The following is a 70,870-nucleotide window of genomic DNA, read 5'->3' as shown; positions in this document are numbered from 1 at the left end:
CTCTGCCATGCATTAGCTGACTCCCTGCCTTTGCAGCATGATGGATGTGATGGGAGGATGGTGGGGCAGGCAGGTTCAGCACTGGCCTGCTGATTTTGGAGCTGTTTTCCCAGTGCAGGAGCCTCCTGGACTGTCATTTAACTGCCAGTGAGACTGAATCATTGTATTCTCAGGCCAGGCAACCAGTCCCTGCCTGCCTTGTGGAGTGTCTGTGCTCACATTCAGTAATCTTTGCTTCCAAACGCCAGTGAAGTGCTAAGGGATAACAGTTTGCTTGTTTCTCCCATCTTTTACAAAATCAAATCGCTTAAAAGTGAGGATCTGGTTAATTAAAGACGTTATGAATCTTACATTGTCTATAAAATGAAATTATTATTAGTACGATTATTAGTATTATTAATATGAAATGTCTATAAAATGAAGTTGAGTGATGCAGCTTTCACCAAGAAACTGTAAATCTGATGAAACCGTGATTACTATATGTTTTTAGTTTGGGCATTTCATTATATAAATCATCATGAAGTGCTCTTTGGGAAGTCATAGGGAATGATACATCCATGGCACTTTTAGTCGGGCATTTCTTTGTGTTTGGCAGAAGGCATTTATGATTGCTGTAGGGCTAATAAAAGGCTTATGATGTCTTCAATTATTCATTTTTATAAGCGCTTATTCTCCTGATTTTGACAGCCAAGTGCAACTGGTTTTAGCAGTAAATTGTGGGTTTTGTTGTTTCTGGAATCAAATGACTCCGCTGCAGACTCTCTTTCATATGAAAAACAATGCTGGTTCCCTCTCAGCTACCACAACATTCTATATGCTTCTCACTTTGGGAAGCACCTTTCCTCCCGGCAGCCAGCTCACCCAGCAGCCTCCATTCACACTTGGGCTGCAGCACTTTGCTTAGTGTCTGCCAGGAGGTTTACATGCGAGCCGGAAAAGCGGATCTGGTAGCCAAGAGGGGATCAAGGGCCTCAACACACTCTCGCTGCAGTTGTGCAAAGGAGCTTTGGAGGACTGGATGTGATGGGTTCAAAGCATTGTGTTTGCTGTGGTGGGCTGTGATCAGCAGCCCCGGTTATAGCCTTCTCTCATGTGCTTGTAACTCAGCCTGGGCAGAGGGAACGCTTCCTCCTGCTGCACTCCTGATGTTTAAAAAACCTTTACAAATGTACAAGCAAAACATGCAAATGGTTTGTGTCAGTGCCCCGAGCTGGTGCTCAGTCACAGCTGGATGCCAGGGACCCTCCTTTTTAGGCACAGAGCAGCTATGAAAGCCTTAGTGCTGCTGCTCATCTGGGCTTGAGGCAGCCCAGGACCCATGCTCACATGGAAATCCTGCAGGATTGGGTCCCCAGGCACCAAACCCACAAGCAAAGAGATGTTCTGAACCCTTCTGCTGTCACACGCAGCCTCCTGCTTACACCGTACCCTGGCAGGATGGGGTACCCTGGGCTTGGAATCCTGCCTTCTTGGGATCATTGGAGTCTCTGGCAAAAACCATGGAGCTAGACAGGCAGGTGGGGCTGGAAGCACTTCTGTATTGAAATCCATTTGCTGGTGCTGCTTTATAGGTTTTTAACGTGATCCGTATGTCCCCCCTGGCCTGTCGCCCAAAGCCAGGCGCTCTTCTGCCTCCCGCTCCTCGCTGCAGTGTTTTCTGTGGATTAGGTTCAACTGGATAAATTCATCTCCCTTTGTATTTATAATCCCAACGAGGGCGGTGTCTTTAACAGAGGCTATTCCTTCTCATTGCTTTGGCAAAGCAAGTAGCAGCTCCCCACTGTGTATCTTTCGGATGACACAGAGGTTGTCTGAATAGCAAAGAGAGAAAACAAAAAGGATCTAAGATGGTTCCTTTTATTTATTATTTTTTTCCAGGCAGCTACACGTATCCACCTCACAGAAAATCCCCCCCAATACTTCAGGTTTTTGCTTTTCAAGTGAATCCTTAGGCTCTGCCTGTGAAACCACTGATGGAGATAGGGACATCAGAGAGAGTCTCTTTGGCAGGAGGAGAGCAACAAAGAGGTTCTTTTTTCCCCACTGCAAAGAGTGGAAAGAAAATTAAAAGAATTAACATGAGATGTGATATGGGTTTCCATTCATCATGGGAAACACTCCATCTGGGACTGCAATAGGCCTATACTTACCTTACAAGTGGTTCACAGAATCACAGAATGGTTTGGTTTGAAAGGGACCTTAAAGCTCATCCAGGTCCAACCTCCTGCCACGGGCAGGGACACCTTCCACTAGAGCAGGTTGCTCCAAGCCCCTGTGTCCAACCTGGCCTTGAACACTGCCAGGGATGGGGCAGCCACAGCTTCTCTGGGCACCCTGTGCCAGCGCCTCAGCACCCTCACGGGGGAGATCTTCTGCCTGATGTCTAATCTCAATCTCCCCTCTGTCAGTTTAAAATCAGTCCCTCTCAGGTGCCACTAGATGCCCTTGTAGCTAAAAAATGTAATCTAATTACTATCATAGAACAGTTAGGGTTGGAAAAGACCTGAAGATCATCTAGTTCCAACCCCCCTGCCACGGACAAAAGCCATTCCTGTGCCTGATCAAGACTGCTGACATGAGGCAGGAACGAGTGCTCAGGGCATTACCTCACTTTCCAAGGCAGGGCAGAGCACCAGTGCCTCCTGACCGTGAGCTCTTTTCCCATCCACCAGACCTCACAGCAGAGAAACCCTTGAACCCATCAGTGGCTTCAGAGGGGACCACTGGTGGCACATGGGTGCTGAGATGTCATCAGCACCACATGGCTCTGACGTGCACTGACAAAAACTAAGGTTTCACTTGCCCAAGCAGCACCATCACTGGCAGGCATTGCTGGTGCCATCGCTGTCCCCACCGGGTATCTGTGGTCATGTGCAGTGGCACAGGGCAGAATCCATCCGCTGAGCCCCACAGCTTGTTTGCTTGTGGTCTCTTGGCTGCTGTCTGCAAATATATTTATCCAGCTGAACCACAAATAATTGCTCCCAGCTTTGCCCTTTGGGTTTGCAACAAGCCTGCAAACACCAGCATGTGTTTGCCAGAGATAACCAGGGTGCTTTTGTGCTTAGCAGCTTGTCATCTCTCGCTCCCTCACTTCTGTTTCCGGGCTTCATTGTCTTCCCCGTGGTGCATGGTGCCTTTTCTGATACCTTTGAAAATAATTGACTTCATGTCTTGGTCATTTTCTAATGTTTGTTTCTGTAAGGAAGGAAAGCGGCATCTCCGCATGTGTCCCTCTGCTTGCTGCTTGTGCAGCACCTGTCTTTCTAACTAAGTTACAGTCGTTAGGATGTTTCCCCAGCAGACCCTGCCACCATCCTGACAAAACATTTGCTACCTTGATAGGATTTTCCAGTTTGCAAAGTATTATAACAGCCTTTCCTTTCAGGGCAGCATGCTCTGGTTGCGTTGTAATGGCTCCAAAATGCAGACACTGAAATGGAGAGAAAGAGTAGTCCTGGGGCCATTATTCTGGTTAAGCATCTCTCCAAGGCTGACATTACCTGCTTTTAGAAGTGGAATAAATACAATTAACCACAGCGGCTCTCTTTCTTCCCTTAGCAGACTGCTCACACATGGGTCTCTTTTGCTGCATGGGTCCATGGGCCCTGGCTCTCTCCTGCTTCCCACAGCAGCCCTGCCATCTGCATGGAGGTTTCATACATGCTTGTCAAAGAGGAGCATTGACCACATTGCATCACCCAAAAGAAATATTCTTCTTTCATTGTCTCGATTATTTTACCCAACTTCCCTGAATTTGTTCATTAGACTTCTTGCTGTTTCCTCACTGTTCAGCCAGTGTTCAATTTCCCCCCCCACCTCCTGCATATTCAGTTTGTTATTTGCAGTCAGTTCTGAGCAGAACATGAACCTGGCAATATCAGGATAATATTTTCCACTGCTAGTGGAGGGCAGCACAAATTAGCCCTTCTGGCTAATGACAGGGCTTATGTATGATGAGATTTGAATAAGAAGTGGGTAAGGAAATGCTGGTGATGAGGTGGTAAAAGTGCATGAGTAGGGACCCATCTCAGCTGCAGCTCCTCTACATCAGTGCATCCTGAGGCTGTTGCATGGGCACAGAAACCCTTCTGCTTTCTCCCCTTGCAGAGGAGTTCAGCGACTGTCCCAGTCTGCTGGTGAGCCAGCTGCAGAGTGAGAAAGCCTTTGATGTGTTTTGGTTTCGGTATTGCTCAGCTCCATCCTCTCTGCTTAGGCTGTCTGGCCCATTGGCTCCCCCGCAGCCTCTCGTGCTCCTCAGCTGGGAACGTGCTTTCCCCAGGAGTGTCCCCTGTAATGTCCCCTCCTCTTCATGCAGGGAAGCCAGAGAGGTAGCAGTTGCAGCAGAGAGACTGGGGATGTTGCACTTCACGGCAAATCTTTCTGTTCCCGGTGTATCTTTTTTTGAAGGTGGAGACCTGTTCCTAACTCCTTGCAATAGATGGGACTTTACTTGCAGTCACTGCTCACTCTGTTCTCTAAGAAAGTTAAGATTATAGAATCATAGAATGGTTTGGGTTGGAAGGGACCTTCAAAGCTCATCTAGTCCAACCTCTGCGATGAGCAGTGACATCTTCACCTAGATCAGGTTGCCCAGAACCACATCCAGCCTGGCCTTGAATGTCTCCAGGGATGGCTAGCTCTGAACACAGGCAAAGGACGCCATGCTTTTATTTTCCGTAGAAAAGGAACCTACTGCTTGTCTCATTTTCTTTGAGCTGATGTCTTTAACCATTCCCTCAGGTTATGTCTAAGCACCAGAGAGACATTTCTCAGGGAGGGGGTGTATCGGGCATGCTGGTTAGGGTCTCACAATCTCCCCTTCCCTCCCCTTGCCATAATCGCGATGTGCACTGCTCAGGGCACTGACCTACTCAAAGTAGGCAACTGTCCCCTGAGCAAATCTCATTAAGCAAATCTGCTTTGCTGTTGGTGAAACACATCCACTCATCCACCCCTCCCTGTACCGAGGGCTACCAGACTCTTCTTCCCTGTGCACTATGTACGTGTGCTTTGTTTCTATACAGCAAAATTCTTTATTTAGTCTCATGCTTCTGCAAACCAGCCTTGCTCCCTGCAGCCGCAGCAGCTCTGCCCACAGGTAGGCTGTGCCCTGGCCTGTCCTTGTTCCCACCATCTGTGTGTCCTGACCATTCCCTGCCTTTTTGCTTGGTGTGGAATTTGCAAGAAGCATTTCCTCAGGGCCCTTATTTCTGTCCTCTTTTGGCACGTTCCTGTGGTTTCCATGCTGGTCAGCTGCGATATCTGCTGCTCTGCTGCCCTACCCAGTCTTGCAGCCCCTCTCATTCACATGCTCCGTGCCCCAGTCTAGCTGTGGGTTTCTATATCCAAGGAGGCATATTCTTGCTATCTATTCCTCCCTTTTAAATTTCAGTGCCCATTACAACCCAAGTGAAGGATTCCCCTGTCCTCCAGAAGAGTATGTTAAATTGGGCTGTCTCTGTGCTGTGTGTAAAAGCTTCTTCGCAGGTTTCCTACCCCTTCTGTTTCTCTTAAATCCAACATTTTTCAAAGTTTAATTTAAGCTGTGAAGGCAGTATCTTTAAAATGCATGTGGTACACTATGACCAGGTGCTTACTGTTCCCCACTTTTGAGCAGACCTACTGCCTCTGATTTAGCTGTATTAAATGAAAAACATGGCTTTTATTCATCTCCCTTTCAGGTTCCATCTGCCTCCTTGAAAAGCTGAAGTTCTTGTTTGAATCTTTTCCAGATGCCACAAGTATTCTGGGGAGGCTGTGGCAGATTAGGTTTTATAGCTGCTCTCTTCCACAATCTGCACTTGCCACCTCTGCTTTTCCCACCTCTTTCCATGTTCTGTGTTTAGACCCACATCTTTGGTACCATGTCACGGTCACCAGGGACTTTGCAGTGGGATTAAGATGAGTCGTTAATATAATATAGAGAAAGATTTGAATGTTTCTCTCAGGTTGCTGCTGCTGTAATAACAGCTGCTGTTTGAAACCCAAACCACCTTTCAGCTGGAGCCTTCTGGTTTTTGCAACCCAACCCCCTTGCAGATGGGGCTGCAAACAACAGCCCCCTTCTATAAATCCGTACATATGGATCTCTGTGGACCCCAGCCCTTTCACTGGGCTCCTGTGGGTAAATATGCATGCATGAGGGAATAAGGTCAACTGCAAGTGGCCTTTTGCCAACACATTCAAAGACAACTTGAGGAAACTTGACTTTTCTTTAAAGGAAGGTGCTGTTGAGGCCAGGTCCCTCCTCCAAACAGACATGGGGAGGGTGTTCATCCCTCTGCTCCGTGCTGAAGGCATCTTCCCCTTGGTAACATTTGGCTTCACTACCCCCTGCAGTCCACCAGGGGCTGAATCTCTCCTGCTGGAGGCGAGAGGAGGGTGCACCTTGCCACCGTGAAAACAGGAAGTGGTAAAAGGCTAAGTCTTTTTTTAGAGCTCAGTTGGCTATTGAGAAGGTGAACAGTTGTCTGCTGTTCTTATCTAATGGTGAGTCTTTTGCTTCCTGTGTTACTGTAGGTAACGCAGAGATCGTCTTGCCTTGTGAACCTCATTTCCTTGAGATCTTTTCTCAATTCAATTTCCCCTTCTCATACCCTTATGTAAGCAGCTCTCAGGTCACATCCTATTTTGAAGTTGTGTTTTGGAAAAGAAGAGATGCAGGAGATGTGGACTGAGGGGGACCAGGGGTAACTCCCACTTAGACCTGTGGTGTTTGTGGATTTGCAGTTGGTGTCTGTACAGCAACAGATGGAAGGATAAAGCTCCAGAACAGGTGGAGAGGACAGTTACCATGAGCAAAAATCCATCTACATCAACTGACGTGTTGAGGGGCGTAGCCTGGGCTGGGCCCAGCACACCTCAGCGTGCTGGCATCAAGGGACAGGGTGTTGTGCACCCAGAAGGACAGACCACTCCTGAAAGGAGTGCAACCCTTAAGGATACCCTTGCAGACTGGTGTAGCGAGGCTTGGTCTGAGCTTTTCTCTTCTTAACTGTTCAGAAGCAGTATTTTTAATTCTTCTCTGCCCTGAGGGATTTCTAAGCAAACAAAGGTGATGGAGGATGCAGGACAAGGGAGAGCTGTTCCCTGCGCTCTGATCTGGACAGGCAGCAAGGGCAGATCTTCTCTTCCTCTCTTTTAATTAGAAAGTTCATCACACCACTACCTTTTGAGGGAAACCCTTGTCCCTGGAGGCCCTGTGCTCGTGCAGGCGTGCTGGGTGGGTTGGTGGGGATCATCTGCTTGGTGCTGGGAGCACTGTATTGTCTAACATCTCCTGCAGCACTTGGATCCACAGCACTGTTCTCCCTCCTCCTTTTGGGCTCCTAAGCCATTGCTCCAGCAAGACATCTTCCTTCAAATGGCAGTCCCCAGCTCGGGATGCAGACCTGAAAGGGATCACAGGCATGGGCAGTGATGGCTGACATAGGATCATTGCGATGTCTTTCCTTGCCTTGGTGCTGTTTCCACACAAGTCCCTTGGGAAGGGTGTGCTGCCTCTGCTGCCATCCTGCCCTCAGAAGCAGAAGGAGAGGACTTGGCCTGAAGTGTGCATACCTGTGCATCAGCTGTACGACTGTGGGAAACGGGAGGAGAGGATGAGATTGGAGGATGCTGAGCTCCTGAGCTGGCTGTGACAGTGCTCACGCCTGTGCCTGCTCAGCCTGGAGAGTCACTGCTTCACATTAGAGAGGGATCTGGCCTATGTCACTGATGGAAAAGTTGTGTCAGTGATTCTGCCCATACCTAGGTGGAAATAAGGCCATTCTGAGGTAGAAATGGGCCAAGAGCAGCCTTGGGAATGCTACTGCCTTGTCTAAATTCACTGTAATTTGTCTTGCACCTTAATTGCACCACACAGGCAGTGAACCTGTCAGAGGCACTGCTGAAGCAAGCACTGCGTAAGCTCTTTTTAGTCCTATTTTGGACATAGATTGAAAAGTCAGCATGCCGGATAGTTGAGTCCTGTTAGATATCTTGCCTTCCCTACTGTACTTTCTCAGCTGACATCTTACGCATAGCATGGGTGCAGGACATGCTGTAATCAGCATTTCCAGCACCCTTACAACAAGCTCTCCTTACACTTCTTCAGGAAACCAGCATCGAGACTGAACGTGAAAAAATTTCATTTGTTTGTCTTAAAATCCCCTGAATAGCACGCTCCAAAATCAGGATGGAGTAAACTTGAGTTTCTAATGCGAACGACACATGGCAAAAGCATCCTGCTGGCTCCCTGTTAGGGATGGTGGAAGAACCATACCCTTTCCAGCACAGCATTGCACAACATCATGTAGCTGATTACTTCAGAAAGAAATTTTACACTTTCTTAAATTCAAAGCACTGATTTCAAAGAAAGAAGAAGTCATAGGGTAACATAGAGTTTGTAGAAGCAGTCAGCAATGGCATACGTTTGGACGTTTTAAAGTCATTTGGCTTGTCATGAGTTCACTAAAAGGTAAGAAAAGAAATTATTTCTTTTCTTAGAGCATGTCTAATACATCCTTTAATTTCAGCCCTGTTGTAGCAGAGCCAAAATCTCTGGTCCAACCCGAAGCACTCCCTGAATACACTGTGAGTATAAAACCACATTGTGCACACATGGTGAGTACAAAACCTCTCTACAGTCCAGATGAACCTTTAAAGGCAGTTTCTGCTGAGGCCACCTTTCAGCGTGTGTGGAGAGTTTTAATGTATCTTCAAAGGTTTCTTAGACTTACTGGGTTGGGTGCTGCTCATATAAGCTACCAGGTCTTCAACTCTGCGCATACACCAGGTAGAGCATGAAGTAGCTACACTGGATCCATTGTTCAAGGCCAGGTTGGACACAGGGGCTTTGAGCGACCTGGTCTAGTGGAAGGTGTCCCTGCCCATGGTGGGAGGTTAGAACTAGATGATCTTAAAGTCCTTTCCAACCCAAACCGTTCTGTGATTCTAATTCTAGGCTGGGCTGGACCTTCTCCTCTCTGGGAGAAGGCTCGTAGAAATTCCTTGCATTTGTCCAGGTCTCTGAGGATTTATATGTCCTGATGAGAACTACTTCAAAATGTTTTGTTGGATTTATTTTTCAGTTAACTAAGCTTTTTGCTGGGTGTTTTGTTTCTTTTTTTTTTCCTAACAAACTTAGGAAAAATATTCTTATTAAGTTCTATCTAGAAAAACACTTCGAATTCAGTGGTTTCCATGTTGGAGTTCCTGGTTTTCATTGAATGTTATGCTACCACTAATAGCAGGTGCTGACGGGATTGTCTGAAGTGTCTGATCCTTTTTTCAGGGGTCTGACTCTGGAGTGACTTGTAATTAAATGGTTTAGTGCACACAGTCTAATTAGACTGACAATCAAACAGGATGACTCAGACAGCCCCAGACCAAGCTCATTTGATTTTTGAGCCATGTGGTTTGTTTGCATTTCACAGGGAACAGGAGAACACAGTTAAAAACTGTAAAAGCAGCTTCTGGCTTGGAATAGTCCTCTGGAAAAGAGAAAAATGACCCTGCAAAACTTCTGACATTGTCACGATGCCCTGATGTGGGTTTATCTTTGACCCGTGATGGTTTACAGTACAGAGAGGAGAGGAACGGGCTTTGGCGCATTACTAGTGCAGGGCTGTGCAGTTCACCTTTATGGGGAAGACTGTTTCCCCCCCTCTGAAGAAATCCCCAAACAGTAAGAAACCCCACGCAGTGGTAGACCAGAGTCTGTGAAAGCTCTTTGCTTACTTCAATGCAATGTCAGGCAGACTTGGGCTGATTTTGCACGGAAGGAAACTAAGGGTTGCTCTCCGGGCTGGGGCAGGGAGGCAGGCGGTGGTGGGCCCAGGCAGACTGCAGGCAGGTCTTTCTGCAACAATTGCCCAACCGTGGCCTGCTGGAGCAGGGAGCAGCATGAGTAACTGTAAAAATAACTGTATTGTTTGTCAAAGTCTGGATTACTCTGGTGAAAATGAAGTTCTGGGGTGAGCTTCAACTAAAGTCTGACTGGAGAAAGCTGATGGTCATGTCTCAGGTGTGACAGTTGCACTCCCGTGTCTGCAGAGTGAAGGGCAGCTCTTCTGCAGGCAGAAATCTTGAAAGGATGGCCACTGACCTCTGCTGACCTAAATGAATGAATACTGACCATGTAGCAGCTGCAGTCAACTGCACTCCTCCAGCTAGCGTGAAAATATGAGCATCCATGAGAAATAAAACAGAGCTCCACAAAGAGGAGTATCTTGCCTGTAAGGCTGGGGAATGCTGCTCTTGTCCAAGGAAAACTCCTCTTGCTCATCCTTGACCTCTTAGACTGCTGGCTGCAATCCAAGAAAATAAGAAGAGGTGGGGGAAAAGAAAGGTCATTCATATAATGTCTTTCTTGCTTTAGATGTTTAAGGGGTAATTTAAAGATATTTCTATTAGGATATTTCATTAGGAAGCATTTCTTTCTTTACCAAGAGGGTGGTGAGACACTGGAAGAGGCTTCTTAGAGAGGTGGCCAATGCCCCAAGTCTGTCAGTGTTTAAGGGGCATTTGAACAATGCCCTTAATAACATGCTTTAACTTTTGGTCAGCCCTAGAGTGGTCAGGCAGTTGGACTAGAAGATCACTGTAGGTCCTTTCCAGCTGGAATAGTCTATTCTATTCTACTTCAGTTGCATTTTGAACTGAACCAGTCTACAAATTGGGTTTTGGGAGACAGCAGGTTCTGCAGTGTTCTGTAGCAATGCCAAAGACCTCAAGTTGCCCTGCTGAAGTTGCGTAACCTGCATGATACTTTTCTGCACAAAAAGAGTTCCTAAAAGGCTAACTTACCTTTTCTTTTTTTAACCACAATCAAGAAAGTAAGAAGGGGTGGGGGGAAAGGAAGTCATTCATATAATCTGTTTCTGCTAAGCTTTAAAGTATACAAATTCCTCTCCTACCTAAACAATGCTTAATGCCATTTTCTTCCCCATTTTATACTTGCAAGGAGCCAAAGCCGTTAGCAGTATACATAACTCTGTTAGGATGCTGATTGCAGGAATCATTCTAGGCATTAGTTGTTCAGACTTGAATCTTCTCTCCTGTGTGAAGAAAACAAAGGAAATGCTACCTGCAGTCAGACAGTCACTATTTTTAGCTTGGCTGGAACATAGCACCAAAGGGAGTGGTTTGGTTTTTCTAATCTACATGTTGCTGTGCATCACAGTCTGGCTTTAGAGCAACCTCCTCCTGTGCCAGCCTGGGAGGAGGTGGGAAGTGAGCGGGGCTGGATTACCTGTGTCTGTGCATACTCCGCTCCACCCCACTGCTGTGCCTACAGGATTGCTGGAAAATAATCATCACGGCCCAGTGAGGCTATAAACCAGTATAAATGGGGATGTGCTGTGCCCAGGGCGTGGTGTGGGGGCCCGGAGGCAGTGGGCTGGTGAGGTCAGTGACCAAAACCACACCTGAGAGAACCCCAGCTCCTATGACCTGCCACACTGGGCCTTGCTCACATCATTTATTAGGGGCTGGGTCTGGCACTAAATCCAGCACCCTGCCAGACTCTGATAATACCCAGTGTCTGGACAGAGTGAAGGGTGAATGCTGCCTTTAACACACTCTGTGTATTTAAACTGATTCCTTTCTCCTGTGCTTTGACTCCTCCTGCCATGCACAGAAGTGAACCTGGACCATTCCCTGTGGCAGGCAGCCGAGCAGAGGTGCATCCCCGGTGAGCTACATCCCAGCACCAACGCAGCCTGCTCCTCCTCCTCTTACAAATGGAAGGAAGATGCAAGTTCACAGGCTGCTGTACTCTCGTAAACTCAATTCAACCCATTTGCAAGCAGAATTCTGGCTCTGAGTGAGATTTTGTTTTCTTCCATGTGTGGTAACTCAGTGACACAGAATTTTCCAGCAATAAAAAAACCGAATCCGCCTTTTTTAGCTTGGGTTTTGTGTGGACTTGCATTTGTAACATCATTTGCAACTGCAATCTGAGACAATTGAACCTGTCTAATTGTTGCTGTGTGTGTATACACTGTGCGATGCCAGCGGAGATTATACATCCTCCCTTCTCATTGCTGTTGCTGCCTGGGGTCTGCTATTTCTCTACCAGTTAAATGTGTCATATTTTTATTGAGTAGCAACGTCCCAACACTGAGAAGAGCTAAATACAACACAAGCATAATGAATCACGGGCTCTGGTAGGCTTGCTCAGCCCCAGGAGACTGTCTGGAGCTGGCCAAGGGATGAAACACCATGGCCCAACTCTTGTTTTTCTTCACTTTTGCCTGAAAAGTGCACCCACGGGAATTAGGAAAACAAGACTCATCCTGCCTGTGCAAGAATCCAGGATCCTGAATGGGCTGGGAGCAGGAACACGCCCGGGAGGGTGAGGGGGGTGAGTGGCATTGTGCTCCTCTCTGCTCAACATCCCTCTCCAACGAGGGGGCCAGCTGAGCACTGATTTTACTGGAAAAGCCTTGGTCAGTGCAATGAGAAGTGCAGATGAAATGTGAATGAAAAGTGAAATGAATGCCTTGGTCAGTGCAGCCCCCTGTGAGAAGAGCAAATGAAATGGAGAATATGGGCAGAAATGCATGTGCATGTGCCATGCAGCCTTTTCCCTCTGCTAAGGCAGGATAGGCTTCAGGACAGACATCAAAAGATAAAGCCTAACTGGAGAGGAACCAGAGATGTGCAGCGAGAAGGACCAGAGAACTTGGAAATAAGACCTATGAGGGCAGACTAAGCGAACTGGCTTTGGCTGATCCAGGGGAAGGAAGACTAGGGAGACTAGTTAAACCTTTAAGTATCTAAAAGACTACCACAGAGTAAGGCAGTAAATTGGTCTCACACTGGGGATAGGGAAAAATTACAATAATATCTTTGAAAATACATTGAGAGAAACTTTCCAACTTTCCAAGGATAAGCAAGCCCCGGAAAACATACAGATTGGGATGTCTCCACCAATGGATGTTTTTAAGACCAGGTTAGACAAACCTCTGTCAAGAATGATGGTTTGGGCAGCAAGGATGGACAACATGGATTTTGGGGGTTGTCTGAATTTCAATCACTTTTGTTTAGTGGGTTTGACTGTGCTGAAGTCAGAGCCATTGCGCAGGGTGAAGGCATTCATGCATGTGTCTAGTGTGGTGGGACTTCCATGCGACTGGCTGCCCAGCACTGTGGTTTCCCTGTGGTTCAAGGACAGTGGGGTTAGATGACTGAGAAGGTGGCAACTCTTGGTCATAATTAGTATCACAAAGACATGCAGCAACAGCGACTGGTGGTGGGTGTGCTACAGGAGTCCCTGAATGGGCCTGGGACATGGTTGGGCAGGAGGAGAGCATGCTAGGACAAAAGGCTTCTTTTTAATGGTGCTCCTCTTTTGAGGCTGCCCATCTCTTGAGAGTGACAAATGGAGAGGAGTGACTGTGGCTCCCAGCTCTTACCCTGTAACTGCTTGTTCTTCTGCGGCATAGGAAACAATGACTTGGATGAAGATGCTGACGCCGGCTTTGTTCCCAGAAAGAAGCACCGCCGGAAGGTAGGAGTCATGAGCCTGAAAAAGCCAGCACAGCTCAGCACATCCCTCTGGAATTTGGATGCTCTCCCTCACTCCCTCTGTGGTCTCCTCTCCTGCTCCCCTGTGGGCATGGCAAGGGAAGTGGGTGAGGTTTACCCCGCGGAGCCTCCTGGGCTCCAGCAAAGATTGCTTTGGTTATCTGCAGATTTTGTAAGAGTTTCCAAAGTTAGCGGGAGGTTTCCCTCCACCATGGGTGGTCTCTCTTCAGGCACCATCATGGTCTGAAGCGTCTGTACAGCAAGAAGGGAGGGATGAACAGTGTCAGGAGGTGAGGGGTTTGGGGATTCCTGTGCCATCCAGGCAGGTGAATGGTTGTTATGCTCCTTCCAGCAAGCGGTGTAGCACAAGGGGAATCTGGGTTGGAGCTGAGGACCATGAGCAGGGGACTTCTGCAAGAGGAGAGTGGTTGTGTGGAGGGGCAGAAAGCAAGCCTCTGTGTTAATGACCTGGAGCCCCCGGTGGGGAGGGCAGGAGGCTTTTGTCCAGCTCCTTGCAGGTGCCTACCTCCACACAGTCTAAAGACTGAAAAGATGCTCAGAGAAGAATCTCAGCCTAGACTAAGGCCTTCCTGAGCAAACATTCGCATACACTGATGTCCCTAATCAGAAGAGCTGCAGGAACTCATCTGCCTTCAGATTCAGTGTGTACACAAGGTGTAAACAGCTTTAAAATGCTGGGAAGTGTACTAAACCATTTTGCCTATGCAGGGAAGTGCCTGCTGTGAAACCCCAGCTCCAGTGCTCATGCTCCAAGAGCAGTGCTCTCAGCCAAGCGTCCCAAAAGGGTGTCATACAGAAACCTGGCCAGGACCTGAGCCCGGTGCCCTAGCCATGCCTGGGCAAGCAGGTCTGCCTCCCTGATTCTCCCTGGTGGGCAGTGCATCAAGCTGCGTGAGGGGAGCACCCTATCCAGCCTCTCTGCAGCCAGGGAAGGGTGCCAACAGCCACCTGCATCGCACATGAAAGCTGCATTTCCCCCTTTGGTTCTCCCCCAGATGCCTGGCTCAGGCTGGTACCAGGGGAATGCAGTGTGAACCTGCATTCTGTGACAGCCCTGCGGGTTATTTATTTTATGGGGTTTTATTTCAAAACACTTTCTATGTCCTTGCAGATGTTTCATCTCCTCTGATGTCAGAAGGAAAGACCTTATTCCAGTGGGAGTGGAGAGGTCCACATGCAGGGAAACATCACCTGCTGCCGAGGTGGGAGTAATACACAGTAAGATGTAGAGTTTGGACACAAACTTGTAGGATATGACCCCAGACCAAAAGCCGGCTCCTTTCAAGGTGGAAAAACACAGATACACCCCAGAAACACCTTTCTGGCTCTTCCCAGCTGAGCAGTGAAAGTGCAGCAGACAGGGTAGGTATGGTGTACCACGTCCTGAACCCCACTAGTCCCCAATGGGGAATGGTGCTGATTTAAGCAGGATCCATGTTTTGGCTTGCGTAGCCAGGGTCTCTCCTATCTCAAGCTTTTATGATAACAATAATCATGTTAGCTTGCCTGGAGCCTAGTTAGCACACAACTTGGCAAAACGTAGTTGCACACACTGATCCCTGCTCGTGCTTGTCTGTTTAACAGAGAAATAGAAGAGGCTGAAAGTGGGTACAGCCTGAAACTAGTTTATGCCAGAAAGCAGCCGTAAGCCTTGTTGTCTGTGCTGTGGGCAGCCTTTGGGCACACACAGGAGCCATAGGCTGGTGGGTTCTCCTGGGACTGGCAGTGTAATCATGTGCTGGGGTAAGCTGCCTGTGTCTCATTAATGAAGTATTGATACATTGTATATTCAAAATAAGCCTGTAGTAATTGAGATAGAGGGCAGCTTTGCTTAGGGCTAGTCTAGTCTAGAGGGACTGTAGCTTGTCCCCTTCAGAGGGACCTGGACAGGCTGGAGAGGTGGGTCCATGCAAACCTCATGAGGTTCAACAAGGCCAAGTGCAAGGTCCTGCACATGGGGCAATTCCAAGCGCAAGCACACACTGGGCAGAGACTGGATGGAGCAGCCCTGAGGAGAAGGACTTGGGGGTGTTGGGCAATGAGAAGCTCCCCATGACCCATCAGTGTGCGCTTGAGCCCAGAAACCATCTGTATGCTGGGCTGCATCCCCAGAGCGTGAGCAGCAGGTCGAGGGAGGGGAATCTCCCCCTCTGCTGTGCTCTGGTGAGACCCCCCCTTGCAATCTTGTGTCCAGCTCTGGGGCAACAACACAAGAGGATGTGGAGCTGTTGGAGCGAGTCCAGAGGAGGCCACAGAGATGCTGCGAGGGCTGGAGCAGCTCTGCTATGGAGCCAGGCTGAGAGAGCTGGGCTGGTTCAGCCTGGAGGAGAGAAGGTTCCTTAAGGGGAGACCTTAGAGCAGCTCCAGTGCCTAAAGGGGCTACAGGAAACCTGGAGAGGGGCTTTTGCCAGGAGCATGCAGAGACAGGACAAGGCGGGAGGAGGATGGATGAGGATGCCGCGGCGCCGCTGCCCTGCTCTGAATGACTCGTCCTTTAACGGTACCATTTCCCACCTCACCCCTCCCGGTGCCCGCCGGTGGGCGGCAGCGCGGGGGCCGCCCCGTACCCGCCGCAGGCAGCCGGCGGCACCTCCCCCAGCGCCGCGGCCCCGGCCCGGCCCCCGCCAGCCGCCCGCACTGCTTCAGCGCAGCGCCGCGCGGGGGAACGGCGCTTAAGTGCCTCGGGCGCGGCGGCAACAAAGGCGGGCGGCGGCGCGGGGCGGCGGTAGGAGACAGACGGGACCGCGGTGAGTGAGGGACTGATGGGGCCGGGGCTGGGGTCGGGGTCGCAGGTGCCGCGGGAGGCGAAGCGCCGCGCCCAGCGCAGCCCCGCGGCTCTCGGGGGTTTCAGCGTGGCCGGGCGGGGGGGCGGCTCCGGCGCCGGGGTAGACCTGGCAGACAGTCTGGAGCGAGCGCTGCCCTGACTGACAAGCGCCAGCTCCGCTGCCGCGTAACTTTTATTAATTCCTATTATTATAATTATTATTATCATTATTATTAGTTATCCTTATAACCCCATAAATATAAAGTTGTAAACGGTAGTTGTTATGGCCGTGGCTGCCCAGGCTGCTCGTCGTCCCGTCCCCCCCACCAGCCTCGGCAGGCTCCGCTCCCCGGGCAGGGGTGCGAAGCGGGGGGTCCCGTCCCCGGTCCCGGCCCCGGTGTCGCTCGGCGGGGCTTTGCCAGCGGAAAACCGAGCCGATGCTGACCGGGGAGCGGGGGATGAGGCAGATAATGCCGATGAAAACCATACCCTGAGCTTCCAGCTCCTCCCTCTCCTCGCGTTTGTGCTTATTCTCATCTGAATTTAACCGATCCTTGGGTCCGCACGGTGCTACGAGTTGTAGCGAGGAATACGGGCTGTAAGTAATTTTAGAAGTAGCTGGATCCGTTTTTAGTTAGCTCACAGCAGGTCCGACTGCAGAGAGGAAAAATGCCATTGAAGGTGTTTTCTGTAGTGCTGTGCATGGTGTTTTCTTTCGGGGCAGATCTCCATTGCTGTATTTACAAGCCCCCCCTGCAAATCGGGGAGGTAAGAGAATGGAAACTGCTGCTGTCCATGCTGTTCCCGTAACTGCTTGCTGCAACTGGATCTAATCACTGACAGTGTCAAAACAAAAATATCCGAGAGGGAAAAGGTGCCATCGCGGGGCAGCTGGATGTAGCAGGAGATTTTCTTGGCTGTGAGGGAGTGAGAAACCAGAGCTGCCTATTAATGTGTGAGGAGTGAATTGCAATGTGTCACTCCTTCCTTAGTGGCACACTCACCAGACTGCCTAAAAGGTTGGTAGCTAACCTACCAGGATTTTGTAACACTCATTACATGAAGGATTGTGGAATAATTCTTCTGAGCTGGGCTAATCTTAAATATCTCTTCCAACCCAAACTATTCTATGATTCTATGTGGGAACTCGGGGAGGCAGTGAAAGAGACCCCAGCAGCACGAGGCAGACTTATCTGAAGTGGGTACAAACGGAGCAGCTTTCTGTCCTCAGCTTTTGCTAAAGAGCCTGGTTATTGACCTTGGTCTTGCATCTTGGATTATTGTCTTCATCTGCTGGGGTCCAGGACAAGGTAATGTAGCAAGCATACATCCCTTGTACTTCATAACCGTGCCCTTTTGCCTGGATCATTGTGTCGTGGAAGGCTTAAGTGAAGCTTTGAGTAACTGAGGAGTTCATATAGACATGAGTGATGCTGAATGTTTCCTGGGAGGAAGAATATTCCCAGGAAAAGCCTTCCCCAGAAGGCCCCTGGGACAGAGGCCAAGAGTGTCTAATGAGGCAACATTTTCCTATGAGCTGCAGCTCTTGCTATTGGAGGGTGCGAGTTGGGGGGCTGGAGTCAGCAGGCACGGGGACCTCTGAGGGCAGGCAGCCCCTCTCTAGGTCTCTTCTGCTCTGGGCAGCTGATCTCCTTGCGTCTGCATATGCTGCTGCTTTGGAGGTGGTGCGGGTGCTGAGTCTAGGCACATCATCCATTCTCTTCTGGGTTAGCTGTTACATCAGTTTGCTGCTGGAGGTGATAGTGCTGCTCTATGGTGCTGGGAACAGGACAGCCATGCAGGGCTGCAGCTCTAGATAAATCTATCCACTGGCTTGCTTTCCTTCATTTTATGGTCACTTCCCTTAGGTAGGCAAAATACTGTGCAAGGAGCTCAGTGTTGGGCTGTGTTCATAACGCAGCAGTGGTGACTTAGTGGTGGGTTTGTGTGTATATTGTGGGGTCCTCTGCCTAAAGGTGTGCCTCCAGCAAAAGCAGTGGCTGTCCTGCAAACGGAGGTTAGACACCTGGTGCAGTGAGCTGATACATTATCAGTGGTGCTGGGTGTGTATGCATCTCTTGCTGGCAGCAGATATGAGGCTGAGTTCTGGAAAACATGAGGAATACATGATCGTGTCTACCTAATTCCTGCACAAACAAATATTTGTTGAAGAGGCTTTGGTAAGCAGGGTGTCTGCTCTCGTGGCTACTGTTTGCTTGCAGATACACTGTAACTGGGTTAAAATCAAACCCTGGAAGTGGAGGTGCATCGTTGTTCACTGAGACCTAGTTTTCTGGGACAAAATCGACAAGTATAATCATAATCTGAAGCGATTGCTGGCAGAGTCCTCTGCTGCAGAGCTGGAAATGCATGGGGGGAATTAGAAGTGGCAGTATGAGGTGGCTAGGGATGGCCTAATGAATGGCAAAGCGGATGAAGCCAAGAATGTTTCACAGCTTTAACTCTGTCCTTGAGACTGGTGCAAAAGGAACTTGGCTGCAAAAGCAGATTACTGTATACTCAGAGGCTTATTTCCCTGAGTGCCTCTGTCAGAGGACAGCCAGCTCACTGAGGGGCAGCCCTCTGCCAAAGGTAGTGCAGGCATGACACCACCTCTGTGGACATCTTAACCCCACATGCTTGGGAAACGCACGTCTCTCCCTGCTCCTGTGTTGCTCCAGGCTGGAAGAAGCGGAGGATGATAATGGGTGCTGTCTGAGATCCATGTCAGGTTGTCCTGCTCTGTGTTCTCAGGCTGGCTGGTGCAGAGGAGACGTTCAGACTTAAGCTCTTCCAGCTCCTGGGCTTCTCCTCACTGGCTTGATCTGTTGCATGGGCAACTTTTGAAAGGGCAGAAATGATGCAGTGAAGTCATGGTCCCGCTCCCTTTCCACAGGAGAGTCCCAGCGGTGCGCGCAGCCCTCGGTGAAAATGTCATTTTCCTGTTCTCAACTCAGCATCTATAAAGAGCACGATGAAAGACCTGACAGAATTGTTTTGATGATCTCTTACAAAATGCATGGACCTTTTCCATAGCCCGTGGATTTTGCTGGAGTGATGTAAATCACAATTCTGCACAGGATTAGCAATCAAAGAGCATTATGAATCAATCTGATACTATGTCTTAATCATAGCCCTTCATAGATTGCTGACCTACGTATTACAGCTCTCCCTGTAACTGCTTTGCTGAGGACAGGTTTTGTTGCTGAATGTAAGGTGGCCCAACTGCTTGAGATCTTTCTATTTAGAGAACATTTTCATTGAGATTATGTAGAGATAACTAAAATTCCCAGTGACTTCAGATGTATTTGAAGTCTATGCTGCTTGACTGGTAACTTGTCTAGGAAGTTTGTAATATAAGTGGCTACTTTGAGCGTTCTTTTAATTATAATTGTGCTGATTAAGAATCTAGAAGATGAAATTATATGCTTTCAGGATAAAGTGCTTTTAGGTGTCTAGCCAGCAGGAATCATTGTTATCAGATGCTCTAATTACTTGTGAGTAAAAACCTGAGAAAAAATATATTTGAGCCACTTGCTTATAGGTAAAAATCAAGGCTTATTGCCTTCCTGAAACACACACTGCAGTTCAGCCTTTAGTGAGATGTGAACCCAAAGCTTCCTCTGTAAAATCCCTCCCTGAGGTTCACTGGTGGTACCAATGCGACTGCAGGTCTCCATATTCCACTTGTTTTACTTCTGATTCCTGGAGCAAGAAGGTGAATGATGGGTCCAGAATTGGTTCTGTGAAGCAGTGGCTTAGCTGTTTTGAGGCAGCACTTAAGCCCATTCCTACCTGTTGTTATGATACCAGCTCTGTAAGATAGATCCCTTAGTCTGAAGGATGCTGGGAAGCAGTGAGAACTGGATGTGTGCTTCCCAGCATGTATCAATAGACTGCATAGATGCTTCTTGGTGTGTTCACTGGTGCTGGGGTTGGTAAAGGACGTTTCAGGTGGAGTGTGTGTATGGCAGCATGTTCACCTGCCAGTCCTAGGGTATGAAGCCTAATGTCATTCTATGAGTTACTAGGAGCTCATCTGTAAAACAGGTGACAGGGCTGTGTGACTGAGCACTTCTCCACAAGGTAGGAGGTCTGTCCTCTAGTTGTTTGCCTCAGCGGGTCCCAAGTGGTACATGTGTCTAGCTTGGGTTTGCCAGTCCCTCAGCAGTGTTTGGAAGCTGCCAGCTGAGTTTCTGCTTTGGGTGCTTGGCTTGGGATGTCTCTGAACTTGCATCTCTGCCAGCAAGTCATCGGATGATCTTAAATATTTTTTCGTGATCTGTTGCTCACAAGTTACCACAACCTCTGTTCCCAAACAAAGGTTGCACAGAAAGCTGCAACACAGCGTCTGGCTGCTTCTAATAGCTCCAGAAAGGTCTGTTTGTGAGATCTTTGTTTAAAATAGAAACAGTGCACAGAATATCCCCACTTTGCCCAACAGGATGCTGAAGGGCAGGGAGGCCTCCGCTTTTTCACATTTACTCCTGTGACCCAGATGCCTTTGCCTGGGAACACCGGAGCTGTACAGGCGGAAGAAGAGAGCTCTTTGCCAGACTGTGCTAACATTTCTCTGTGTTTCTGATGTGTGTTTCCTCCGGGAAATGACAGCTACTGAAAATTAACCGAGTGAAGCTGCTTGCTGTACCTCCATGCTGCTGGGGGAAGTAGAGAACATAAACGTGTCCAGCACAGGATGCCAACCTATCTGTCTGTATGTTGCATACTGATGTCCGTTCAGCAGCTCCCATGGCACTGGCAGGGGTGTTTGTAACGGAGCCCAGGCTTGTGCTTGGGATTCCTGGGGGTGAGAGAAACTGGAAGCAAGCTAACACTGCTCTCATAAATATTGCACTCGTTCCCACTTACGATGGATGAAACAGTTTGCATTTTCAGCTGTAAAATTTTGCAGAAAAAATGGAAGTTGTTGACAGCAGTGATTATTTTAATATGCATCATGGCTTGCCCTCTGTGTCTTTGTAGTACAGCGTTCGCTGATTAGAAAATCAGAGGGGCTCAAATCAGCCTGATTGTGTTCACTGGATTCACTGCAAATACCCTGTGTGTGTGCCAGCGGAATCCCTGGTCTGTGGGGAGTGTGCTGGCACTAAGCAGGATGGGATGACAATAGGAATTGTCACGGCAATCTTGTGGCAATGATAGCTACTTTCTTAAATGGATCTCCTGGGGACTGAAAGAGATTCACAGTCACGGTTTCCCCCTGCAGATGACTAATCCCAAGGAGCTGCTTTTTATCTTGGCAAAACATTTAACTCACAATACTGGAATAATGAGGTTTTGGGGGGGTTCATAGATTTGGAAGATAGAATGCTCAGAAAGTGCTGCAGGCAGAGGCGTGGTGTACAACTCCCTGAGCCTTCTGAACAGGGCAGCTTAGGCACAGGGCATCTTGCAAGTAATTAGTTTGTATTTTAAGACAATAAAAAGTCTTCATGCTCTGAGAGGCATTGCCCAGCAACACTGAGAATTTGAGCGTGATCCTTTGTTAGCTAGATTGGGATGTTGTGTTTATTTATTTGGGTCGGTTTTCTTTGTTTTTGTCTTTCCTCTTTCCCTCAAGGTGTAGTTCTGCGTAACAAAGATTTTACTTTGCTCTAGGGATGGATAATCATTGTGCTATTTCTTGATTGTCCCTATGACCCAACCATAATCCTGCCATCCTTTGTGCTTGCAAGAGGTCTTAAGGAAATCAGAGATTTGGATGTACAAGGTTATAATTGTTGGGCTCAAACTATATATTTTTCATTTTGTTTACATTTAATAAGCATTTCTATCAATACTCCACCCAGCCCTTATTCCTCCAGCAGAGATTCAGTGTAAAGAATCCTGAGGAGCTGGGCACTTTGTAAGTGAGGTCCATTAGCAGAAATAGAGCGGAGATGAAGAAGTTTTCTGGCTTCCCTAGGCTGATTTTTCACAGGCAAGACTGACTGAAGTACTGCAAATGTTTTATAAAAGTCTGGAAACTGCTGGATGGATTTTGCTTTCATCCAGGTAACTGTGTCTGTGAATTTGAAGTTTGTTTCCTATTAGCAGCTGTTCTTGCAATCTTGAAATTCGCTGTTCACAAATGCTTATGTCCATGAAAGAGTGGAGCTTTCCTGGGAAGATCATGAAAGAACAACTGGTTGTGCCTTAACAAATTCCTTCCAGAGCTGGATAGCATATATTTTATGGAGTTTGTAACTCTGCTTCAGAAGCTGCCTTGCACCTCTCTGAATGAAACACATCGTGGAGGGGAACCTCCTCTCCAGTAAGTGACATGCTATGAGTTACCTCCAACAAATGCTGCAGGGGCAGGTTTTAGTGGCACAGAGATGGGATTCAGGCTGAAGGAATCAGGAGCAGAGATGAAGGCAATAATCCCAAGGGTGTGTTTTAGTATTGGAGTTGGGGGATTCTCAAGGGCAAAAATGGAATCGATAGAAATAAATGTTGCTTGTGGCTGTAACATGAAAGTGTATTTTGAGAGATGTGAGAGTGTCCATCTGGAAAAGGAGGAAGAGCAATGCTGGATGGGTGCTTTAGTTCAAGAATGACTTGTGTGATGGGTTAGGCTTTCTGCTCGTGATACAAAGTGGGATCATTGGCATTTTCAGGCTCTTCAAATTTAGTTTTACAGGTGTTTAAAGAACAACGGTCTTGAATCTGGCAAAATGAGCAGCTCACCTATGGATTGAGGAGCCTGAAAAAGTGATGGAGACTTGGCACTGAGTGATGCATGGACCGCTGCTGTGCTGACTCTGCCAAGCTGACAGCAAGGCTGTCTGCTTTTAAGAGGGGTCTGAAAAGTGCAGAGGGACAGGAGAGCTGCATGGAAGGAATCTCATTTTCTTCAAAGCAGTCTCTGCTCGCTGTCTGCTATTTTATTCATTCATAATGTAGTCTAGGTGTGGACTGGGAATAGTTTAGCTCCTGTGGATGTGGCTCAGCAATTTCAAATGTGGTTAAAGGTGCATGTTTAAAAACCAGGGGGAACTCCTTCAAGCCTGCACCTGGGGCTAAAATCAAGTTAATTTTCAAGTGTGCTGAAGCTCCCTTCTGCCTTTCTGCTCTCAATTTTGGAAGCTTATCACTTTGTAAATCACATCACATCACCGATGCATTTCAATGAACTGTGAGTTCTAAGGTTGACAAGTTTTCCTTTCCTTTCCTAGCAATTAGATAAATATGTTATTAGATATTCATGGCTTGTTTGATTAGATGATCATATACTTGCAGTCCAAGAAGAAAAATTCGGAAAGGTTAATTAAGGATTAGTCGTAAAGTTTGATGTCAGAAGTGGTGTAAAGTTTCAGTGTGGAACTCAATTAAACATAGTTTAGTTCATGCTGGAAGTGAATGGAAATGAAGGAAACTTAAGCTTACTGTAGCTACAGATGTGAAGGTGTACCAAGGTCATTAGTGCACATTAACTCATACTTTTAAAATTCATGCCTGCCATTGATTTGGCATGATTTTTCCCATCTGTCTCCATGTAGACAACACTCTGGAAGCCTAACTGTTTTTGGGGGGGGGGGGGGATTGCAGAAATGCCTCTTTCCCCACTGCTGTTCCTTTGAGCTGAGATTTTTTATGCTGGTTGAGGACAGCAAGTAAATCCCTGCAAGTAATATTTCAAAAGCCTATTTTTGTGCCTAAATGCTGTCTTGCCAGTGTTTCACATCTGTGAAGTGTTCTCAAGCATGAACATCATGTCGTGCCATGCGTACACTGAAGCTGCAGGGATGGGAAGGTGGCTCTGTCACAGCTGATTCTGCTCATGGCTCAGCTCTACCTTTGGACGATTTCAAGCTGTGTCTTAGACCACCCATTACAGCACTCAGCCTTCTCAGCACCTCGGTGGTGGCCTGATGGACAGCTGAGCTGATAAAACCCATTGCTGTTGTCAGGAGGCCTCAGGTCTTTCTTACAGAATCATAGAATCACAAACTGGTCTGGGTTGGAAGGGACCTTAAAGCTCATCCAGTTCTAACTCCCCTGCCATGGGCAGGGACACCTTCCACTTGCTCCAAGCCCCTGTGTCCAACCTGGCCTTGAACACTGCCAGGGATGGGGCAGCCACAGCTTCTCTGGGCACCCTGTGCCAGCGCCTCAGCACCCTCACAGGGAAGAATTTCTTCCTATTATGTAACCTAAATCTCCCCTGTTTGAGTTTGAACCCATTACCCCTTGTCTTATCGCTCCAGTCCCTGGTGAAGAGATCCTCTCCAGCATCCTTGTAGACCGCCTTCAGACGCTGGAAGCTGCTCTGAGGTCTCCACGCAGCTTCTCTTCTCCAGGCTGAACAGCCCCAACTTTCTTAGCCTGTGTTCATATGGGAGATGTTTCTCTAGCTGAAGGCATCAAAACCAAGCAAAGCTATGTCCCGTGAAAATGAATGCAACTCATGGAACTCCTGTAGTTCAAACTATGTTTGTGTCTTCAATTTTACTTTTTTCATGATTATTTATATATGAGAAGGTTCAATTTTGTAGCAGAGGTGGTATATCAGTCATGTCAAAAAATTATGTATAAATGCAATGGTTTACATTGTAGTAATAGTAGGTTTATTAAGTAACTGCCCCATCCATGGCAATGTTCAAGGCCAGGTTGGATGGCACTTGGAGCAACCTGCTCTAGTGGAAGGTGTCCCTGCCTGTGGCAGGGGGTGGGAACTGGATGAGCTTTAAGGTTCCTTCCAACTCAAACCAGTCTGTGATTCTATGATTCTATTACTGTGTCCTTGTAGAGTTGTTAAGCTGTCAACCGGGCCTCAATAGCAGTGTTAAAGGGTTGCAAAGCCAGGCTCTCAGAAGGCAGGCTAGTGGTTAAGTTGCTCATACAGCCCAGATTTGACTTGCGTGTGCACTGCAGGTTCTGATTGCATGGTTTCACAGCTGCTGCTTCACTCGATGCTGCCTTGCTCATTGTGAAAAACGGATGTATATTTGTGGTTGGCTTTTTTTTTTTTACTCCTTTTTGCTGCTCTGGGACTGTGCTTGAGTTGTGCGCTTAAACCCTGCCCCAAGGACAGAAACATTAAGTTCTCCAGTGTGCTTCTCTGTGGTGCTCCTCGTAAATGTCTGAGCATCTGCAGTTTGCAATGCATTTGTTGGAAATCATCTCTATAGGTGGGGACCTGAGGCACGCACAGGGTACCTAGCCAGTTCTGGGTGCTCTTCTGGGAGACTGCCAGGACTTCACTCCTCTTAATGATTTCTGACATCTGTAAAGTGCAATTCCGGTGCTGAGAACTCAGCCCATGTGCAGACATGATCACAGGTCTGACCTTGTGCAAGGAACTGGCAATAAAGGATGTGAAAAGTTTATTTTGAGATGTTTGGTTTCATTGCAGCTCTAACAGGAGCAAGGCAGGAATCACTTCTTCCTGGCAGCTTTGATTTGCCTCTTTCATGGCACTTTGTCTGGCCTTTGTGCCTTATTTACTACACCATTTTTCGTTCAAACTTCAGTGGAAAAAACACCCCCAAAACAGGTAGAACCTTGCTTCAGTGCTTTCATTCAGTGAGCACAGCTGCTGTGTGCAGGAAGTATGCTATGACAAAATGATGTACAGGACTATAATGTCTTTTTGTGTGTGTTTTGTGGTATGTGGGGAGAGGGGAGGGCTGTTCTGCCAGGGTCTGGATTCTAGGTCCACCACACAGACTTCTGTCGCTTGAAGGACCAGCAGACAGTGGTAATGAAACATTGTCCTCTCTATGGATTGTGTGGAGAGGATCTGTTGGCTGGTTGGCACTAGTGACCTGGGAACCATGGGCTCTGTTGGTGGCCCAAGAGGCAGATGATAGCTCCAGCCGTTGCCTCTTCTCCAGCTTGTTCCCAGCCCACCTCCAGGTCTTTGCTGTACTTGTCTTCATAGAACCATAGAATTACAGAATCAATGAGGTTGGAAAAGACCTTCAAGATTATCAAGGCCGACTGTTCCCCCAGCACTGTCAAGGCCACCACTAAACCATGTCACTAAGCGCCTTGTCTACATCGTTTGTGAACACTTGCAGGGACGGTGACTCCACCACTGCCCTGGGCAGCCTGTTCCAATGCCTGAGCACCCTTTGGGGAAGGAATTGTTCCTAATCTCCAGCTGCACCTCCCCTGGTGCAGCTTGAGGCCATTTCCTCTTGTCCTGGCACTTGGGGGCAGAGACCAGCCCCCTCCTGGCTCCATCCTCCTTTCAGGCAGTTGTAGAGCGATAAGGTCCCCCCTTCAGGAGCCTTCTCTCCTCCAGACTAAACCCCCCAGGTCCCTCAGCCGTTCCTCATCACTCTTGTGCTCCAGGCCCTGCACCAGCTCCGTTGCCCTTCTCTGGCCCTGCTCCAGCACCTCAATATCTCTCTTGCAGTGAGGGCCCCAGAACTGAACACAGGATTCAAGGTGCAGCCTCACCAGTGCCCAGCGCAGGGGGATGATCACTGCCCTGGCCCTGCTGCCACACTGGTGCTGACACAGGACAGGATGCTGTTGGCTTCTTGGCTGCCTGGGCACAAGCTGCTCATGTTCAGCTCCATCAATCAGCACCCCCAGGTCCTTTTCCATAAGCAGTTCCCAGCCACTCTTCCCCAAGCCCGGAGCGCTGCAGGGGGTGTTGTGGCCCAAGCGCAGTTCCAGTCTGAAGCTCCTCAGCGCCTCATTCCAGCTCTCGGCTGAGGCCTTGTCTCACCTCACACCCCACTCCCTGCGCCAGGCAGACCAGGCTCCTGCGTTCCTCACATCCCCTCACGTGGCTGGCACCACCGCAGCGTGCAGCCGCCTGCGCTGGTCATGGTGTGTGCTCATGTCCCTGCTCCTCAGTGGGACACCACAGCAGCGAGCATCAGTGCCCTCCCGGCCGTGCTGGCACCTGCTGCCAGCCCTGCTGTGCAGTGTGGCCTGCGGGCACGCCGGGGTGGTGCTGCTCTGCAGTGGTTTAATGGTTTCCTATTTAACTGTAATTAACCCGACAGGCAGGGTTTAGACTATCATGTTGCAGAGGAGTTGTGGTGGCAGGGTTTCTATTTTTGGGATGAATTGGCGTTAATAATTAAGCAATAAACAAATAGCATTTCTGTTTAGATTGCGGGATGCCATCTCTGCCAAAGCAGCTGTCAGGCAGTTGGTTATGCTGCAGCTGGGTGAGGTGGGAAGGAGAAGTCATTTCTCACCTCTGGAAAGAAAACAAGCCATAAGTGTTTGTTGGCTGCCAGCGGGAGGGATACTCGATGATGATGGGGGCCTCCTGCCTCCTCTTGCCTCCTGGTCCCATAGCCTGTCCCTACTGACTGCTAGTGTACATACCTGCCATGCTGAGGCCTGAGTGTTACCAGGGTGTTAATGAATTCCCTTCAGCTAGATAAACTCACCTGGGCTGGTACTAGACCTTCAGCATCCTCCATCATCTTTCCATGTAGATCCTCTGCCTGAAGGAGGGAAGAAGAATGAATGATCATTTTTACAACGTTGTTGTGAGAGAGGTGGTAATTTGGGGTCCTTATTTAACTTTGGCATCTTCCAAGGCATCTTCTCTGTCGGTAACTCTCTGATAGTATTCCTGGTGGTGCAAATGCTTGCTCTGTAGAAATGTTGTGTTGATGAATTTGTCAAACTCAGACTTGATCATAAGGCAAGGGGGGCTGATCACTCTTGTGCACCTGGCTTGCTCTACTGCCCATGCTCCTCTGCATCCCTTTTCTCTCTTGTTTGTATCATTTCTCTCACTTAAACGTGCCCTTTCTGCAGGCCACAAAGCCTGGTGTGAGCGCAGGATGCAGCAAGGGGACCCTGCTGCTCTGCTGAGCTTGCTGGCCAGGGATTTCCTAGCCCAGCATGTAAATGTGCTGGGGCTCACACTCACCATTATTCATCCAGCTTTTCTGTACTGCATTACAGCTGCCCTATGGTCTGCCTGTCCACATTTCCTTGCACAAGGGTGGCTTGCTCTAATTGCTTGCTGTGATGGCTGACCCCTTGCTGGATGAGGTGGCTCTCAAAGGTGGAGCTACACTGATGTACTGCTGCTGGCCAGGAGAAGTGAAGAACGTTCTTTTTCAGTCTAGCAGACAGCTCTTTATGTTTTCTTCCCCTTTGACTTAACCCTCAAGTGTCGTTTTAGTTTCAGTAGTTCTCACCCAGTGAGAACCTTCATCAGCTGGCACTGGCGGGACCTCAGCACTCATGCTAAGGCATTGCATGCTGGTGTCTCTTTGCACCAAGCAACACCCCTGTTCTTTTACTCTATATTCCTCCTTTCTTGCTATTTACTTTTTTTTCCCCCCCCCCATTCATCACACAAACTTTGTAAAGCCTTTTTCCCACTTACTTACCTTTCTCCTACTGCTTTCCCTCCCCTGCCATAGTGTGCTGCAGTGGGTTAGAGTCCTTGGATGCTTCAAACTGACAGTAATTCGGAATATCAGCATATTAGGAGCTCTCCTGAAGCTGCAAGTGCTTGGGTTCCTTGCTGGGAGCGGAGAGCTGGGCTGCTGAACTCGAGAGTGAAACGTATGCCAGGCCATGCACATACACTGGAAACTTGCCCAGGGCAGGATAATTACGGGAGGCAGCGTTTTTCGAGCGGACCATGTGCTCTCACTTGCTAAGCAGTCTTGTGATTAATATCTTATTTAAGAGGATTTTAGGACATGTGCTGCAGTTACACCGAGTTTCTTTTAGAAGTAGGGGAGAGTTTAGAAAAATAAACTCTGTAAAGGCTCTTTTGCATTTCCAGCGGGGGTCATCAGGTAAGTGCAGTGCATCACTGCTCCGTTGCATCCGTATAGGCAGTAGGCTTTGCTGTTAATGGTTTAGTGGAAGAGGGATCTGCAAGAGCAGCTTTGCACATGTGTTTATACAGGCTGCATTGCTGAGATCTCCTCCTTAGGGACCCAGAACTCCAGTGCTGAGGGTACATTCTTCTACCCTGATCTCCACATTACCAGCTCACCCTGGCTACTGGTGTTAGACTCTGGGTAGTTCTGCAGCCAGCAGGTCTTCACCAGCAAATTCTCTCTTCAAAATAAGGCTCTGTGTGCTGTTTTAGTTGAATGCAGGTTGTGTTTAGAGGTGCTGGTGGCTCAGTTGTTAGTCTTACCCAGGACACCATTGCCTGTGGTGTGGGCACAGCAGCATCTGTGGGTTCTGGGCATTTCTATGTCACTGCTGATGTGGTGTGTGGTGCTGCTGGTGGTTGTGGTCCCTGGCTCAGTGGTTTTGAATCAGACTGTTGTGGTTGTCTAACATCTTCCCCTTAATTTCTTTCCTAGGCTACACAACTCGCTTAAAATGAAGATGGGAGCATGAAGAATTACGTGTAGAGCATGGCAATACTCTCCATGGTGCTATCTACTACAGATTTTACCTGGCAATCTGCTTCTGCCTGGACTGGTTTGACAGGAACCACTGTGGACAGCGAAGGAACCTGGAGATGAAGGTGATGACCTCTTCTTTACCCTGCTCTTCTTTTCCCTTTCATATGCCTGCAGCAAGAGCACGGCTGCTATTGGCATGAGAAGGCCACATACATTCAGAGGCTCTGCTTTTAGCACTGGGGCTGTCTTGTGTCACATGCAGAGTTGGGAGGATGGTAAAGAAAGTGGGAAGGGTTCTCTGCTGCTCCCCTTGCAACTATCCTGTATTTCTCTTTTAAAGCAAAATAAAACATTTATTCTGCTTCTTGTGGGAGCCCTTGTAGATGTTGCTATGTATTGGTTATGCAGCAGAGATGCATGTCTCGTTTTGGTTAGGGCTTTCTCCAGAAACCCTCTTGAAATATTGCTGGTGGTGCCAGGTTAGAGTAATAAGCTGGCTGCTTTCACAGCTGACCTCTGCTGAACGTGTCTGAAGTGTTTTTGTTGGTGGTGCCACTGATTTTCCTTTGTCGCTCCTCCGATGGCATCCTGCCCCTGTCACAGTGCTGCAAGCCTTTAGCAGCTGCCTCTTGGGATGACGAGCTAGTCCAAAAAATCCATATCACATCTTAAGTATTCCTAGAGCTCTTGCTTCAGCTTGTGGCCTGGTTAGTCCAGTAGTTGTGTGAATGCTGCTACCTTTTAGCATACAATTAGTGTGCACCATAAAATTTTGATCATGCAGATCAAGACTCTTGGGCAGTTTGAGCCATTGCAGTGACTGGGGAAGGTGGTGATACTGGGATCCCCCTCTTTTCTCTTGTGCATGGAAAGCTAACTTGGTAGGGTGTATTTTTAGATGTGACTTGAAATATAAGTATTAAGGTGTCCTGGGTTCAGCTACAGCAGCCATTTTTTCTCCTTCTTAGCAGCTGGTGCAGTGTTGTGATTTTGACTTTCAGCATGGGAACAAAGTTGATAACACCGATGTTTTTAGTTATTGCTAAGTAATATTTACTCTGACCAAGGACTTTCTCAGTCTAATGCTCTGCCAGGGAGAGGAGAAGCTGGGACGAAGCAGAGACAGGACACCTGACCCAAACTGGCCAAAGGGGTGTTCCATACCACAGCACGTCATGCCCAATATATAAATTGGGGGGAGTTACCTGGAAGGCCCGGATCGCTGCTCAGGTTGGGCTGGGTATCGGTCAGCAGGTGGTGAGCAACTGTATTCTCTCCCCCTTGTTTTTTCCCTTATCATTATTATTGTTATTGGTGATGGTAGTAGTGGTTTTGTATCATACCTTAGTTACTGGACTGTTCTTAACTCATGGGAGTTACATTCTTTTGATTCTCCTCCCCATCCCTCTGGAAGTGGGGGGAGGAAGAAGTGGGGGGAGTGAGCAAGTGGCTGCGTGGTTCCGAGTTACCGGCTGGGCTTAAACCACGACATGGGGTTTTACCTGTTTTCATGTGTAAAGAAAGTTTGGGAGGGCCTCATTTTTACAGCTGCTTCTTTAAATCCTTAACTTGCTGGCGTCAAGAGTGCCAGATGCTGCTCCCCACTTCCTCCTCTGCTGAGAACATGCTAATCTCCTCTTCTCTGCTTAAAACCTAAATCTTTAATACGGAAAATGCACCACCCTTTCTTCCTTTCTGACCTGGGAACATTTCTCCCTCCCAGTGTTGTATTACCTTTTAGCATTGCAAACTGAAACACTTGGGCTGGGGTGGTGGAGCTCTAGCAGCCTGCCTACCTGGGGCTGCTGGATTTCCATCCCCAAAGAGGGCAAAGAGCAGCCAAAACTTCCATGGATGTCAAGACAGAGCTGAGTGTGTCAAGTATGAAGCTTGAGGAGTGTTGGCAGGAGACACAATGCACTGCTGGAAGTATGTGAGCGGAAAACAAATAGCATGGCACATTATCTTGGGCGTCTTTGGCAGCTGCTCTTCTAATGGGGAAAGTATGAAACTAAACTGGAGACGGCTTGACTTCTGGTTAGGTGGGATTTGGGTATGGAATAGAGAATCACAAAAGCAGGTCAGCCGTGGAGCTCTGCCCTGTAAAGCTTTTGTTGGTTTGCTTTTTGATTTTTAAAACAAAATTTTGTTTTGTTTGGGTTGTGGGGATTTGTGGGGTTTTGTTGGGTTGTTTTGGGGTGTTTTTTTAGTTGTGTTTTTCTTCCTCATTCCTCGGGAAATCCTCTGCTCACTGGACAAAGACATGTCTTGGGGTGTGACCTCGGGTGGGCTGGTGGGATAGCAGGATCTTGTGTAGGCATGGGAGCATAGGGCAGCTCTGTGTGCATGTGCAAAATACAGATATGCAGCATTGATTGATTACTATTATTTTGACCTTGGTTGGATGCCAGTCTTTGGGACAGCTGAAATCCAAGACCAACCCAGCTTCTCAGCACAGGTTCACTTTTAGTGCAGGTATTCCTTCTCTTAATGTGCTTTGGTAATGCTGAAATGAAGAATTACCTTCCGTTTGGGCAAAGACAAAATTTCAAGCCCAGAAGTCTTCCTGGTGAACAGCCAAACCTAATACCCTATTACTAAATATGGTTTCAGACTAGGCAGCCTGGTTAGACCTAGCTTGTAATATGCAAAGGCTGCTGGGGGAGTTAAGTATTTGAGAACCAGCGAAGTTTGGGCTGTAATATCTGTATTTGTCTGCAATATCTGTACCTCTCAGTCTGCCCAGCCCTCTTGTCAGCAGCTATGCTGTTAATATCTGAAATGGAAAAGGGCCTTTTCTCTTTCTGCCTTTGGGGACATCTGAAATAGGGAAGTAAGTCCAAAATTAGGCACACACCCTCCCTTCACCCCCCAGTGCTCTGCGTAGCTGCATGGGATCCTCCTATTCCTGCTGCTGTAGAAAGTGGCTTGTGGCTGAGCAGAGCTTGCCTGTTGGAGAAGAGGGACTGCTGATGTGTTGGCTCTACGTGGTGCAAGGCAGAGGATAGAAGGAACAAGGATGTGCTTCAGTGTGTGGTGTGCAGGTTTAGCAATGGTTCTCCAAGGTGGGCGTCCAGAACAGTGAGCTCACTCAGCAAAACCTTGGCCATGTACTAAAATACAGTTTCTTTTAATAATAATAGGATGATGCATATGTAATCATATTATGTAAGATTAACAGAGTAATTAATTCTGTGTGCTTGATGCTGGAGTATGGTGCCAGCCCATCTGTTTGTTCACGCTGCAGTTTTACATATGCTTTACTCATAGTAAATAATTTCTTCCTCATGTCTAATCTCAGCCTCCCCTCTGTCAGTTTAAAGCCATTCCCCCTTGTCCTGTCACTACAGGCCTTGCCAAAAGTCCATCTCCAGATTCCTTGTAGCCCCTTTATGCACTGGGACCTGCTCTAAGGTCTCCCTGAATCCTTCTCTTCTCCAGGCTGAACAAGCCCAACTCTCTCAGCCTGTGCTACCTCAGACATTGCTTCGCACTTGAAGCACCCTGTGGGACTTGTGCATCAGCTCTGAAACATCTTGGTGAGCAGGGGACATGAGCCCAGAACAGGCACTGCACACAGGGGATCTGGGAGGGGTGGGAGAAAAGCTGACCAAAAATACAGATAACGAAAGGACTTCCAACAAGACAGGTTTGTGGAGGGTGGGAGGAGGGCTGGAGGTGAGTATATGGATCTCGCCAAGGCCGGAGGGCAGCTGCCTGCCTGCCTCTGCGCTGTGAGGAAAGGCCACAGAAGTTAGGGCATCCCCTTGTGTGGTGCCGATGCTGGATGGGGTGAGAAGGGCGTTAGGGAGGATTTCCCAGGAGTAAGAGGAGAGTCCTGGAGGAGCAGACGCAGTACCAAGGCACCTCGTTCCTCACGGGTAGCACTTTTGTCACCTCCAGCCCTCCTCCTACACAGCGCTGTGCTTCCTTTGTCTCTTAAAATAGCTCTTAAGTGCTGCGACCGTCAGAGGAGCGGTTTTGCCAAGCGCTAACCACCGGCGCTGCGGTGTGGGTGCTTGATCAGACGGTGCAGAGCACTTGCAGTCATGTCCCCGGCAGCAGCGGCACCCTGGTGAAGTCAGAGGGTTGAGGGGAGCTGGTGCCTCCAGACCAGTGCGTGGGAAACTTCCGCTCTGCTTCCCTGCTCGCACACAAACGGGTTCTCACCTCTCTGGGCTGCAATCTACTTCCGTCTCTGAAAGTGCTCCGGCGTTTGGCCAGATATTAAAGACCTCCCGAAAAGGGCATGGGAGGTTAGCTGCAAGTGAGCTCATTTCTGAAGCACCGGCGCTCCATCCTGTACGAGCTGGTTACAGATAAAGCCTTCTGGAGATCCAGATAAGATAAGGCTTTATACGCAACCCAAAGCGAGAGTCACATGAAAACTGGGGTAGGCTTATAATTTTTAGCCCTGTACTTTGGGGAAAAATAATTGAAAATTGTTGTTCCTAGCTTACTAGAGAAAATACTCATCAGACTGATGCCACCCATGTCCTGGGCTGCATCCCCATCATCAGCAGCAGCAGATCGAGGGAGGGGAATCTCCCCATCTACTGTGCTCTGGTGAGACCCCCCCTGCAGTCCTGATCCAGCTCTGGGGCAACGACACAAGAGGGATGTGGAGCTGTTGGAGTGAGTCCAGAGGAGGCCACAGAGATGCTCTGAGATCTGGAGCAGCTCTGCTCTGGAGCCAGGCTGAGAGAGCTGGGCTGGTGCAGCCTGGAGAAGAGAAGGCTTCTTAAAGGGAGACCTTAGAGCAGATCCAGTGCCTAAAGGGGCTACAAGAAATCTAGAGAAGGGCTTTTGACAAGGGCAGGTAGTGACAGGACAAGGGGGAATGGCTTTAAACTGACAGAGGGGAGATTTAGATCAGACATTAGGCAGAAGCTCTTTCCTGTGAGGGTGCTGAGGCGCTGGCACAGGGTGCCCAGAAAAGCTGTGGCTGCCCCATCCCTGGCAGTGTTCAAGGCCAGGTTAGACACAGGGGCTTGGAGCAACCTGCTCTAGTGGAAGGTGTCCCTGCCCATGGCAGGGGTTGGCACTGGATGAGCTTTAAGGTTCCTTCCAACCCAAACCAGTCTATGGTTCTATGATTCTATGATTATTTTTTTTTTTTAAACTAGTGATTTCTATACTTCATACTTCAGAAAGAGGAAGAAAAATTCTGAGGCGATGACTTGTATGCTGTCAAGGGAAATTACTTTTGCAACTCTGGCCTATATGTGTGTGGGACAGCTTATGAAAAAACTTTGATTTCAGCAATGTCAGTCTCATACTGTATTGTGAATGCATTATTTCCTGATTCAAAAATAGGTGAAAAAACAGGTATGTTAGTAGGTAAGTATATGTATTTGTTGTATTTGTTACATATCCATGAGAGAGACACACACATTTCAGAAAAACCAGAAGGACCTTGGCTGAATTGCCCTGATTCTTGTGTGCTAGGAAATAAGAAAACAAACAAAAAACCCAATTAAATGCAAATTAATAGTCCCAAACTAGCATGACAGGGCTTTGCTAGGCTTCTCTGTCTTTTTTCCTTGCTTTGATACTGGAGTGTCATGGCTTCTTCTACACGCAAGGGGATACTCTAACCAGCATACTCAGGGCTTGAAGATTCTCAGCCAGTTTAGCCTCAGGGGCTACTGGTATGATGGCCTGAGCATGGAAATAAAATGGTGTGCCTCCTGTCAGAAGAAGGCCCGGGACTGTGTACCTTCAGATGCCTGTGCAAGCCTAAAATGTGGTGTGGTAGCAGCCCAACTTCCATTCTGAGAAACTGGAGGGGGAAACTGTGGAAAGGAGCGAGGTACACTGATGGTAAGGATCCGTTTGGTGAGAGGAGAGGTGAAAGGGGATGTGAGGGGTCACCTAGGATCAGCTCTTATGAGACTATGGTGGCATCCTTTAAAAAAGAATGGCTGTAAAACTTGTCCATTAAAAGCGTACCGGTGTAAGAATAGGCAGTTTTGTTTAGATAAAATGAATGATTAAATCTGAAGCTTGATTTGAGCCAGATCAAAAGTCAGCCTCGTTTAAAGTTCAGTGAACTTTAAGCCCACTGCTTTTCCACTTTGAGCTTGGATTCAATGTTTAGCAGCAAGAGGAGACTGGCTTGTGCTAGAGATGGCATGAGATCACCTTCACAGTCCCTAGCACCATGCGGGACATTAGGGAGTGTGAGATTTACGGTGTGTGAGATCACTGCTGTGTGGAAACACCCCATTCTTGCTCTAAAGCAGCTAAGCGTGGTGTCCTTGTCCTGTGAGTCACTCCCAGCAGCTGGCAGCCACCACCCTGCATGTGGAACATCTTGGCTGGATTTGCCAGGTTCCTTGTCTGCACAGAAGTCTGGGATGTGGATAGTTCTGGCACTGGTACTTAGACATGTGGTCCATCGAGGTGTGTAACTTCAAGAGATGACTGTAAACAGTGTTTGCTGCACAGTCTCACCTCAGAGACAAGTTTTGCAGTGTTCTGCGTCTTGTCCCTAGTTTGTAAAGGTTTCTTTCAATGAGACATCAAGTGTTTGATGCTGCAGTGCAGTCATCTTTGGGAGTGGGAGAAATCCTGCCGAAACACTTTGGCCTTTGTGTTTGGGCTGTTGACATGTTACTTGAAAGAATTGGGTGGATTTTGGGATTAGGCTTCCTGAGTGAGAGCCGTGCAGCGCAGGTTTTATTAACATCGAAGCCGAGGGCATCTGCTTTATTGAAGTACTTTGGGACAGGATTGTGCCATCGAAGCCGACTCGCTGATTGCCCCCACACATACTGTGTTTCCATCCATACTGGGAAGCAGTTTCTGGTCAAAGAGGGTTTGAGTCAGCTGAAATCCAACGAAAAGTTTTCCAAGAATGGTCTAACATCTCGTGGTTGCACGAGCCATTTGGGATACTGCATTTCCCAGCAGCAGGGCACCAGTGGAAGTCACAAGGAATGTCCCCTCAATCCCCCTGATGAGGGACACATTCTTTTTTTGAGCTTCTCTTTAGGATTTGCTTGGCAAAGAAGATGAAGTTGGGATTGGCAGAGCTATGAAATAGCTGATCTGGGGACAGCGCTGACTGATGTGGCAAAATGCTGGAAGGACTTCAGTATTTAAACAGAAGCAATTGATGATGTTATAAAAAGAAGAATTGCAGTTCTTGGGTTAAACTTGGATTTCTCCTGGGGCATGAACTCTGTGAAATAATGCTTTTACATGTGTGACCATCTTTGGGCTATCCACCTCTTAGGTGCTAGGAAATGGCTCAATTTTTAGCAGTTAAGGTTAGAAAACGAGGTGGAGAATAAGGAGTGGAGTCTCGTAACTAGTAATGGAAATCATTGATGGTTGAGAATGGCCTCTTCCGAAGCCATCTGTCCTAGGCATTACAGATGCCCAACTTCTATGTTTGGGGTGAATTTCCTTCATGAAAGAAGGCAGCTGGTGTCTTTGTGTCCAGGTGGCAGTGAGTGGATAAGAAGAGAGCTGTGGATAAGAAGAGAGCTGTGTGCTTGTGTGCATGAGTCAAGCTCTTGGCAATAATGTCCTCCTCCCATATTTCTTCCCTCCTCCAATATCTCATCCCTTCTTCCAGCGAAGTGCTGGCTGGTCCCAGGGGAAGACAAGGATCTTCCATTGCTCTGGGACGCTCAGACAGCTTTTTTAGGTCATAAAAGAGCTCTCTTAGACTGCTGAAATATATCATGCTAAAAGCAGTATGGGAGACAATATTGATTGGAGGAGATACAAAAATGTCTGGGGCCTCCTTTACTGCTTTAGGGAGTAACTTATGTTTTTGTAGGAATTATCTGTCTAGATCTCTTCCTCCATGCTCTGAGCTGCTACCTGGCTTTGATGAAAAACACATTTGGGCTGAGATTCACTGGTTGTCTTGCCTTTTTTTCTTCTCCTGAGCCCTTCATGCTCAGCCATGCCAGTGAGGCAGTGCCATGGGGTTGACAGGATGGGTTGGCATCCTTCATAGCGGAGGCACAAACTCCCGCATACATGAAATTCCTGTGGCCTTAAATACCAGAGCGGAGAGAGCAGCCTGCTTCAAGGGGAGGTGCGTGGTTCAGATCCATGGTGGATCCATCTAGTTGCTATCTGCAAGCTCCGCTGCCAGACTTGCTTCTGAAGTGTCAGCCATAGAAAGCGAGTGATGTGTTTGGCGACAGGGGCTGGGTAGTGCTTCAAGGCTTTACACCTGGTTATCTGACAGAGGAAAAAGCAGGCTAAAACCACTTTGAATAGGAGATATTAAATAGAGTGGAAAGACACTAAAATGGCCTTCGTTGCCTTTTAGTTCTCTCAGAACCGCAGTAAACTTTAGATGTGTTTCAACTTCACAGGCATGCTGCTTTCCTCCCTTCAGCAACTGTGTAGATTTGTTGCACTTCAGATTAAGATCATGCTGATATTGATCCATCGCTGGGATGCTGTCAGGATGTGTAAGAAGGGAAGAAAAAGGGAATGTTTTGCACAGGTTTTGCATGGGTTTGCATGATATCCGACACCATGGAGCTGCCAAGTGTACAGCATGCTCTGCTTGGGGCCTGTGAGCTGGAGCTAGTGCTAGGCTGTGAGACGTGCTCCATCCTACCAAAGAGTGGGCATTGCACGCTGGTTTTAGAGGCACCTCTTTGCTCCTGCAAAGCATTCTCCATGCTGGATCCTGAAACAGAGGATATCATCCTCTTGGGTTAGGGTAGGAGGTACTGTTGGACGTGTTTTCCTTTCCTAAGCACCTGGGGGAATGCTGAGGGAAGAAAATAGCAAGGTTTTGAATGAAGGCTTCATCAGGAAAGTTTCATTAATGTTTTCTGTTTATATAAATACATATGTGAAACTTTGAGGGGGAGGAGTGTCTTAAGCGCTTTAAATGTCTTCAAATATATCCAGGCTACCAGATTTCATGCTATACATTTATACTGCGTATGATTTATGAAATTGAATTTTATTTGGACAAGGTCACTCTTGTAGTGATGTTCTTTTGGTTTATGGACAGTAGATACATTTGATATGATGCTACAACGAGATAGTATTAACAGATGGATAAATCAGGCTTGTGTTTAAAACAGCAGAGCAGCACTTGCTGTTATTAATGTCTGAAGTCCAGCCACACCATGAGCTCCCTGCACAAGGATATGACTCGCTGATGTGCCTTGGCAAAACGTGCATTTGACATCTGCTACTGCAAATATTTTGTCTTCTGATAACTTGGCTGCTGTTTCAGCATTGAGCGGTATCTGGGGCCTTGGGGTATATGGATTCCTGTGTATCTGCTACCTCAGCTGCTCTGCTGCAGCCTGACACTGAACTCGGACCAGGGTTTCCTCGACAACTAGTGTTGAGTTATACCCGGCTTTCCTCTGGCTATTGCAGTCTCGGTTTAACCAGTGGAAGTGATGATGTGTGGTGGAAGTGGTATCAATTTAGCTTACCTAAGACTGTGGCTATGGAGAGTGAAAGGAAGCATATAACCATAGAATCACAGAATGGTTTGGGTTGGAGGGACCTTAAAGCTCATCCAGTTCCAACCCCTGCCACGGGCAGGGACACCTTCCACTAGAGCAGCTTGCTCCAAGCCCCTGTGTCCAACCTGGCCTTGACCACTGCCAGGGATGGGGCAGCCACAGCTTCTCTGGGCACCCTGTGCCAGCGCCTCAGCACCCTCAAAGAGAAGAATTTCTTCCTTATACCTAACCTAAATCCCCCATGTTTAAATTTGAACCGTTTTGGGGTTGTGGAAAAACACCTGGTTATTGTAATGCGGGTGGTTTGGTTTGGTTTTTTTTACCTCCTTTTCTGTCAGAGACAAAATAGTTAACTGTAATTTTGATGTTTCCATTTGTCTTCCATGCCTCAAGTTCCCTGCATAGAAAGGAACTATTTTGATTTTTGACAGATAAGTAGTTTAAGTGCTTGATCAATAATTTTTCTCTACAATTTCTCTAAAAGTTATTTGCTTCAATGGGCTCTAATGGGTGTCCTTTCTAATATTCTCCTCATTGCCATCTGAACATGACTTTTTTTCTCAGCACCTGACACTTTTTAATCACCACTCTTGTTATCTGTATATCTCTCTTACATTATTAAGTATGGCTTTCTTAATGAAAACCATTTCAAATGTAGTGCAGGAAGTGTTTTGCTTAACATACCGGGATTTGAATAATACTTCCTGAAGACAATGGCCAGAATTCCCATTTCACTTCTGTCCTCCAGTGAAGTTGGCATGGGGTGGCGTGCTGCTGTTGAGTGCCAGATCTGCTATCCCTGACAGGGATGAGCTGTGGGTGTGAAGAGGAAAACTAAATCTCAGTACTGCTGCTGGACCGAAAACTAGCAATGGCAGATGCAAAGTTCTGCAAGTACATTTCACTGTCTGTGGTGTCAGAGAAATATTATCCTGAAGGGAAGTGTAGCTGCAGCTGGCACAAAGTGTATTTATTGTCTGGGGGCCATAGAATGCTGATTACATGTCTGGGCACACAGAGATATTTGCAGAGGCATTAAGTGTTGACCTGCCACACGCTGCTGATTTGAAATAAAGAACCATTCCCCTCTCATTTCAAAAGACAAATGTCATAGAGAAACACATGTTTGGATGGGAACAAAGAAGTTATTTGGTCTGATTTGAAAATGTAACATTCCATGTAAAGTAAACGGTCTTAAATGAGTGATCACATCCTCGTCTTCATAGCTGGGGGGAGGGGAATTTTTTGCTGTTGGTTTCAGTGTGGGAACTGTTGTGATAAAGCTGACTGGTTATAAAAACCTTCCTTGTAAAGTCATGATGCTGGGAGGGGGGTCAGGTATGGGTCAAGAAGCAGTGCTTTGGGGAATTGGTGCTGTCCATGCATGGTACAATGCAATTTCTTTCTCTTTCATCAATTTAAACATGAAACTGGCAATTTTAGAAAGCTTTGTTACCAGCAGTGGTCTCCAAATATCTCACTGAATGGGCCTCCCATGGGCAGGAGCCCATCATGAAATGGTTTCTGTGCTGAACTGTGCTCAATGCTCCCGTGGTGGCTGGCTGACCACATCCAGGCTGCCAGAGCCTGGAGCATGCTGGCAACCCACACAGATAGAGTCTTTTTTCTGTCCATTATTGTTAACAAGGAATATTCAGCAGGCATCTGCCTGTGGGGTCAGAAGTTGGGTTTTGCAGTGGAGAGTTGCTGGTGCTACCAGCCAAGAGATTGGTTGTGTTCCAGTGCTTGTGAACACGTGGTCGCTCTGGGTGAGTAACCAACCAAGCAAGAAATATGTATATGTGTTCTCCACCATGGCATGCCTTGATAGTTATTTTTTGCTGTCTCAAGGGTTAAATTGTCCTTTCATCTTCATGCACCTGCAAATGGGCTACTGCCTGAGTAGCCCATTTCTCTCCTAGCCAACAGGATCAGGGACTGTTACTGCTGATCCAGGGCAATGGTTGGAGCTTATGGCTTTGCAGAAGGAAAACATATACTATTTGGTGTTAACCGCTTTCCTGGTGGTGTTGCAGTGAAGGGTGGTAATGTGATATATGTGTTGCAGCTGAAGATCATCCTCTGAGGATGTCAGTCTGAACAGGTAGATGAAGGGGCAGGAGGGCTGTCCCTTTTACAGTCAAGAGCTATTAGAGTGGCATGGCTGGGCTATAACACTGTTAGTTGAATCCCTCCCTTCCTCTCTCAGCAGGCTGGTGTTGAAAACAGTCCTCACACACACATGTTTGTGTCTGCTCCTGGTTTGGAGCACAGCAGCAGACAGAGGCTCACTTCCAATCCAAACCATTCTGTGATACTTGGGAAAGCTACTTCTCAGCCCTGTGGGTGCTGCAGGGCATACTGCTTCTTGCTGCTGCCATAGAATCACAGAATCACAGGCTGGTTTGGGTTGGAAGGGACCTTAAAGGTCATCCAGTTCCAACCCGCTGCCACGGGCAGGGACACCTTCCACTAGAGCAGCTTGCTCCAAGCCCCTGTGTCCAACCTGGCCTTGACCACTGCCAGGGATGGGGCAGCCACAGCTTCTCTGGGCACCCTGTGCCAGTGCCCCAGCACCCTCATAGGGAAGAACTTCTTCCTTACCCAGTCTTAATTTCCCCTGTTTAACTGTTGGCACATCCTTAACTGCATGGGTTGCCTGGTGCAGGTGCCCAGGTGCAGATTTCTCACTGCGTATGTCATACTTGATAACATAAAGTAGTTTATTAAATCTGAGCCCAAACAGGTCCAAACATGCACATTGTTTAAGACCATGCTGTGGTAGGGACTGGTCCTGGGCCCAAGCTGTGCAGGCATCTGCCAGGATGGCAGAAGCTGGGGATGGGAAGCCTCTTTCCTTGAGTCTCTGTGGCCGATGGTGACCATGAGGTTGCTTCCGCAGGTGCCTGGTGGAGCACCTGTGGTGACCAAAAGCAAAACTGCTGCTTTTTAACTGGGGCAGAAAAGCAGGCAGCGTGCTGCTATGCAGAGCCACCCTCCAAAAACAACACGGGACCAAAGAGGGGGAATAAAGGGCTGACAGCCAGAATTTAAGGTTTCTGCCTTTATTAAATCCCAATGTTTGTTGACATGTAAAACCAAAATGAAACACATGCTTAAACTTTCCCCTGTGCCTCCCCCCACAATCTGCCTCTCCTGTTCTCCTAGAGGATTTTTTTTTCCAGCTGTGACAGCAGCATATTTTTTCTGGCACATGCAGAGATTTTTAATGCAGGCAGGACTAATGGAATGATGTATTTTTTTAGCGAGTGACTTGTTTAGTTTCTCAATGCATCATCTGCAATGTAACTATGTTCCTCATTTCTTTTCTTCATTCTCCACATAAAAATTCCTCATTCTGCACTTTTTTTTTTCCCCCTTTTTGTTCTGTTTGATGACATTGGAAACACTTATTTAAATGTATGGCTCAACAGATGTTTTATTTTCACAGCACAGTTGGTTTTGGGAAAAAAACCAACAAGTGAGTCCTCCCTGTTTATATATTTACAAAACTGAATTAACAGGCCAGGCTAAATGAAGTCTCAGATGGATCTTCTGAAACGCAGCTCCAGAGAAACAGATCGTTAGCTTGAACAAATGTATTATCACCTCTCATCTGATGTATCAAGTATAAGAGAAGTTTAGCTTCTTCATTTGCAAAATGGCATGATCACAGTTTGTTTAATACTGTAAAGGTTCTTGGTATTTATTTTTCTCCAGGACAGGAATAGGGAATTTTAAGAGCAGACATGGATTTGAGGTTGCTGCTTGAATCCCAGTGTTTTCTCCTCTTTATTTTCTCTGGGTATGTTATTTAATTTGAATGGAGGGATTCTATCCTTGGCAGTGTTCAAGGCCGGGTTGGACAGAGTGTGAGGCATCCCTGCCCATGGCAGGGGGTTGGAACTGGGTGATCTTAAGGTCCTTTCCAACCCAAACTATTCTATGATTCCTGCCCTACACCTCCACGTCTTTCCTTTTTAGGTATCCTCTTTCTCACACGCCTTCATGTGAACTCATTCTACCTCTGCTACCAGCCATTACTCTCTTCACAGGTGCTATACAGGTGCTGGCTAGATTAAAGGGTTAGTAAGGAGAATGGACAAAAAAAGAGAATAAAAAAAATGTCACTAAAGTATAAAATGTTCACAGAGGGGAGCATAAAACCAGTTAAAAATACACTAGCAAAAGCTGGGAATAAAAGTGGCACAGATGTGGTTACAGATGGAAATGCATAAATGAAGGAAACCTGGAAAGAAATGTAAATGCTCTAAGTTTAAATATGAAGTCATTATCACATTACCCCAAAAAAGACCGAGGAACAACTTGCTGAAGTAAAAAGCTTTTGTGCATGCATCAGAGGCAAGAAAACTGCAGGTGAATGATGCTGATGTATGAACCGAGGGACCCGGAGAGGCATAGTAGAGCAGGTGGATGTGATCCCTGCATGTGCCTGTCCCCAGGGACTGCATCTCTCAAATTGTATTTAATTGAAATTAAAGGTGTTATTTGACATGATTGGATCCCATCAGTGTTTCTCTGAAATGCATTACTTCCGAGCAGTAAACATAATAAAAATAACTAACAGCAGTAGAATACGTAAGAATTAATGGGGAAATCTCATCATCCCTTCAAATCTATCTGCCTGTTTCCTTTTCTCTCCTTTTCAGAAGCTAGTGAACCTGGAGAGAGGGAAACAGCGTGCTTGACTTTTCCAGGTTTTGGTGAGATTGCTCACTAAGATCCTCAGGGAAAAAACCCAAAACATACCTTAAACTGTTGTGGGATGAGAAAGCTCTGTCTGGATTAGTGGCTGCCTCGTGGGTAGGAAACCAAGTGATCAGGTTTCACAACATCACAGAAGTCCCACAGGGATTCACTCCGAGATCTCTGCCATTGAGCAGCGATAACGGGATCTGCAAAGGAGAGAAGGAAGGGCTGGGTTAAGGGCTTGGCTGGCTTTGTCTCCTGCGGGCTGCCGGGACCACAGAAAACACTGAGCAGAGCTGCAGAGGGATCCAGTGATCCTGGGTGGCTGAGCAGCAAAGGAAGCCTGTGCTAGTAGGGGTAAGATAATGCTCTTCAGTTGTGTTTTATTCCTGCTCTCCACCCTGTGCTGCTGTTGAGGGACAACTCTCAGTGAGTCAGTGCTGCTTGCAAAATACCCTGAAGTCATCACTGACAGCCTAGAGCTCAGGGCTTTAGAAACGGTCAGGAAGGGAAATAGAAGTGGAAGAAGCTTTTGGAAGGAGAACAAAGCAGCCTTGCGGTTATGTTGCTGCCAGAGCATGTGGCCTGAGCATGTGTGGCTGGGGTGTCCTTGTGTGCCTGCCTTGAGGGATGTTCACGCGCTGCTAATGGTGCTGGAGAAGCTGGCAAAGAGAGTTGGAGGTACGGAAAAGCTGCTATGCAAGGAGGCTTTGGAAGGCGCGGGATTCAGGCTGGAAGAGCAACCAGTGGGGATAGGAGGATGTTGGGAGAGGTGGCGAGACTGTGAAGGATGTGCAGAAATGCAGGCAGATGGGCTTTGCTGGTGTGAAGTGGAGCGAGGAGGCTTTGACTCCACACAGTGCGCAGTTGCAGGATTTATGGCCTCGGGCTGTCTGGGAGTTGCGGGTGGTTTCAAGAAGCGATTAAACAAATGTGCAGAGGATGGGCACTGGTACAGCTGATGACACAGCTCTTTGGACAGTGCGTGCATTTACTGGAAGAGGACTACATCACACGTTAGTCCATACTTATGTGGTTTCTCCGTGCATCTGCTATCGGTCATTCACTATAGGAGACAGGTAAGGGCTTGATAGACTTTTTGTTTAACAAGGTGGAGACTCTGTTGTTAGCAGTTTTAGGGTTAATCTTCTGTGGGGAAATCAGGATTGTCTGGTGTTCTCCGCCAGGGCACTGCTGGCTGCAGCTCCCTGGGGGCACAGCAGCATCTTAACCATCCCTGCTTGGGTGGTTCCAGGTTCAGTGAGATACTTGGACAATAGAGGTTAAGTATAAGAGTGTGTGGACAGGGTATAATTCTGTGACTGCCTGGAAGATACTACATTACTCACTTGTTCTCTGAACAGGATTAATTTACCCCAGAGGACTTGTTGTGTGGGCTTAGCCTGCCTGCCAGCCAGCACTACACCCCACAGCCACATCAGGCTTTAGGTTTCAGGAAGACAGCAGCTATTTGTTTAAGTATTTTTATAGGTTTGGGAGAGTTGGGTTTATTTGTCCTTTCTTAGTACTACTCATAACTGACACTCTGAGCTTTGTGTAGATGGTAAGTTTCCATCACCTCTAAAAGAGCACCTTTGTACTAACTGCTGTGATACATAAGCTCACCCAAGTGACTTGCCTAGAGGAGTGGAAAGAGAACACTGCTTGTGAGCTATCCTACCTGGACTGGAAGAGCAAATGCCTTCCTGCTCCACAGAAAAGGTTTGGTTTCAGAATGCTTGAGAGGGACCTCATGTTAGGACACTACTTGTGCATATAAATAAAATCATCATATGAAATAGTAGTAATAATTAAACTCATCTGCAGCAAATCTAGGGTGGACAAGAGGTACCTTGAAATGTTATGTCTCTGCTAAAACATACTTGCTTGCAGAACCTACTTTGCCAGCCTACAAATCAAAGCAAAATAACTGTTCACGTTGCAACAGCATGCACAGTCATTGAAGGCAGGGACTGTGTTATGCTGAGTGCTGAAGGTGAGTTCTACAGGTTCCCTTGCACGGCCTGGGGAGGAAAGGAGGTGTTGTGACTTGTTTGGCATCCTCTGCTGTGTGGCATCATGAGCAGTGTCCCAGCAGAAACTTGCAGTGACCTGTAAGATTGTTCCACTGTGGTGAACCTGCCACTTCTAGATTATCCTAGCCATGCAAAACAAAAGCTGAGGGTACTGAGATGTGCCCGTTATCACTTACACATGGAAAACCCTCAGGAGAGGCTTCTGAAGTTGAAAGCATGGCAGAGCCCCACAGGACCTTGGTTCTGCAGAATGGTGGGACAGCCAGGGAGTCTCCTGTGGTGTGGAGCCTCTCTCCTGCATGTGCAGATGATCTTGGTTAAATTTCCTGGAAGCCAGGCCCTTATCCTGTGTAAAGAATTTTAGTGTGAATAAAGTCAGGTTGGGGGCTGTATGAAGCGTGATTGGAGAAAACTGTCTGAGAGTTTAGTACTAAACTGATGCTGGATAACTCTGTTTTGGTGTGCCTCTTGATTTGGAAAGCATTGCTGTCTAAGAGTGGTCTGACTGCAGAGCCTCTGATAGCGTGAAGGCTGATGCAGCAGTGCTTTCCCCTTTTGCAGGTGGCTTTTGCTGTCTCCTGCCTTGACATGGCTCTGCCTGTTCCGGAGGGCAGCAGGCAGACACCGAGCAGGCTGGCCCACTGGGGTCTCCATCTGCAAAGGGCATAAGGGAGACGCAGGGGTGAGAGCGTCTTGCAGAGACCACAGCAGAAGAGGAACTGTGGAGAAGGACTTGAGGGTGTTGGGTGACGAGAAGCTCCCCATGACCCGGCTTCAGTGTGCGCTTGAGCCCAGAAACCACCTGTGTGCTGGGCTGCACCCACAGAGCATGAGCAACAGGTCAAGGGAGGGGATTCTCCCCCTCTGCTGCGCTCTGATGAGACCCCACTTGAAGTACTGGTGCAGTTCTGGTGTCCCAAACATAAGAAAGACCAGGTTGGACAGGGTCTTGAACAACCTGGTCTAGTGGAAGGTGTCCCTGCCCATGGCAGGGGATTGGAACTGGATGATCTTAAGGTCCTTTCTAACCCAAACCAGTCTGTGATTCTATGATTCTAACTTCTCTCAGAAGAGAGCACAGCAATGTCCTGCATGCCCTCCTGAGAGCCCTGCCCCTGCTCCAGGCTGCTGTACCTCTGCATCTGAAACCATACTTGCCAAGAAGATTCAGCATGCCTTTCTAGTGCTGGCTTCTCAAGCAAATGGAAAGTGAGATGGTCTGTCAAGGCAGGGGAAATTACTTCAATAAAGGCTAGAATTACTTGTGCTTCTCTAATCTTCTTGTTGTTCTGTAAGAACTAGAGGTAGAACAATGTTTGCTTTCAATTTTAGGGTGCTCTGTAAGAAATCAATTTATGTTCCTTAATAGAGTTAAAAGAAAATAGAAATAGTCAGCATTAGGGTGCTTTAATAATTTAGTATTTAATCGTGTGAAGGGTAGCATTTGTATTTTAGCTTATGTGGCATTGCACTGACTCAGAGTTCCTGCAAAAACAAGCTACTTCTTGAATTGTATAATGCTGTGAAATCTCCCTTTCTCTTGCTGCATTTCCTTGGTAGAGTGAAGCTGTAAAGTCTAAACCACATTTGCCTATTTTTTGAACACCTGTGGGTTGAGATATGTATTATAAAGCAACTTTTCATACAACTCACTTGCTCTAAAAAAGCCATTGCATTTGAGGAAGAGTGCACGAATTGCACGAATTGCAAGAATGGGCAGTAAGATATTTCCCTAGGAAAAGTTACCTTTTTCTTTCCATTCCTCTGTTCACTGTGTAATGCATCAGCTTAACACAATGGGATTTTCCCTTCACTGTATTACGGGTGTATCCATTGCTCAGAGCCCTCTCCATGCAGAAGGTTGTCAGTCTGGGGGAGGTATAAAGCAGGCAGCCTGCAAAACAGTTCCTGCTTTAGCTGAGAGTAGGTTTCAGACTAAGAAGGAACATGCCCATTCTGAGTGGGCATTTAAGTGTTTAAAAGACTTATGTGGTGCTAATGTGTTTGCTGCTTACCCTTACATGCCTGGGTAACAGCTTTTTGGGGACTGCAGGGCTCATCTGAAGAAATACTTGCTCATTCCGAGAATTGCAAAGTTCTTCCACAATAGTGGTTTGACTTCTTTCATTTTTCCTTATTTTTTGCAGGTCTTTCTTGAACTCTCCAGTGCATCACACAGCTGTTGTGTTTTGGAACATCCTGCCTAAATCCTCGGAAGAAAATCTGCTAACGGCCAAAAATGACTTGAGGTGGAGAGCTGCTGCTGTATCCACCAGGTAGTGTGTTGGTAGCTCAGTAACTTCTCAACGTCAGAGCTTAGCACCTGCTTGCTTTCAGGAGGTTGCTGAAGGAGGGAGTTGTTACTAGTACCTCTCTAGGATGGGTAGTGATCTGCATGTGTTTGTCTCCTGAAAACACTCATGTCTCTGTACTGCTCCCATGTTTTTTTGACGCATCCCAGAGCAGCCACGTAGGAAAATGAGCATCTGCCCTCCTATGTTCTGTGGTTTCATGCTCTGCTCACAAGGTGTTTATGCCTCAGCAGATGTTTCCTACACCATCCCCTTGTGCTGCCCAGGTTTGAGCTGCCATTTGGGCACTCCTCCTATGGAATTTCCCCCTTTTATAACATGATGGGAGCTGGAGGTGTCCACTAGTGTGAGGTAGCACAAAAGAGGACAGGCGGTGCTGTAAAACAGGGTTTGGCTTTGCTTTCTCCAGGGATGACATGCCTTGAGTAATTTTTATCAAAGTGCATTTATGAAGCCGAACATGCCTCAAACCCTACTGTGGATTAATGGGCTCCCGGCAGCTGTTTAGAGAGGTTTCATGTTGGGAGTGCAGTCAGACCACTGCAGGCTTGCAGGAGTTTCCTGGGAAGTCACCATGTGTATCAGTACCAGGCTAGTGAAGCTCCTGGTGTTCATGAAATCATAGCTTTTGGGTTTTCCTCCCCACAGTTATATGCCCCATTATATGCTTCACTAGTATTCATTACTATGGTCAAGTAGGAGCTCAGTTCTGGATATGCTAGTGGTGGGATTTGGATATTGGCTGGCTGGGATGGGAGATGAATGAAAGCAAAATGGAGACTTACCCTGCTGCTGGTATGATACTGGTAAGGTTAAACTTGACTGTCATTTGTGGAAGGGAATAGGAAAAAGGTTTGAGTGGCAGTGGCCTCAGACCACTGTTAGTGTCTGAGGCTAATAGGCAGCTCAAGTCCTTCTGCTTAGTGTTTGAGGTGGTGGACTTTGAAATGAGATCTTTAAATAGCCTGAAATTGTAAAATTACCCCTATGTTCTCTTTCTCCCCTTCTGTTGCCCACATACTGATGTTTATAACTTTCATGTATATATATATATATTCAAGTCCAGGTTGGATGGGGCTTGGAGCAACCTGGTCTCGTGGAATGTGTCCCTGCCCATGGCAGAGGGGCTGGAACTGGATGGTCTTCAAAGTCCCTTCTAATCCAAACATTCTATGGTATGTGTGTGCCTGTGCATGCAGCCCTGACTGAGATGTTTTCCTTTCTCCCAGGACCAGCTTCCTGCCCTGTGTTCAGTGTTCCATTTGGATGTACCATACACTATGGTTCACATGAATGTGTTGAAAAAATTAATGTGTGTTCTTGTGGTGATACTGGTAGCGCTGACAATTTGCCTGTGGAGAGAGACGAGAAGAAGCTACTATGTTCCTTTCAAGACTGAGATCGATGATTTACAGACTTCAGAAAAGTGGAACCCACGTAAATCACAGGGCCTTTTCCGTGAAGCAGCCGGTGAACTGGGGGAGATACCCAAAACGTGGCTTGGTAATCACAACAAAGTAAAAGGCAGCATCTCTGGAACAGCTGAGAAGTCCAAGAAAGTAACAGACTCTATGAAGGTGTGGGATAAGGACAGTTCATCCAGAAATCTCATACCCAGGCTGCAGAAGGTCAGAAAAAACTACCTGTCCATGAACAAGTACAATGTGACTTACAAGGGGGACATGAATGCTGCTAAACTAAGCCCAGAGAAGCTGCTCTGCCAGCTACGAGACAGGGTGAACGTCACCATGATACAGGGATCGGACGGTCCTTTTGGTACCTCTGAATGGCAGCGATACCTACCAGGGAAAAGCCTCAGTGAAACGGTGGGCCACCTGGGTCGCTGTGCTGTCGTGTCCTCAGCAGGGTCTCTGCGATCATCTCATTTGGGACGAGAGATAGGTTGGTATATTTCTATTAACATAAAGTCAAATTACATGGTTTTATAACTAAGCTGAATAGAAGCAACCTACTGTCATGCTCTTACCAATAAGTCTGGTGTGGTGTGTTTAAAGTAAGTTGAAATATTATCCTTAAACTTCTTCTAAAGTTAGTGAATGTTACAGCCTAGGAGGAGATGGGAGTAATGATCAGATTCTCCCTTCCTGAGTGTACGGGCTGCTCAATGTAGGCTGCATTATGATGCCCTGGCTCACGGTGCCTGGGAGCCTTAGACCTTGGGCAGACTAAAATGGGCAAGCCCCAAAGGAGTGTAAGGGTTGGGTTCAGCTAAGAGGACATGACACATGCGCAGGTAGTTCTATTCCAGCTAGTCCTTTCAATGTTCATGATCGAGTTGGCATTGCTAGAGGTTAGCACTAATACTGGATACCAGAGAGAGGACTTGGTTCCTCAAGCGTTCATTTCTTGAGAGAGTTTGGGTGGGTTAAGTAATGCCAATGTACTCATTGCATAGTCAACAGTCAGAAAATTTTTTATTCAGAAAGACTTCTTCAGAGAAGAGGTAAAAGAAAACACTAAATTAGGGTAAAAAACCTCTGGACACAGTCCTGAGCAATCTGCTATAGTTGAACCAGTGTTGAGCAGAGAGGCTGGGCACAGGCAGTCTTCAGAGGTCCATTTCAATCTCAGCGGTGCTGTGATTCTTGTGACTTTCATTCTGAACCATAAGGTAGTGTCTTGATCTTGAGCAGCCCAGAAGACATGGCAAAACTTTTACAGGGCCTTATTTTCTCTCTTCTTCAGACAAAGTTTGGTGTTTCTTTGCAAAGTCTTACTTGACCATTTTTATCTGAGGTTAATGCATTTAATTAATAAATGCTGAAGTGTGGGTCTTGTACTGTATGTTTTGATACCAAAGCATTTTGTGTCTTTAAGGAAGTAGCACGCAGGGGAAACCAGCTCTCCAACCTTTAACTCTGGGGTTTGTGCCTGGCAGAAAATTCTCCTGTGCCTGCAGTTCCCTCAGCTTTCTTCACTAATTGTTGTTTGAAGCTCAGTTAAGATTCCCACTTTGCTAAACTGCAGCTTCACGGAAGTTTCTCTCCAGTGGAAATCGTTTGCAGACATCAGTGCATTCGTAAGTTGTCTGTTGGATCAGGTCCCTTTGGCCTGCACTAAGCTACAAGTAACCTTCATCCTTTGAAACAAGTAGATGGATAGCTTTTAATACATTATTCATGGACAGCTTGGGTAAAGCCTTCAGAATCATAGTCCCAGGATCCTCATGGGAGGGTCAGGGTTTTGTTCTGGTAGTTTCTCAGAAATTCTCTTCCAGTCTCCTTTGTGCTTATAATGAGGCTGAACAGCCTGAAGTGTGTTAAAATGCTATGAAAGATGTGGTAGAAAAGATTGTGGTGGTATGAACCAGGATAGCATTGCCTCCAGGTAAAAATCGCAGATGGGATGTGATTATTTCCACCTCTTGGGAGTGTTTGAGGTCAGGTGGGTCAAGGTTTGGGCCTTTTTCTTTGTGTACCTTTGGCTTGTTTAGGTGCTGCTTGAAGTTCAGTAGCTCAAGGTTTCTATGGTAGTGACCTTCTGTTGAATGTGCTGCCTTGACACAGCTGGCTTGTGTGGAAGGGTGTCTCTGTTAGTCCCCATCATACTGATAAAACTGCTTGCTGCTCTGTAAAGAGACCCTCTCAAGGTGGTGTTTATGGACTGTGATAATGCAGCCCATGCAAGTGCTGGATTCAGAATCAGAGCAGTCAGGAAATGCAATGGGCTGTGCTCTGGCTGTGACACAGCTGGAGGGATGTCAGGCATGGAAAGCCATTTCATTGTTCCTACAGCCTGTCTCTAAGCCTGTCTCCAAAACTGAAGCACCAGTTTGTTCCAGATCACAAGGGATGGATGCTGGGAAGGTCACTGTTCTGATATGCCCAAGGCAAATGCTGTTAACCCCCACTGGTGTCCGTGGTTTGTGTTCCTCACACCTTGGTCGCAGACTTTAACCTTCCTGCTCAAGCAGTTATCTCTACTAGTGATTCTGCAGAGGTTTGGGCACTTGCAACCTCGAGCTGAATATCGAACACTTCAGGAGAATTCAGTGTATTTATGTACTTTTATCCCTAATTTTGGTGTGACATATTTCCATGTAAGAAAAGTGGCAGTTTTGTTGGAGGAAGGTGCCAAAAAGGTACTAAATCTGGCAAGCTTACAATGAAGCACTTGTGCAGATGAGCACAGCAGATTGCTGAATTGTTATTCCAAGAAGTACTTGTTCTGTGTAATCACATCAAATGAGCAATTAGTCAGCGTAGGGGAGGCTGGCAGAGCAGAATGGGGAGACGCTTGCGAACAGCAGCTCATATCTTACTGGGCTCTTGGTGTTATTGAAGTTTATGAATTACCAGTGAAAAATGTGATAGGAGAAATAGTAAGCGCACCAAAACCACCTGGAGACAGAGTGCTTCAAAGAGCCAGTAACTCTGCCTGAGGAGTCATTAAACACCCTTTTAAAATGCAAATTTAGGGCATAATAACACTTGATGTGTGGCAGGTTAAATGGGGAAATTACAACCCTGTCCTCTATGGGCGCAAGGTAGGACATGGAATTAAAGGTCTGTAGTGATAACTACAGAGCTGCTTCTCAGCGTGGACACGTTTTTTCAGAAACATCACCTTTCTAGGTTTTGTGTGTTGATTTGGAAAGCTTCTAAACAAGATCTACTTGCCTATGAGAATAAAGGAGCTGAGAAACTAGTCTTTGCTGCCAGTGATTACTGATCCTCCAGCATTGCGCCTGAGGATAGCCATGATTTCGAGACAATGATCTTGGAAAGACCCAGTTACAAGGGCCTGTAGGGACAGGAAAAGGGGGAATGGCTTTAAACTGACAGAGGGGTAATTTAGATTAGACATTAGGCAGAAGTTCTTCCCTGTGAGGGTGCTGAGGTGCTGGCACAGGGTGCCCAGAGAAGCTGTGGCTGCCCCATCCCTGGCAGTGTTCAAGGCCAGGTTGGACACAGGGGCTTGGAGCAACCTGCTCTAGTGGAAGGTGTCCCTGCCCATGGCAGGGGTTGGAACTGGATGACCTTTAAGGTCTCGTCAAACCCAAACCATTCTGTGAATCTCTGGTTCTGGACCAGTTGAGCCCTTCTACCCTGGCTGGGGACTCCACAATTCTCCAAGGACCCCGGGGGCAGCTGACATGAGCTGTGGTTGTGTGGCCCCAGTGCAAAGGCAGGGAAGTTGGTCCAGCTCCACTAACTAAATGCTTCTGACCACATGAAATGTTTTCTACCTAAATCTAGCCAGGAGGTATGGAGAAGCCAGGGTGATAGGCATGAACACCCTCTGTCCTGTAGCAGCAGCCTGGCTCTGTGGCATTATGACAGCCTGGCTGGCTGTGCCAAGGCAGAGGAGGGTGCTGGAGGAATGCTGTGCTATCTTGAGAGATGATGCCAGCAGAGGAAAATGCAGTGAATCCCGAGGCATATAACAAGCTGTGCCTGTTAAATGCACAGCGGTGGTTTTATTTCTGTAACGTGGGAGGCTGAAGTCAGCTTTGCTTTCCACTGTGGTTATTATACATGTGTCTCAGGCTGGTCAACCTCCAGGCTAGAAGAGAGGACGCTGGCTCACTGTTATTTCCCAGTTCCTTAGTTTGCAGCCAACCACATGGTAAATTAATTATACATTGGTCTATCTGCTGCTAAAGTGTTTGGAAGGACAAAGAGGGGGAGGGAGATGCTGTGCTCCTCTGTGCAGAGAGAATGTTAGGGCTGCTCTCAGCCTGCCAGTGGATTGTGGTTTAAAGAAGTGGCGTTTTAAAAATGTGCTGATCATGAAGGTAGACTAACAACTTCTTCCACAGAATCTGACTTGGTACTTCTAGTTGTTACTTGGAAAATCAGGGACTGGCCAGATTGTATTAGAAATATATGTGAATAACCTATTACACATCTCTTCTATCACACAAAACCCAGCTCACAGGTTTTCACTCTGGTTTGCTTCCAGACAGCCATGATGCCGTCTTGCGATTCAACGGGGCTCCTATCAGGGGGTTTCAAGAAGATGTGGGGCAAAAGACAACCATTCGTCTTGTGAACTCCCAGGTAGGTCTGATGGATGCGTGCCAACGTGGCAGAGCTGTGCACCTCCCCTGTGCTGCCTGGGAGCTGAGCAGCAGGCTGATATAACCATGTCCTCAGGGCTGCTGGGTTCATCTGCTGCTGGGAGGTCTTTAAAATGCAGTTGGGCAGAATAGGGCTTTCCATGGGTGCCTTTTGAATTATGTTCTTGCTTCTTGTTGCAAATGCTGTTGCTAGCTCTTTCTGCTCGTGTCTCGCTTTATCCCATTGCTGCTGTGCTGTGTTCTGCTGCTTGCTGCATCTAATTCCCGCGTGTTAAACCACCAGAATGATGTGTGTTCCTTTCTGAACCAAACTGGTTTTAGCAAACATATCTGGCTGCTCACATCCTTCTTCCTCTGCCCTGTTTGACTTCTCACTTTTTTTATCTTTCACTTCTGTGTGTGTTTTTATGATGTCAGAGGAGTGTTATCACTTAAAGAAAACTTTCTCTGGAGGATGTGCCCATGGCCAAACTTACTGCTTTATGAAGTCATTTATGAGCAGAAATATGTACATGACTTGTGTGATACCAGGGTTATCTGCACGGGGAAGAGGGGTAACCATGTGACTGTACAGCTGTAATACAGCAGCAATAACTCTCCATGTGGATGCTCATATTTTGGACCAAGTACAGTTACAGCCATGTCATATAGTGTTTTGGTTCTCCATGCAGCTCAGCCTGCAGCCATGGGTGATGTTTTTATTCTGCCACCACCCCCTCTGAATGGAGACACCAGCTTAGAAAACTTCAATTACAAGGAGAGCAAAACTGTTGCACTTTTTACAGGCTAACCTTAACTTCAAAATGCGGTGTTGGTCTAGCTGCTGAACAGGGCAAAAGATGCTCTTCATGTGACTGGCGCAGGAGTCTCTCTTCTGGAGTTTCAAAGCTGAACAGCTCTACTTGCAGTCCTTGTTATCCTCAGGGATCACTGCTTTGGGGGCCTGGTTTTCTTCTGTGTTTTTATTTGCACTTTTAATAGCTCAGTGCTGTTCTAGTCACAGTGACATGATATTAACCGTCTTGTTAGTGAGGTTGCCTGATTGCATTTTGTTTTCAGCTTGCTGCAGGAGCTGTGCCTTGCCTTGCTGGTTGCTCTTGCAGGCATCAGGTCCTAGCTGGACAAGCTCTAATTTGTTCTTTGTTCTGGCTGCTCTTATAAGTAGTCACTGTGAACAGGGATGGGATTATGGCTTGGCTCCTCTTACTGATCAATTCTCAGTCCATTTCCAAAGTGAAGGAAATGGGATCTCCTGACCCTAATTTGTCAAAACTGGTCTGTATTGAGGAGTATTCCTAGACCAGTGGCCCTAAGTTGCTCAGTAATTATTTTAAGATATGTTTCTGTAATTTGCTGACCAGTCTCTAGCACATATCTGGGGGTGAATGGTTTTAAGAGTGGAGTTGGGATACCTTGTACATCTGTGTGCATAGGGAAAGATCAATAGATCGATACTGGGAGGATAGGGAGGGAATTTGGGATCCTCAGATCTGAAGATAGGCTCATAGGTAAATACCAAGCTTGGTATTTATTTCTAAATAAAGAAATTCTTTCACGTTGTCTTGCTTATTTTCTTAGGCCTTCACTGGTTCATCAATAATGCTTCCTTTAATGGCATGTTCTCCTGCAGTCTTACACAAGGCATCGATTTGCCCTGGGAAAGTAGTCACATCTTGCAAAAAATAAGGGCTGAAGAGTGTGCGAGGAGAGTGCTGCTGTTGTTCTGTAGCCCACAACTCCTTTCTGAAGAGCTGACCAAGAACCAGAGTACCTCATTCCTCCCAGCCCTTGTTTACAGTTCTCCTTGGCTGCCTTCTCGCTGTCATGGAGAGCACTTTCTGCTTTGGCTGCGTTTGCTGTTATTGGCACTAATGAGTCTGCAGGGAGGAAGAGAAAGGAGATAGCACATTGGTGGAATGGAGTAAGATTGTGATGGGAAAGGGGAGAATGTTTAGATTACAGGGCATTTATTGTGGTAGCCAAAGGAACTCATTGCGATACAGTCAATAAACGCACCAGAAGGGTAGGAGCTGTATTAGCAAGATACTTGCTAAACAGTGAATCGGCCAAACAACATATTAACTAGGAAATCAGTAGATCAGATAATTAAGTTCAAAAAGCTGGGCAAGACAAATAAATCATGTAGCAATTTAAATGAATGTAATTACTTAGGAAGAATCAGTTGCTATTAAACAGAACAAATAGACACTAAAGGTATCTGGGGAGCCAGATTCCTCCAGCAAATGGGTGAAGTGACTGATAGGTAACTTGTAGTGCCAAGAGAACTCTGTAGTGCCAAGCCCCACACTCTGTGGTGTGGGGAGGGAAACAGCAAACACTTGGGGCTGTGGAGCTGCTCGCCACCTGGTTTCTTACCCCTTTGCTTTTGTGCCTGTCACAGCTCTCTGGGGTTTGTGTAACTCTGCTAACTCGCATGGCTTTGCTTGGCTGAAATTTGCTTTCTCTTATGCTCAGTTTCTCTCGAATCCTCCTTTCATGTATTTCATGCCAGGAAAGTTCCTGAAAAATTTCTAGGCTTTAAAAGAAACAATTACATGAAAATAAAGCTCAGCCACACTCATTCCTGGGTAAGGGGTGGCTGGTGCCAGGTGCTATGCCCTTTCCTTGCCTCTGCCTCTGGAGTCCACAGAACAGAGGCAGAATTTCACATCTGCAGTGTTGCATGCTCCAGATAGATATTCTAGATACTGTAAGGCAATGGAACCAGGCAGTACACATGGTCAAGGCCAAAGCCTAATCCTGCAGTTACGAACAGATGCGAGGAAACCCTTTGCACTTTTGGAATAATTTCATGGAATCATAGAATCCCAGACTGGTTTGGGTTGGAAGGGACCTTAAAGCTCATCCAGTTCCAACCCCCTGCCACGGGCAGGGACACCTTCCACTAGAGCAGGTTGCTCCAAGCCCCATCCAGCTTGGCCTTGAACACTGCCAGGGATGGGGCAACCAGCCACCCATGTGGAGACTTCTTTTGGTTCAAATGAAGGTTCCTGCTAAAGCCAACAGTGTGTTTGCATTAGGCTCTTCCTGGACTGTCTTGGCAACTGGTGGCAGCAACTGATGTTCCCACTTTCTTCTGGTAGCTGTAGAGATTGTACTCATCATACAAGCTGGATCACTCTGTGGGTCCTGTCCTTATGTTATTATTGAAGATGGAAAGAGAAAACCTTGTGAAAGTGTAATAACAGTTTTTCTTGTGACTCTCCACTAAATTCTTTGCTGCTAGTAGGACTGGAGTGGGAGCTGGAGGGGCATCACTGGGCATCACTGCCTACATGCGGTGGGATGTGCTCAGCAACCAGCAGTGGGGTGGCTGTGGCTGTATTCAGGTGTGTTTTACTGCTTGGCTGCCTGCTGATTCTGACAGCATACTGTATATCACTGTTTTTGTTGTTATTCAAGCTCGTAACTGTTGAGGAGCAGCAGTTCCTGGTAGAAGCACTATATAACACTGGAATATTAATTGTCTGGGATCCAGCACCATATCATGCAGAAATTCATGAGGTAAGGCTGAGTTTTCTGTGAATAAAATCAGATTGATATGCTTTGAAGTGCATCTGTTAACCCACTTCCTCCTAATGTGGGCAATCACTTATTTTAACTCCCTTCTTTCTTACCTTTACTTGATATACATATGTTTGTATGTAATTCTAAGAGTATTCCATCATGGGTGCTCCTAAGGAAACACTTGCCTGTCCCTCATCCTGGTGAAAGGCCTCAGGCCAAGTGTAATGGGTCACCACCTTTACTTTCCCATGGGCTGCAGCAGTTGTCATCTCATTAGAGGATGATCTCCTCTTCCTGACAGTTGGTATGAGATGTGCAGATGGTTGATGCTTGGATATTTCAAGCACCAGCCAGACATGAGATATATTTCATGCATTATGAATGGATTGGGAAACCCTCTGAAGATCTTGGCAAATGCCTCCTGTCTGTGTCAGCTAGACTTTCACTTGTGTTGCAATCCCTCTAGCATTCACTTTTCATTTTGAGTACAAAAGGGCGTTATTTGATAAGTGATGAGATTTGGAGGCTCAGGGTGAAAGCAGGTAGGAGTGAATAGCCCATTCTTTTATTTTAAGCTCTGTCTGTAACTGAGAGGTCTTTGCGTTCCTTTCTCTGGACTCTATTTCCTATTTTCTCACTGATGCTTATTCTTATGTCTAGTCCCACACCTCCAGGAGACATGAGGGTGTATGTGCAGCATGTTTGAGAGTCAGTAAAACCAGGATGGGATATTTTTAGCATAGGGAAAAAGATCTCAAGATGGCTTTAAGAAAACATAAACCATTCCTAAGTGTTTTTACTGAAAGGGGAAGATGTAGAATGCAAATCAGCTCAGTCTGGTTTAGGAGGCTGTGCTGGGGGCACTTGCTGGCAAAACAGTCTGCTTTGTACTCAGAGTGGAGAGGGGTTGGGGTCTGTAACATTTAGGGCAGAGTTCTCAACACCATCTGCTATTAGGGGCTGCAGAATGGAAGTATACAAGATGCTGATCTCATTTAGTGGTCCTTCATTGAGATTTGGCACCTTTCCCTGCTCTGCTCACTGAGTTAAGTCACTGTGGTCACTTGAGGAGCTGGTGAGGTGGTGTGCGACAGTCAGTGAGTGTGTGTGCCTATAGCAGGAAACTTGCCCCCTGACAGCAGCAGGTTCTGTCATCCTTGCTTCCCATTAGCTGTGGAAAAGAGTGGTCTAGAAATAGAGAGTCTGACTTCCTCTTTCTGTTTTACAGTGGTACAAGAAACCAGACTACAACTTTTTTGAAAGCTATAAGTTGTATCGCAGCACACATCCAGAGCAGCCTTTTTATATCCTGAATCCAAAAATGCAGTGGCAACTCTGGGACATTCTGCAGGAGAATTCCCTGGAGCAAATCCAGCCTAATCCACCGTCGTCAGGAATGCTTGGTAAGATAATTTCCCTCTAAACTTCTGCTTCAGTTTGCAGGCAGGAAGTCTCCAGGATGCCTTTATTTAAAGACAACTACAAATTTATGGTGCTTATCAGAGTTGCTCTTACAGTGTTTGTCTCATGCCAAAACTTAAGCTTCCTGTCTTTAAAGCAGCAGCTCAGTTGTGTTAAAGTAAGCAGTACTCAGCACCCCTCTGAAAAAGCAGTTACAAACACGGCATGGTTCCATGTGGAAATAGGAGAGCAGATTGCAACATCGAGGTGGTCTATAGGATTTCTGTCTTCTAGCGCCAGAGCAATTCCCGCAATTCCCACAGGGTGCAAGAGGAAGAATACAGCTTCTGCTTTTGTCAGGCAACTAAATCTGGTTACTGCAGATGAAATCTGAGTGCTTGTCTGTTTATGCTTTCCATATATAAATATGGAAATATATATATATGGAAAAATATATATAGCTAAAGACTTGCTGGGGTGTTGGGGATGGTCAGACTGAATAGTTGCCCTGAAAAGTTTAGTGATATTCCTCCTTATTCAACATGCCAACATTTTGCTTGTCAGCATCCTAAATGCAGCCTCTCGGCAAAGGGGCTCATTTTACATTTTGCTGTTGCAAAGCTTTTCCTTCTTGCTGGAGAGCAAATGTTGTGACCAGCTGAATAAAAAGGAGTGAACTTCTCAGGAAGCTCACATGTAATTTGAAATCACATAATCAGAGAATCACAGACTGGTTTGTGTTGGGAGGGACCTTAAAGCTCATCCAGGTCCAACCCCCTGCCACGGGCAGGGACACCTTTCACTAGAGCAGGTTGCTCCAAGCCCCTGTGTCCAACCTGGCCTTGAACACTGCCAGGGATGGGGCAGCCACAGCTTCTCTGGGCACCCTGTGCCAGCGCCTCAGCACCCTCACAGGGAAGAACTTCTTCCTAATGTCTAATCTAAATCTCCCCTCTGGCAGGTTAAAGCCGTTCCCTCTCGTCCTGTCCCTACAGGCCCTTGTCAAAAGCCCCTCTCCAGATTTTTTGTCAGCCCTTTTAGGTATTGGAAGACTGTTAAGAGGTCTCCCCAGAGCCTTCTCCAGCCTGAACAAGCCCAGCTCTCTCAGCCTGTCTAGATAGATGTATGGTCTTGTTTGCCACATGGATGTCCAGCTGCTGTGCTTCAGCCCCTCCTCTGCTCCCATCTCTGCTCCCATCACTGCTGGAGCAAAGGCACGTTTCTACCCCTGTGTAAAGAGAATCACTTCTTATTTTTGCCAGTCAGCTGTCAGGTTTTCTCCCACAACTTTGCTGTTGCCCAGCACCTACCACATCATTCCTGGATATTTGCAGACCAACTGCATAGTAGCATAGTCAATTACTTCAGCTGCAAAATTGTTGTTAACTGGAGTTAGGCACCTGAAGGCAGGCACCAGGCCACACCAGACAGTAAATCCCTGTGCGGCTTAAGTTTGGGCCAAGCTACCTCCTTTGTAAAACAAGTCACCTCGCAGACAAGTTCCAGTTTTCAGCTCTGGGTTTCTTGGAGGGCCTAAGCGTGAATGAAAACTGTCATTTGAAAAGGTGGATGAAAACATGTTTAAAACGCACTTTACTTAAACAAGTGGTTTCATGGATGGGTTCTTCCAGTGTCATGTAAACTGTGTTCCTCTGTTCATGCATGGTCCCTGGTGTCTCAGATAACTGCATGGATTTTCTCTGAGATTATACATTGGTTCTGTTTCCTTAGTATTTTCTTGCTATTTCTTGCACTTGGAAGCACAGTAAGCCAGTAACTATGGCTTACTTCTGATCTGGCCAGAAAGTTGACAGAGTTGTGCCCAAACCTGGTGCGAATGTCCTTAAGTGGTTCATGCGCCTGTCGGAAGACAGGGGAGGGCAGCACTGCTCTGCTGCTGCTGGGGAGCTGGGGGCCTGAAGCACAGAGGCTGCTCGCTCTCCACGACACATCTCCAAGCACAGCTCCTTTCATATCCCCTGCATTTACAAGAGGCAGCTGGGGAAATGGTAGAGGTCTCACCGCTGCTTACCCAAGCAGGTTTGAGATGGGCTGTTTGGATCAGCTAATTGGAGCACATAGTTGGCAGATACCAGGAAGGTCATGGAGAACGGTAGCACTGCTTAAAACTGGCTTTTTGGCATGGCTGTGGCTGTAAACAGTCTGCTGTAATCAAGTCAATCATCTGCTTTGCAAGAGAGGGCTTCACAAACCAGCAGTGCCTGGCCAGACTTTTCTCCCCCTCTCCTCTGAACTGTCAGAAAGGAAACCCTTCCCCTTGGAGCTGGATCCTCCTTGCTGACCGCCTGTCTCACTGGAACATGTAATCAGTTCCCTGATTTGACGTGGAGTTGTCTGCTTTCTTTCCCTCCCTAGGCATTGTGATCATGATGACACTGTGTGATGAAGTGGATGTGTACGAGTTTCTCCCTTCCAAACGGCAGACTGACATTTGCCACTATTACCAGAAGTTTCACGACCGTGCCTGTACCATGGGAGCTTACCACCCCCTCCTGTTTGAGAAAAACTTGGTGAAGCGTATAAACCAGGGTACAGATGAGGACATCTATATCCATGGGAAAGCTACTTTGCCCGGCTTCCGAAATGTGCATTGCTAGTGGATCAGTTTTTAGTGTGAAAAACTGAAAAAGAAAAAGATTCTTTTTCTTGACTGTCAAAGCACTTTTTAGATCAGGGTTGTCAGATTCGTTAGGTCTAAACACTGGTGTGTTTTGACAGCTTTTCCACGTTGCAACACTTGCTCTTAGGACTCCGTTGCCTAACTTCTCCCAGCTATAAAGCAGCATTAATACATTGCGGTACATCCACGTGGTGTCTGCATGAGCCACTGCAATAAATTTACTCCCAGTGGAGCCAGGCTCATGCAGCAGGTGGATATCTGTGTCTTCATGTCAACCCATGGTGTATGGGAGGCACAAGAGATGCTTTCCAAGCAGAGATTGCACAAGTCAGGATAAAATGTTGACTATAGTTTGGTTTACTTCAAAGGGTTTATGACAGCCAAAAACCTGGTCTATTGAGAAACAAGAAAAATAATGTAAACCTTGTTCCCATAGTCCTAGGAGCTCTTTGGAGCGGAGCTGATAGGTGGAAACACTGTCAAAGCTGTGTACTGAGAGGCTAACCTCCTAGTACGAAATATTTGATTTTACAAACAGTTTGTAAAGTAACTGTGGCAACTTCCTTTCAAATTGTAAGACTTCCGAAAGCAAGAGGAAAATATTTGGCGAAGGAAAAGGGAGGCAATTCACAATTCGGTGATTCCTGCAAGACTTTTAAATCTTTTTAATTTTTTTTTTTTTTTTTTAAATTGCTTAAAATAAATTTCAGTTAACATTAACTTCTCCAGTGCAGTGTTGTGCTTGGTACAGAAGAAGCCTTATTTCAGAAACCTTTTGGGCAAGATGCTCTGAGGCACCAATGGGGGAACTCACTGAAAGTCAGTACCTCTTTCTAGCTCTCTGCTGGTCTGCCTTTGCAACTGTTGGTAACAGAAATACCACATAGCTGCTGCTAGGTGAGATCCAGTGCTCTGCAAGCTAACCAAGGTGATCTTTAGGCTGGTGTGTGCTTTTCCTGAATAGCTGGGAAGCAGATGCATCGCTTCCATGCTTCATGAGCAGTGGGGAAGGAGAGCATGCTCTGCTTCTCATGCTGAAACACACAGAATTGAGGAGGGCACCTTTTTTCTGGTTGAAGGGATTCTCCCATGGCAGCATGATGGAAGAAGTAGTAGCTCTGCAATCTCTGTATGTTGGTGAGAACACCTTCCCTGTCCTCTTCTGTACTGATGTGTTTCTTGATGTCTGTAAAGAAGGCTTTTCTTAAGTTTTGAATAAATCATGTGAAGTCACTGGCCCATTCTTTCCCTGGTGAAACCAGTGTAAGTGGTGTTGCTCTATGGCCCCGGTGACTTATACCAGCCTTGCACCAGTGCAGGCAGAGCTGGCGGGGAGCTGCTCACCTGCTTGTTTCAGTAAGCCCATGGCTCTTGCCCTGTCTTGGTGAGAGGGCCACTGCAGAGCTGCTCCTCCAGCTCTGAGGCTGGCTTTCCGCACACCCATATATTGGGATGGATTGGATCTGTCAGTGTTTACAAATTCAGGTCATTACACTATGGCACAGCAGCACTAGGAGAAGAATGTGTTGAAGTCCAGAAGCAGTTGAGTCTTGTTAAGCATTCATTTCACTGTTGGGGAAGGAGAGACCTTACAGAGGATGCGATGGATGGATGGTACATTGCTGCAATGGAGCAAGCACAGCCCTGGGAAGCAAGCACTGTCTGCCTGCTGTTCATTAGGGGGTAGCCCAAGCCACCTCTGCATTGCGCCTGCAAAACATCCAACAGGCTCCCCAGGGTCTTTCAGAGCCATCAGATACTTAGGGGCAATAGTGTTGCACTGGGCATGAAGTTTCAAACATTATACGAACAGTTTCAGCTAGATCCGACATCTGATTCATTTACAAGCTAAACAGAGTTTTAGAGGAATTATGACAGAGCTGAAAATAGGCCAGTGTTAACCCTCCTTATATATTTGTTTTCTCTTCTTGGCTGCATAGATCCAAATCTAATAAAAATTCCAAGTGACGACACGTCTGGTATTTAGAAGAGCCAAATTTAAGTTAGAGGACAGTAATAGCTAGACTACAACAAAAGCCTTATCCTTCCTGCAGTCTCTTAACTGTTTCCAGGGTGTGAAAAGCTTTCTGTCCATGTGGAAAATGGAAGAGAATCATAGAATATCAGGTGAGGAGGGACCTCAAGGATCGTTTGGTTCAACCTTTCTTGGCAAAAGCACAGTCTAGACTAGATGGCCCAGCACCCTATCCAGCTGAATCATAAACATGTCCAATGCTGGGGAATCCACCTCTTCCAATTATTATTCCAATGCCTGGTTGTTCTCATTGTGAAAAGTTTTCCTCCTGTGTCCAACTGGAAGGTCCCCAGGAGTAACTTGTACCCCTTATCCCTCATCCTTTCCATGTGACTCCTTCTAAAAAGGGAGTCTCCATCATCTTTGTAGCTGTCCTTTGAACACTGGAACATGGTGATAAGACCCCCCCTGAGCCTTCTTTTCACTAGGCTGAACAAACCCAGCTCTCTCAGCCTTTCCTCACATGGCTTCCCAATCCCTGATCATCTTTATGGTCCTTCTCTGGATCTTCTCCACCCTGTCCACATCATTTTTGTGTAGTGGGAACCAAAACTGGGTAACAGTATTCCAAGGTGCGACTAGAGTGGGACGATGACTTCTTTAACTCTGATGGTGATGCCCTTGTTGGTGCAACCCAGCATCATGTTGGCTTTCTTTGCTGCAGCAGCACACTGTTCACTCATATCGAGCTTGTGTCCACCGGGACCCCCAGGTCCCTTCCCAGCCGGGTAGATCCCAGCCTGTGCTGCACTCTTGGGTTGTGTTTACCAGAAAGGCAACACTGCCCTTTCCAGGTGGGCACTGAAGGGCTAACTACTGAGAAAGATGTTCCATAATGATATGGGACGGGCGTGGGGGAAGGTCAGCAAGTCTGGGGAGGAGAATGAAGGGATTAATTCAGGTTTTGTTGTAGGAAAGATGTCTCCTCTTGATTGTGTGTTCTTTCTGTTTCTGAATATTGCTTAGAAATCCTCTTCCTTCACTGTAACTTCATAACTCCTCTCTGCAGTATAAACTAATCTATAGCACTTGCAGAAGCTACAGTCTTTAAAGTACTGAAAGGGAAGACAAAAGGAAAAGAGAATGAAAGGGAAATACTAGCGGGCGATGGGAACTCTAGCTTAATTTCAGAGGCATCATCCCTGAATTGTGCTGACTTCAAGTTTAAACTTTGCATTATTCAGTATTCCTCCTGTTCCTGCAGCTGTGCTGATTAATTGCAAAAGGTGTATTTTAGTATGACAGTGAATTGTCAAGAGATCTCATTTCTAAGGGTGGGCTCTTGGGAGCACATATCAGTCCTTGCTTGCCATTTTGAAAACCTAGCTGCTCCAGATTTCAAAAATAGCTTTAAAGACCTAGAATTCCAAACCCAGAGACAGTTTCTAGAGGAAATATCAATCTTTGTTAAGACCTGTGATAATAAAATATTATACTTTATTTAGACAAGGCAGTACAAACTGATTCACCATGTTAAAGTATTAGGAAGTGAAAGGGGTTTTTTCCTCCACACTATAAATATACCCATCTTACAAAAGAGGCTAGTCTTGAATGTATTTACATGCAATATGGAGCAAAGATTGCTCTTGATCTGGCACTCCTTCCTCTTTAGGTGTACTAGAGAGATAGGGACACAGGTGTGGAGAGGTTATCTGGTGAGACTAGAGCCCAGAGGAGGTTAAGTGCAGCACTCAGGGGCTCATGGTTGGATGACAAAGTATTTGGACAACATGGAAGCAATAATGGTATGTTACTGGTAGAGGAACCTTGGACTTTATTGTCTTTGAAAGAGAGGTTTCATTGTCTGGGCTGACAAAACTGCCTGTGGTTTTTTGATTGAGGAAAGTCCATTGTATACACCTGAGTCAACACACCCTTCCTCACCTCCCCAAGAAGAATGGAGTGGTTCGGTGGGAACTAGATTTGACAAGACACTAGTATATCAACAGTGATGGCTAAAAAAATACATGCTGGCACTCCCTGGAGAGGAACACAAGCTACCCCAGCCACATACTCTTTTTGTCCTCTGTGTATGCACTCAACTAAAGGTTGGGTACAGGCAAGATGGCTTGTTCTTCTCGGCTGTGTACAAGTACACAACATGCTCTTGCCCAGCACTGTGGATCTTTGTTTTCACTTATGAATTGTACCAGCCTGGCAGGGAAGCATCTTCACCTGCTTCAGGTGATGATACAAGGCACACTGTAGAAGCATCAGGCTTCAACTGGGAGCAGATAATTTGTGTGCATGGCCATAGATATCTCAGATCCTAACAAATGCTCCAGAAACAATATGCCTCAGGAATGGAAATGCCCTCATGCATTTATAGGGGAAGTGGAAGTGGGAAAGAGCTTGTGAAGGTGTGAACATAAAACTTGGTGTCCTGAGAAGGGAGCTATCTGCAGTACGTTGAGCATGTCACCACCTGGACCTAATGAGCTTAAATTATGAGAGCAAGCTGGGCTCTGGTGTGCTTTGTGCCTCACTCCAGGTCAGAAGGAGCCACAGATCATGCAGATGAAGGAAAACAGGTAAGTGGCCCTCTCAGCTCTCTAAGCAAATCGCTTCTTTTTCTGACCTGAGCTCAATGAGCTGCTTAGCAGCCTTGTCTTGTGAAAAGAATGGAAAATGGGTTCAATGCACAAGATGGACCGGTCATCCTGTAATGCAGTGAGGGAGACCTGGTGTCTCCTGGAGTTGGTAGTGCACAGTTCATGTCATGCACAGCTTGTCTATGGTGCTACAGGGTTGCAAATGCAGCACCCTCACACACTGAAAAAGGAAGGAGTCCTTGCAGGGACCAGCTTTCACACCATCTTTCATTCAAGTCCTGTGAAATGCCTTCCCTCTGTAGATAAGTGGCCCTTGTTGCTATTTACCCTCCAGGATGCCCTCTCTTACCTTGCAGCTTCATGTGTGGTAAAAGGAAAATTTCATATCAATTGCACCTTTTGACAGTGGGTCAGGCTTGAAGCTTAGTACTCTACCATTAATTTGTGTTCAGTGTACAATGGATGAAACTTATTTGGGGGGAAATTTAAGCAATGAGAATTTGGAAAAGCAAACAAACAACTCTGTTCAAGGTGTGCTTTGGGAAATAACGTGGGTATTTGCAAAGGCAGAATGGAAGGTGAGCAGGGAAAAACTGTCCTCAGCAATGGTTCAGAGAAGTGTGTCTCCTGTGCAATTTGTTCCAAGTAACACTGAAAGCCAGAGAAGGGGAGGAGCAGAGGGAGTGGACTGAGAGTGGTTTGGAGTGAGTAACTTCTGGCAGCAAGCAGATCTCTTTAAACAGAAACAGATATTTCCCCAAGCCCGGTGAACTTGGCTTTCTGTACCCATGCCATCTCCGAGCGTGCTGCTGGTTTTGAAGGTCAGTGTGCACTGAAAGCTGTGCTTCTGCGAACAGAACAAGCTCAGAATGTCTTTATTTCTATTCATGCAAGTATCTTGCGGTGTTTCTCATGTCTGGCCCTGGCGTCCTTTACAGGAACAGCAGCAAGGCACTTTCATGAGCCAACACCATTTCAAACCTGTGACAAACCCCTTCTCAGTAGATGCTGGTGGCTGTCCTGCATGTCAGAAGTTAGCAGTTTTAGCATGGGGGTGTACTTTACAGTTTCAAGGAATTCAAAAACCTTGTGGGGGTCTGTGAAGCCACTGGCGTGGAAAGTGGTTTATTGTAATAAACGAATGGGAGCTTTCAAAATCTCTATCTTGGTTGGTCGCTCTATAAGTAGAGCAGAAGTTATCTCTGTGTCCTGAGAAGATGGATTTGGGAGGATTCATGGGAGCATAGGGAAGAGAATATGACACTTCTCAGTGGCATGAACAGGCATGATGAAGGAGGATGGATAGCGTGTGGATTGTGCTGTACCAGCAGTCCTTCTCTGCCTGTGCGCTTCAGCTGACCACTGTGGCTGTGCCTGCCATGTGGCTCTGGGCTGAAGGGAGGGATGAGTTTCTGCCCTCTTTAGCACAGGGGACACAAAAGTGGTTGGTAGTGGTATTAATCCTTTCACATGTCCCATTGGTGCAGGAGAACCTCAGAAGGAGGGTCCTTGTAGCACAGTGATTAAATCATCACAGAATCACAGAATGGTTTGGGTTGGAAGGGACCTTAAAGCTCATCCAGGTCCAACCCCCTGCCACGGGCAGGGACACCTTCTACTATAGCAGGTTTCTCCAAGCCCCTGTGTCCAACCTGGCCTTGAACACTGCCCGGGATGGGGCAGCCACAGCTTCTCTGGGCACCCTGTGCCAGCGCCTCAGCACCCTCACAGGGAAGAGCTTCTTCCCAATGTCTAATCTAAATCTTCCCTCTGTCAGGTTAAAGCCATTCCCCCTTGTCCTGTCCCTACAGGCCCTTGTCAAAAGCCCCTCTCCAGACTTTTTGTCAGCCCCTTTAGGTGTTGGAAGACTCTTAAAAGGTCTCCCCAGAGTCTTCTCCAGCCTGAACAGCTCCAGCTTTCTCAGCCTGTCTCCATAGGAGAAAATGGCATTTGCTTTGTCATGAGACTGGAAAATCTTGTGAGTCACTAAGTCAGTACGTGAAGGGCATTGGCACATGAACCTGCTGTGAGCTGGGGTTATCAATGAAAAGACATAAGCTAAAATCACTTTGGGGGATGCTCCCATATTGTGGTTACGCATCACTCAAAGACAGAACTGAAGTCTGATCTGGGAAGCTGCTCATTAAAAGCCAGTTGTTTAGGAAGCTGTAGTGTCGCTTGCCTGGATCTCACAGTTCTTTTGTAAATAAACCTCTGCCCTGGCAGATGGGTCAGACCTGAACTCCTAATTGGGAGGTTTGGGCCCCTTCATCAGGTTGCACCTATTTAAGAGAAGCACAACCTTGCAGAGCATATTAGTCTCTATAACAGCTTCGCTCTTCTGGTCTGTTTCAGCAAGTCTAGATGTATTTCCTCTATCCCCCATGTCTTAATTACTTCATTCTTATCTGGAAGCGAATTTGGAGAAGTACAACTAAAATAAACATCCCCTCTCTTTTCTTGGAAACGCAGATCCCTGTTTGTCGGAAGTGTCTATGACCTCCTAGGTTAATGAGCAACTTTCTGGTGCAGCAGAGAGGTAAACCTTTCCTCTAGCTTGGTATCAGATGGAGAGTTCAATAGATGGAGGCATTTCTCACTGAAAGGGGCTTGGAAATTCATCGTACAGTGATGAACAGCCTTGATACAGATGTGTGCATCAGGCAGCTGTGTTCTGCATAGTACCATGGTGTAGGGGATGTACCAGTGATGGATTGAGGGGCCAGTGCCTGTCTTATAAATCTTATTCTCATTGATTTACTAGCATGTATTTTCTTTCTTTTTTAATGGAAAGTCCTTTAAAAAACCAAACAAACAAAATAAACAAAACTCCTCTATTTAGGCAAATCATAATAAAAAAATCAATATATAGAAATAAGATTGAATTGAGCTCTTGCTGTTGCTCTGATTAATCAATCTTCCTTTGTTCCGTAAACATATTTTTATTCTACCATCTTATGTGCTTTTTTGCAAAGTGAATTTATTTCATGATGAATTCCTGTGATATATTAGATAATTCTGATAACAAAAAAATCTTGGACATTAGTCCTCCTAATTGCATGCTTTCAGATATCATATTTTCCCTAGACCTATCTTACACCACTCTTTCGAGCTGTATCTTACATATGTTCAGTAGAATAACCTTCTAATTGTAAAAGATGTGTGGTTTGTACTGCATTTGTATAGATCCAGCAATCGCATGTAATGATGAGAAGGCTAATGGGGGCACAATTGCCTGCTTTTTCCATGTTTTTCAGTAAAAGGAGGCATGACTTTTCTGTAATACGTGAGAGATGATAGACTTTGATTTGATAAAACAGACTTTTCCACTAAAAATTAGCTGCACTGAAAAAGGGGTGGAAAACCATGTGAATAACAAGAATATATTAAGACCTGAATAATTTTATTCCAAACCTTTTAATTCCCTTTTGCTTCAGGAAGAACAGCAATGCCCAGTAAACAGGGATTAAGAACAAACTTCCTACTGCTTCAGCAGTGTCGATCAGATGAGGCTACATTTGCCAACATTTCAGTTATTCCTGGGGCTGTTACCAAAGGCAGAGAAAAGGGAGTCCTTCAGCAGACATCCCTGTATCATCATCAAGCTCTAAATGAGCATTTTTGAAATCTAACCTACCTGACAGTGTTTTCTCAGTGCCTTTGTTGGTAGTCCACAGACAATCACCTACAGCCACCATTGATCTTCCCCTGAGCCCAGCTTATCAGGAGCTTATGCAAACAGCCAAGCCCTTGTTCTCAAAGATGACGCAAGGAGAAACACTTTAGGATTTACATCTTTTCTTCCTTTTCCTTCTCACTTTGAGCCCAGGGTAAGTTTCATAGGTGACTCAAATCCTGCTCTTAGAGTTTGCAGCAGCTGAAAGTCTAATAAAATTGCTTCCTAACTGCCTCCTGGGGTGTTTGGACACAGCTTTGACAGCAGCCTAAAAGAGTTAAATAGTACTTGGGATGAATTCACCAGCTCAGGAACAAATGGGCTTATATAGTAAGTCATAAAAGCCTCTGATAAGACATGATCATCCTACTGGGAGGTATAACTCAATCCTCAGTTTCAAAACAACCTAAACCTCTCATTTTTGTTTATACTAAAAATAAACCTGTTGTTTTATAACAGGTAATTTTACAACAAAATACATTTTCTACTTTTGGATCAAAATCTTTTTGTTATTTACCAAATTTAGAAGTGAGTTTTATCTTCGGGTTTTTTTATTGTTTTCCTCTCCCTTGTTTGTATTTCAGTTGTAAGATAGCCCTTTCAAGATTAAAACCACGATTCATGTTGGGGGGTTTTGTGATGGAAGACTGATATGCCTAAAGGGTACCCACTATTCCCCATATCATGCAAAAAAAAGTCACTTGGACCTTGACATCTCATGTCTGCAACTGAGTTGTGCATCTTGTTTTAGCTCAAGCACAGTGCTGTTGGTATCTATGGCAAGGGTGCTGCCAGGAGTGGGGACCCTCAGCTGGGGAAGGGCTCTGTGGGGAGTGGCTGTGGAGAGGTTATTAAGGTCTTG

The 70,870-nt window shown here is 46.8% G+C and overlaps 1 protein-coding gene across 2 annotated transcripts; it reads left to right on the top strand.

Annotated features, from left to right (window-relative positions):
• Window positions 1-15,955: 15,955 nt before the first annotated feature.
• Window positions 15,956-62,994, top strand: ST6GAL1 (ST6 beta-galactoside alpha-2,6-sialyltransferase 1). Of its 2 annotated transcripts, none has more exons than XM_030494874.1 (8): window positions 15,956-16,036; window positions 29,563-29,729; window positions 47,968-48,096; window positions 49,362-50,034; window positions 54,058-54,155; window positions 57,599-57,700; window positions 58,932-59,106; window positions 61,481-62,994. In XM_030494874.1, exons 4-8 carry the CDS (start codon window positions 49,413-49,415, stop codon window positions 61,720-61,722), a joined length of 1,239 nt encoding a protein of 412 aa, XP_030350734.1. In that variant the 5' UTR covers window positions 15,956-16,036; window positions 29,563-29,729; window positions 47,968-48,096; window positions 49,362-49,412; the 3' UTR covers window positions 61,723-62,994. The 2 variants fall into 2 exon arrangements, with proteins under 2 accessions (XP_030350734.1, XP_030350733.1); XM_030494873.1 differs by lacking the exon at window positions 15,956-16,036 and adding an exon at window positions 16,076-16,283.
• The last annotated feature ends 7,876 nt before the right edge of the window (window positions 62,995-70,870 follow it).

Source organism: Strigops habroptila, chromosome 8 (assembly GCF_004027225.2).
Source record: "Strigops habroptila isolate Jane chromosome 8, bStrHab1.2.pri, whole genome shotgun sequence".
In the NCBI taxonomy this organism is placed as follows: domain Eukaryota; kingdom Metazoa; phylum Chordata; class Aves; order Psittaciformes; family Psittacidae; genus Strigops; species Strigops habroptila.
This window is presented reverse-complemented; position numbering and strand designations above follow the sequence as displayed.

Coding starts and splice junctions, on each gene's coding strand:
- ST6GAL1 (XM_030494874.1), top strand. CDS start 49,413: ATGGTTCACATGAATGTGTTGAAAAAATTAATGTGTGTTCTTGTGGTG. Junction 54,156..57,598: donor TTCGTCTTGTGAACTCCCAG/GTAGGTCTGATG, acceptor TTGTTATTCAAG/CTCGTAACTGTTGAGGAGCA. Junction 59,107..61,480: donor ACCGTCGTCAGGAATGCTTG/GTAAGATAATTT, acceptor TTCCCTCCCTAG/GCATTGTGATCATGATGACA.